Consider the following 63086-nt stretch of genomic DNA (forward strand, 5'->3'; position numbering starts at 1 on the left):
GGGCTCTCTGCTCAGCGGGGAGCCTGCTTCCCCCTCTCTCTCTGCCTGCCTCTCTGCCTACTTGTGATCTCTCTGTCAAATAAATAAATAAAATCTTGAAAAAAAAAAAAAAAGCAGGAGACAAGACCCATGGCCGCCTTCCTGGATGTCTTACAAGAGCACGCCCCGGCCAGCCGGCCCCGCCCGGTGGAGGCGGGCCCGGATGCCCAGTCTGCACACAGTGAACAAAGTCCATCATGAAGGTGCACGTGATGAATGTAACACACAACGACTATGCGACGAGGGGAGATGCAGGCCAGCCGCAGAGCCGGCTCAAAGGCAGGTGGCCGCCTCCCCAGCTGCACACTTACCCATCAGGCTCTGCGGCCTGTGCGGCTGGGCTCCCCCTGCTGGCCAGCCAACCCCGGGCCCCTGCAACCCGCCCCGGAGGCCAGCCTGACCTGCAGCGGCATCCTTGGCACTGCCCTGCGCTCGCCTTCATTGGGGCTCCTCGGTGGCCTGCCCTGCCCGCATCCTGGCGGCCTCCCTCGGCTCCGGGAGCTGCCCCATCGCGTCCCTGAACCCCCTCAGACCTCAACACCACCACAGGGTCCCCCCGGGAGCCCCTCCGTCTGCTGCCTGAGCAGTGAGCTGGTGCAGGGATTTGCTGATGGCGGGGAGAAGGCTTTCTTCTAAGAAGCTCAGGACATATCAGTTTTGCAGATGACTGCGTGTTCCTTGCTTCGTGGTTTCTTGTTTTTTGTTTTTTTTTCCAATGAAGGCAATTTTCCCCCCCACTTGAATAGGGAGGGGAAAAAAAATCGCTAGTTTAAGCGCTGACTGTGGTTATAGTTGTGTGTTCCAGGAGAAAGGAAGATGGGGAAAAAAATCTGCTTTTTTGCTTCGGAAAACATAACCTTCTGGCATGACGCTGGAGGCTGTTAGTCACTCTGCCTCCCCAGGTTCTATTTTAGCAGAAGAACACTTTGAATTTGATCTGGGCACCTGATGGCCCATTAGAGACATGTGCCATCCCCTGCACCACCCCCCACCACACCACCACGACCTTGGTCCTCTGACTACTTGGGAGCATTGGGGTAGAAGGGGGAATGATCTGTGTAATGAATGGCGCATGGTTTCCTAGGGAAATTGCTCGCTCTCCATTTGTTTTCTTCCATCCTGTTGCCCGGGGTCTGGAGAGAGCAGCAGCGACCACCCTAGACTGGGGGTGTGGAAGCCATTTGCATCCAGCAGTCTGGTACGTGCTGTGTCTGGAACTGGGCCACCTGCTGGCCTAGTGCCAAACACATATTTCTCTTGGGGGAGAAAGACAGGCCTGTCCTAGCTAGCTGCGTGGATTCTGGATTCTGTGTTACATCACCCTGGCAAGCTTTTCCCTACTCACTTGGCTCCAAAGGCAGATTCCCAGAGCAGAGCAGGGAGTGCAGAGATCCAAATAAAGGGACAGAATGGGGAAGGCATTTCCGAGACCGCAGTTTGGGAATCTTGGAACTTGGGGAGAAGTGGGGGGATCCACTCTCCACTCCCAGAGCTTGATCCCCAGCACAGACCTCACCCCAGCTCTCCTGGAACAAACCTGGATTAGCTGGCCAACCGTTGGGCCCATGGTGGTCATGGACTAACTGGGCGAGGACAGTATGGAATTCCACACTGTGCTAACTTCTGCAAAATGTCCTCCTCCTGCATTCGAGGAGAGCTTGTAGCGGAGAGGCGTGACGTGGTTGGAGGTGTTAGGAACAGAACAGATTGTCTTTGAGTGCCTTGCTCTACTGGGTTTTAATATCCTCAGCAAGTGGCCTGCTCTGCCCGGTTGGTGAGGGCAGAAATGGTGGGGGGGATCCTGGAGGGCTCCGGAAGACCGTCCCCAGCCCCGTGGGGACGGATCCCACACAGCTGGGCACTTCCTCCAGGGTCTGCGGTCAGAGCCGGTGGGTGAGGACACAGCTAGCTATAGAGGAAGTTTCACAACCCCTGTGCACAGGCCCTGGTGAAGTTGTGACTGTGACCGCCGGACGGAGAGGCCCTGGCAGTGGCAGTAGTGAGAACTCGACAGCTTTGGGGTGCTGGATGATGGCCTGCAGGTCACTCTGCTTCTTCAGGCCCCAGTGGACCCCAAATTGGAGGAGTCGCCTCGTAGGGCAGTAAGTGTCCTTCCAGCGGATAAGGGGCCTAAAAGCTGGAACTTGGAGGTGCCTGGGGGGCTCAGTGGGTTAAGCATCCGCCTTCAGCTCAGGTCATGATCCCAGGGCCCTATGATGGAGCCCTGCATCAGGCTCCCTGCTCAGTGTGGAGTCTGCTTCCCGCCCTTCTTCTCCCTTTGCCCGTCTCCCCCTGCTTGTGTTCTCTCTCTCTCTCTCTCTCTCTCTCTCTCTCTCTGTCTCAGATAAATAAATAAGATCTTTAAAAAAGAAAAAGAATCAGTCCCAGCAAAAACGAACACCTGACATGTATAAATGATATGTCATGTCGTTCCCTCGTTCTTAACACCGGTACTAAGAAGGAGGTGATGTTCTTATGCCATTTTTTCAGGGAGGAAACTGAAACTTGCAGAAGGGAGTGGTTTGCCCAAGGTCCCAGAGCTAGCACAAGGCAGAGCCAAAATTCACACTCAGCCTGACTCCAGGACTGTGGTCTTTCCAGTGCATCACACCATCGCGGGCTTGAACCCTTCGTGACAACAATTTTAGAGTCTGTCATCATGACCACCTTGACACTAGATTCAGAAACTGGGGACTGGGTCAGTCTTGATCCGGAAGTATGGTAGGACCAAACGGACTGAGCTGGAAGAGCATAACGAGAAGTCTTTTACCTGTTGAACTCTACGCCAGGGGTCAGGGGACCTGTTCTGGCCAGTGAAATGTAAGTCTTCTTAGCAAGCATTTGCTCTTCCTGATAAAATGATTGCACGCTTTCCCCACTGACGTCTGCCCCGATCATGGCTGGGATGCTGGAAGCTATGGTGGCCATCTTAGGATGAGGCACCAAGAATGACAATGAGAGTAGATACCAGGGACGGAGTGGGGGACACATGCAGGAGGGAGCCAGGGTCCCTGAGAGTGAGCAGCTGGGCTGCTGACCTCTGGCTTTGTGTTATGTGGGAAAAATAAAACCTACTTACGTAAATCACAGTGGAATTGACAGGTAAATACCGAAACTAAGTTGCATAAGTCATCAAAATTTATGTCCACCCAATCAAACAAATGATGAAATGTGTTATTTCTGTCATATTTAGAAGCAGCCCTATATGGACGGTGGGTGATATTCTTAACCTTGATGTTAGCGTCCTTGACCCTGATGATCTAAGAAACTTCTCCTGAGCCTCTGCCAAGTACATTGCTCTCTGGCAAAGTGTCTACAAATGGTGGAAGGATTGTAATGTTCTAGGGCTCCCTTTGCCTACAGGAAGTATTATTTCACACATGGGTTCTCTGGTTCCCCAAAAAACAAGACTCAAGGGAAATCCATTCACACAAAACATTCCTGAAAACAGCAGACTTTACTGAAGATTTCGTGGAGGGATGGAGAAATTTGTTTCACTGAAATGGCAGAGATATTTTAAAAATTAATTAACTTTTAAAAGATTTTATTTATTTATTCATGAGAGACAAAGAGAGAGAAAGAGGCAGAGGAGGAAGCAGGGTCCCCAAGAAGCAAGAGCCCATGTGGGGGTTTCCACATACTCAACCATCTGAGCCACCCAGGCACCCTTAAAAATTAATTAAAAAAAAAATGATTGTTGGGTGCCTGGGTGGCTCAGTCGTTAAGGGTCTGCCTTCAGCTCAGGTCCTGATCCCAGGGTCCTGGGATCAAGGCACACATCAGCCTCCCTGCTTAGCAGGAAGCCCTCTTCTCCCTCTCCGACTCCCCCTGCTTGTGTTCCATCTCTCTCTGTGTCTCTCTGTGTCAAATAAATAGAATCTTTAAAAAGAAATTTAAAAACTTAAAAAAAAATGACAGTTCGCAGAACATCCATCACTGTTAAAAGCGTTGGCAAGAGGGGTAGGGGTCTGGGGTAACCAGGCGATGGGTATTAAGGAGGGCACGTGTAACACACTGGGTATTACACACAACTGATGAATCGTTGAATGCTACATCAAAAACTAATGATGGGGGCGCCTGGGTGGCTCTGTGGGTTAAGCCTTTGCCTTCAGCTCAGGTCATGATCCCAAGGTTCTGGGATCGAGCCCCGCATCGGGCTCTCTGCTCAGCAGGGAACCTGCCTCCACCTCTTTCTCTGCCTGCCTCTCTGCCTACTTGTGATCTCTGTCTGTCAAATAAAGAAATAAAATCTTAAAAAAAAAAAACTAATGATGTACTGTATACTGGCTAAAAGAACATAATTTTTAAAAATTTAAATAATAAAGTATTTTTTAAAGTATTTGCAAGGGCTCTGGTGGGTACCTCGACTTGCTCTAGCCTCTCCTTCTGTCATTCCCCTTTTCCCCAACCTAAGGACACCCACTCAGCATCTGGGTCCCACTCTTCTGGTTACAGAAGTGTCTCCCCTTAATGCTCCTGACATTCATCTTTCTCTTTCAACTTGCTCATCGAGATTCTCCTCTGGGGACCTGGGTGGCTCCGCTGGTCGAGCCTCCGACTTCTGATTTCAGCTCAGGTCACCATCTCAGGCTCGTGAGACTGAGCCCCGAGGATGGGGCTCTGCACTGGGCATGGAGCCTGCTTAAGATTCTGTCTCTCCCTCTTCCTCTGCCCCTCCCCTCCTGCCCCCTACTCACTCTCACTCTCTAAAAAAAAAAAAAAAAAAAAAGATTCCCCTTAACATAAACCCTGGTGCCAGGCATGACAACCGTAAAAATTTCTTTTTCTTTTTAAGATTTTATTTATTTATTTGAGAGAGAGAGAGAGTGAGAGAGGGAACACAAGCAGGGGGAGTGGGAGAGGGAGAAGCAGGCTTCCTGCTGAGCAGGGAGCCTGATGTGGGGCTCGATCCCAGGACCCTGGGATCATGACCCAGGCCGAAGGCAGACGCCTAACAACTGAGCCCCACAGGTGCCCCAATACTAAAAGTTTCTTAACATCTTTATGTGTCTTTCCACTTACTAACACACTAGACTATTTTGAAATAAAGACATGGCATTTTTGTAACCAGAAAAATCATATTTTCTTGACAAGAAAGAAGTCTCAGGGCACCTGGGTGGCTCAGTGGGTTAAGCCTCTGCCTTCGGCTCAGGTCGTGGTCTCGGGGTCCTGGGATCAAGGCTCGCATCGGGCTCTCTGCTCGGTGGGGAGCCTGCCTTCCCCTCTCTCTCTGCCTGCCTCCCTGCCTACTTGTGATCTCTGTCTGCCAAATAAATAAATAAAATCTTTAAAATAAAAAAGTTGTCTCAGGAAGCATTTTCAGTGTTTTCTGAATTGACTGTCATTAAAAAAAAAAAAAAAAAAAAAAAAGTCTTTCCTTGACCTTAAACTCTGGGACCCTTGAAGTCAGGGGCTGGGATGGATTCATTCCTGTGTAGAAATAATGGTGTGCTCCACAAGTCCCCAGAAACTGCCAGTTCTGTTCCTTCCCTGGAGAAATCAGGGCTTTTTTGAAAGGGGATGTATAAAATAGTTACAGACTCAGCTTTCCTCTGCCTTCCCCTCAGCATTCTTAGAAATCCTTCTCTTCCTGTGACAGTGGTGGGGAGGGAGGCGTCAGCTAGTGAGTCATTCAAGAAAGCTCAGCTCTAACCCATAAAGAACCCAAGTTAGCAGCATCTTTTCCTTCTCCCCCTGCCTTAGAATGTCGCTGCTTACCCCCACATCCCTCAAACACATCCACTACCCCCACTCGGGCCCCTGAACCAGGGCTCCAGCCTCCTCCTTTTTTTTTTTTTTTTTAAAGTAGGCTCTACACCCAGTGTGGGGCTCAAACTCATGACCTTGTGATCAAGAATCACATGATCTACAGACTCAGCCAACCAGGCACTTCAGCCGGCCTCCTCCTTACTCTCTCAAACTCCAAGCTGCCTCCCTCTGTTCATCCTCCACAACGGCCCTGAAGGATATTCCTTTAGATGGGGCGCCTGGGTGGCTCAGTGGGTTAAGCCTTTGCCTTCGGCTCAGGTCATGATCTCAGGGTCCCGGGATCGAGCCCCGCATCGGGCTCTCTGTTCAGCGGGGAGCCCACTTCCCCCTCTCTCTCTTCCTGCTTCTCTGCCTACTTGTGATCTCTGTCAAATAAATAAATAAAATCTTAAAAAAAAGGGGGGGGGACCTGACACCATCCCTCCCCTGCTCAAAACCACCCATGCCCTACAATGAAATATTATATAGCCATAAAAAGGAATGGAGTACTGATTTGTGCTATCGCATGGATGAACCTTGAAATGTATATAAGTGAAAAAAACCCGACATAGAAGAATGTCACATATTATATGATTTCATTTATATGAAATATCCAGAAGAGACAAGTTCATAGGGAGAGAAAGTAGGTAGGTGGTTGTGAGGGGTTGGGGGTGGGTCTGCGGTTTCCTTTTGGGATGAAAAATGTTCTAGAAATAGATGGTGGTGATGGCTGCACAAGACTGCCGATGTATTTAATGTGTCTGAATTGTACATTTGAAAATAGTTCGAATGACCAGTGTTACATAGTGTGCATTTTACCTCAATTAAAAAAAGAACACTCCATAGCTCCCCATTGCCCTAGGGATAAAGTCCAAGCCTCACTCAAGGTGTTTCTGACCTGTCTCTGTATTGTCTCTTACTTTATCTGATATTTTCCTGCTTTCCTTCCACAGGCCAGACCCACCTGACAGCTCAGCCACTTCCCATCGCCCTCCTGCCACAATCTAGTCCCTATGCCTGCAAAGGTGTGCTTCCCCTCCATGGCTGAACCTGCCCATCCTTTAAGATTCACCTCACACACCATGTCCTGTGCAAGGCTTCCTGAACTCTCTTCCCTGTATTTTTTCCCTTCAGAGTGTTTTTCATGATCTCAAATTCAAATGTGTATTTATTTATTTGTGTCTGTTGTCTCTATTAAGCAGTAAGTTCCATAAAGGCAGAGAATTTGCTCATCTTTTGTGGCTTTCTCTGGCACCTTCAACAGCAGTACACAGCTGGGGGCTTAACGATCTTTTAACCAACGTTACCCAGATAGCATCTGGGGCACTGTTGGCATCTGAAACTCTCAACTCCATAGCTTTGGAGAATCCAAAGTGAACCCATTTTTTTTTTCTCATTTATACAAATGCTTTTTATTTATTTCCTCATATTTGTTCTAGGTCAAGGCCTTCTGAAGACATTTTTACAGAGGTTTAATCTTTTTCTTTTTCTAAAGAATTTATTTATTTGACAGAGAGAGAGAGAGACCACAAGGAGGCAGAGAGGCAGGCAGAGAGAGAGGGAGGGAAGCATGCTCCCCGCTGAGCAGAGAGCCCGATGTGGGGCTCGATCCCAGGACCCTGAGATCATGACCTGATCTGAAGGCAGAGGCTTAACTCACTGAGCCAGTCAGATGCCCCATACAGAGGTTTAATCTTGACAGAAGTCTGGCTCCTTGCCAATGAGGACTTGGTCCAGCAGTGCTAATATCAACTGAGAGCTTGTTAGAAATGTAGAATCAAGGGGTGCCTGGGTGGCTCAGTTGGTTAAGCATCTGAGCTTGATTTTGGCTCGGGTCACAATCTCAGGGTGGTGAGACTGAGCCCCATATCTGGCTCTGCTCTTAGAATAGCATGGAGTCTGGGGCCCCTAGGTGGCTCAGTGGTTAAAGCCTCTGCCTTTGGCTCAGGTCATGATCCCAAAGTCCTGGGATCTCCTGCTTCTCCCTTTCCCTCTGCCCCTCCTCCCTGCCCCTGCTCTCTCTCTGTTTCTCTCTCACAAATAAGTAAATAAAATCTTCTTTTAAAAAAAGAAAGAAATTTAGAATCTATGACCTTATTTTAATAAGATCCCCAGGTGATTCATGTACAATTACAGTTTGACAAGCACTCAAAATCATGAGATTTTGAGATTGTACCAAGCAATGATCACTAATCCCAATCCCACTCTTTAAATAACCTCCTCCAAAGCTATATTCTTTGTGTATTCTGAGTGCCGCTGTATTCTGAGTCCAGAAAGCATTACTGGCCCTCACAATCCCTCTCCTCCCCTTTGAGCATATCTGTCCCATTCTTCCCATCCCTGCAGTTGGACGGGCAGACTCGTGGAGGCCACAGTAGTTAGTGAAAGTAGGAAAATAGAAGTAGGTCATATTTGAGGGTCAGAGCCCAATACCTCACCTCTGAGATTCCCATTTTACATAAGTTACATAAGAACTTGTCCTGCGTCCCATTTCTTCATTCCTTTGCTGAGCCTTCAGAGGTTTGGAGTGAAGGTAAGGTGACTTTTCCAGGGGCACACTGCTAGTGAGGTGGCAGGGCACAGGGTGGAGGAGAGAGACTCCTGGGGGGTCTCCACATTGCACTGCTGTCCCCAGCAAGTCAGGAGGAACTCCCCAGTTGCCTTCTTCACGTTGTTGGCATGCACAAAAACATTCACCAACTCCCTGCTACCAATGGGAGCCCTCACATTTATGAATCCTGGTGGAACGACATTTCTAATTCCCTGTCTCCTGCTTCATGTCAATTATTATCTTCCCAGCCAATCCAGACCAATAATAGTACTTCAAAAATTCCTTCACCAGTGTCCAGGAGAGTTCTCCTCCCCCATCAAGCATTCCACAATTTTCATATGCAAGTGAGGAACGAATTATCATCTCACAGAATCCCTTCCCCACTCTCTCCTCCCCCTCCCACCATTTTTCTCTGTATTTCTTTTCTTACACAGGATGATCTAGCTTGCGCTACTCCTAAGCTGGATATAGATTTAAGGTCTCATTTTCATTCCAAGTAGTTGAACCAAATACATATATTCTTTTTTCTCCAAATACTGTGTCCTCCCTTAGGTAATGTCTCCATCTGGGGTCACATAGAAAGTTATATGTATGCATGATTCATTCATTGTGTAGCTCATCAAATGTAATGGGGGCATTTATAGCATTTCGGGCACTATTCTAGTTGCTGGGAAGAAAATGGCAATCAGAACTATTGGAGCTGAATTGGACCCCCTTCTTAAGGCAACTGATACCATAACTCCTAACATTGTTCACTGGTTTTACCTGTTTGTGAATTTCATACAAATGTGATTATGAAGAACACGCTTTTTAATATCTGGCTTCTCTTGCTTAACATTATGCCCACAGGATTAATCTGTATTATTTCTTGTAGTGGCGGCTTGCTTCTCCTTACTGTTTAAGACATTGAAATTAGGATTCTAGGCGCCTGGGTGGCTCAGTTAGTTGAGTGACTGCCTTCGGCTCAGGTCATGATCCCGGAGTGCCAGGATCAAATCCTGCTCAGGCTTCCAGCTCTGCAGGGAGCCTGTTTCTTCCTCTGATCTTCTCCCCTCTCATGCTCTCAATTTCTCTCAAAGAAATTTTAAAAATCTTAAAAAAAAAAAAGAAAGAAAGAAAGAAAGAAATTAGGATTCCCAGTTTCAGCCCAAGGCATCCTACCCGAAGCAATCAGTGCTGCTTTGACTGCCCTCCCCAAATCATGAAATCCCTACACTGGTCAGTTTTGGCTAAGTTATGCTGCAGTAAGGAATGAGCCCTCCGTCTTCCTGACTTACAGCAACATTGTTTCCCTACAAGTTCGCTGTGAGCCTGTTAGCCCTGGTTACATCTATATTCTTTTCATTCCTGGTCCAACCCAATGCAGACAAAAGAGTCTGTATCAGTTTCTTATACTGCTATAACAAAGCCCCACTACACACACTGACTATTTTAGTTTTGAGGTCAGAAGTTCGGAAAGGGGCTAAAATTAGGGTGTCAGCAGGCTACTCCTTCAGAAGCTCCAGGTGAGAATCCATTGCCTTGCCTTTTCCAGCCAGACATGCATCATATCACTCCTTCCTCTGCTTCCATCTCTCTTGCCTCTGACTCTGGGCCTCCTTGCGATGACACCAGGCCCACCTGGACAATCCACAGCAACGTCCCCATCTCGAGAGCCTTACATTTAATCACATCTGCAAAGCCTCTTTTGCTATGGAAGGTAGCATTTCAGAGGTTCTGGCATTGGGACACAGACATCTTCTGGGAACCAGTATCCTGTGTACCACACAGTGGTAGGTATAGGGCAGTCTTGGGGCCAAGAAAAGAGAAACGGCCAGTCCCTGCAGGTAAAGAGCTTCATGCTTCTCCCTAGAAGGGAGGTTTGCTCGCATTTGCCCACATTTCACTGCTCCTCTGGTGCAGGGCCACCTGCCGTGGCAGGTTTTCTGCGCACATCTGACACCAACAGATAGGATCCCACGAGAAGGGGCAGTAGCTAGTCTCATTACAATCCAAAGGAGCACGGCACGGGCACACCAAGAGCAGGAAGGATTATGTTAGGAGTGTGGCTCTTGGCCAAAGGAGCTGATAAGAGGGAGGAGAAGTGAAAGTCTTTCTCATGGTGGAATGGCTCCTGGGATTTCCTAATCTGCCCAACTTCCTCTTCTTGGAAGGGAACACCCACGACCTGGTGACTCGAGGCCCCAGGCGGGCGTTACCTGGGAGGGGAGGAAGCTCTATTTCAACCCTAGGACTTCCGCCCCTGGCTCTGCGCAGGCAAGAGGGCCTGATGGCATCGCTCTGCGTGCGCCCACACGCCCCAGGCCTCCGGCTTCTGCCCTCCGAGGTTCACGACGCCCCCCATGCCCCAAGCCCAGGTCAGCCACGGCCTCTGTCGCCTCTCGGCCTACCTGGAAGAGCTGGAGGCCACGGAGCTGAAGAAATTCAAGCTGTACCTGGGCACGGAGGCAGAGGCGGGCAGGATCTCCTGGGGGCGGCTGGAGACGGCGGGGCCCCTAGACACCGCGCAGCTGCTGGTGGCGCACTGCGGGCCGGATGCCGCCTGGGCGCGGGCGCTGGGCCTCTTTCAGCGCATCAGCCGGCGGGACCTGTGGGAGAGAGGACTGAGAGAGGACCTGGTGAGGGGTAAGGAGGTCGCAGTCTGCCGCAGGGGGCCCTTTCCCTGGCAACAGTCTCGGTGCGCGTGAGACCCGGGTCCCGCGTCTGCCCTTGGCCTGGCTTGCACTGCGTTCTGCCCCCAACGCCCTCGCTTGCCGGGAACATCCCTACTTCGCCATCAGAACCATGGAGTCACTACGTGGTGTGCGAGTTCTTTCCTACCTCTGGGCCTGCCCCGTGTGCTCAACCTGACTTCTGCAGCGCCCCGATTTCTCTTCCTGTATCTCCCGCCCTGTGAGATACTTTCAGGGCTGCTCCCACGCACTCCCTCCTCTAACACCGCGTCCATGGTGCACAAGGACCCTTTGGGTGTTTGTTTTTTTTTTTTTTTAAGATGTTATTTATTTATTTGACAGAGAGAAATCACAAGTAGGCAGAGAGGCAGGCAGAGAGAGAGGGGGAAGCAGGCTCCCTGCTGAGCAGAGAGCCCGATTAAGGGCTCCACCCAGGACCCTGGGATCATGACCGGAGCAGAAGGGAGAGGCTTAACCCACTGAGCCCCCCAGGCGCCCCTGTGCTCGGTGCTTTAAGTGCTGTGTGAGAGCGCTGATTATGACCCCCCCTGTTACAGAGGTGAGGAAACTGAGGCTCAGAAAAACAAGGTGTGCCCCAGGGGAGAGTTCCTGGGTTAAACCATACAGAGTGTTTCAGGCGACGTGCTGCGCCTGCCAGCTGCTGTTGGAGGGGGCGCGCATGAGAAAACAGAGACCCTGGTTTGTAGCATTTGCTACTCTGGGTTGTGTAAATACTCCTGGAAGGGCTGATCTGGAGTTCCCAGTGGGATGCCCACTGACTTGTAATTCATCGGGTGAGGCCTGATGACAAGAGGCCCCCTCAGATATGGTCTCACATGGCTCCTACTCTCCTTGTCTCCATCCCCCGAGAACACTGCAGAGGCCCTGGACTGCGGGAGTGTGAGATGGCATTCCATCTTGCCTCAAGGACACCTATGAAAGTCAAAGCACTCTCAGCAATAAAGAAAAAAGGATAAATGAATTCATTTATGATCTCATAGAATTGTTGGACTTCTAGAAGTTCTACATACTTCTTATAGGAGATTCAAATAATGTACAAATATTGCGTGCCCCCTTCCTTCTCCTATTATACCTAAACCTCTCCCCAGCATCACTTTGGCCAGCACTTTTCTGCAGTCTGTGTCCTTTCGACTCGTGGAAGGGCTGGCCTGTGGTCTGAAGCTCATTTTTTTTTCAGCTGTGTGGTGCTGGAGAACCAGTGTATCTCTCTGTTGCCTCATCAGTAAGACAGAAGGGATTGGAGCAGCTCAGTGGTTCTCGAATGTTAGGCATGCATGGGAACGGTCCAGACATCCTGCTGGGACGGGAGCATCCAGGACCAGCAGGTTTGGGGTACCAGGAATCTGCATTTGGATGTGGGTGGTGTTCATGGCACGCTTCAGAAAATGCTGAGATGGACCTCTCTGATGTCTTTGTCAGCTGTAATATCCACTGACGGCTTTTTTCTTTAAACTGTGGTAAAATGGGGCGCCTGGGTGGCTCAGTGGGTTAAGCCGCTGCCTTCGGCTCAGGTCATGATCTCAGTGTCCTGGGATCGAGCCCCGCGTCGGGCTCTCTGCTCAGCGGGGAGCCTGCTTCCTCCTCTCTGCCTGCCTCTCTGCCTGCTTGTGATCTCTCTCTGTCAAATAAATAAATAAAATCTTTAAAAAAAAATAAATAAACTGTGGTAAAATACACATAACAAAACTATTATAAATGAATAGTTTTGGACTCTTCAAGATATGTCATAGATGTGGAATCATAGAGTGTCTTTCAGTGGCTGGCTTATTTCACCTAGCATAATGTCTTTTTTTTTTTTAAGATTATATTTATTCATTTGAGAAAGAGAGAGAACAAGTAGGGGGAGTGGCAGGCAGAGGGGGAAGCGGGCTGCCCACTGAGCAGGGAGCAGATGCGGGGCTCAATCCCAGGACTCTGGGGTCATGACCTGAGCCGAAGGCAGGTGCCACCCTGGTGCCCCAAGCCTAATGTTTTCAAGACTCATCCATGTTGTAGCAGGTGTCAGAGTTTCCTTCCTTTTTAAGGCTGAATAATATTCCACTGTGGAATATACACACACACACACACGCATTTCATTTTAATTCATTCATCTCTTGACGAGCACCGGGGCTGCTGTTCCCTTTTGCTTATTGTAAATACCGCGGTGGTTAACATGGGGCTACAACTAGCTCTTCAATGCTCTGCTTTCAACTCTTCTAAGTATGTACTCAGAAGTGACATTGCTAGATCAAATAGTAATTCTATTTTAATATTTTAAGGAACACATTGTTTTCCATTGGGGCTGCCCCATTTTACGTTCTCACCACGGTGCACAAGGGTTCTAGTTTTCCCACATCCCCGCCGACACCTGTTATCTCTAGCTTTTTGTGTCTTTTTTTTTTTTTCATTTTTTAAGAAAATAATCTGTATGCCCTCTGTGGGGCCTGAACTCACCACCCTGAGATCAGGAGTCTCGCGCTCCACCGGCTGAGCCAGCAGGGGACCCCTCTGTTGTGTTTGTTTAAAGCAGCCATCCTAATGCATGTGAAGTCTGATTTCCATCGTTTGCAATTAGCTTCAACTGCTGTTACCTTAGTCATAGTTTCCCAAAACCTCACACATCCGGTCTTTGGCAAATCCCAGGACTTCCAGCTCCAAGGCTTCCCTCTGCTGCCACCCAGTGGGTAACCCACCTTGCACTTGGGTAAGGGCCCCTACGTGTGCTTTGATTCCCACCCCCTCCTACCCCCACCCCTCCCCCAGCTCCCGCAGCTCCTTCCTTACAGGCACAATAATCTGTGCAACCGTCGATTAGATCATTCCCCTCCCTCGTTTTGAATTCTCCAAAGGCTGACTGTTGTGAATGGAATGTAATCCAAACTCTTCAAACTTGCTCGCATAAGATCTGGCTGAGCCCCTCTCTCCAAACCCAGCCAGCACTTACCCTGAAACTCATTCCACTCCAACTTTATTCCTCTCTTGTGTCCACAGGACCTTTATACTTGATGTGGTTTTTGGTTTGTTTTTTGGTTTTTGGTTTTTGTTTGTTTGTTTTTTTGCTTAGAACACCTTTGCTTGGGGCGCCTGGGTCACTCAGTGGGTTAAGCCTCTGTCTTCAGCTCAGGTCATGATGTCAGGGTCCTGGGATCAAGCCCCGCATTGGACTCTCTGCTCAGTGGGGAGCCTGCTTCCCCCTCTCTCTCCGCCTGCTGCTCTGCCTACTTGTGATCTCTCTCTGTCAAAAAAATAAATAAAATCTTTAAAAAATTAAAAAAAAAAACACCTTTACTCACGTACCTGGCTCCTTGCCACTCAGATCTTGGATCAAGTGTCTTACACTCTGTTCTGTTTACCCCCACTCACCCCACTGACGAAGGAGGGATACCCCCCCCAACTGGCTTTAGACGGCTGCGTACATGACTCCAAACACAGGAGAGACGAGACTGACAGCAGGAGCATGCGCTCAGCCCAGGGGAGGAGACCCCAGGCACCGTGCAGGTCTCCCAGGGTTGCTCTCGGGACACAGTGAATCTGCAGGGGCTGCAGGGGGCAGGCTTTGTAGACACAGGAGCATGGGGGCTTTGTGATTCCTGAAAAAAGGATGAGATTGACTTGTTTGATTTCACTGGCCAGCAGGGAACTGGAACCTTTGAGAATGAGGACCAGGTGAGGTGGAGTAAGGTCTAGGAGATGGGGATGAGGTGGGGGCCGCTGGTCTACCTTTACAGGGAAAACTAGGCAGCTGGGGAGCCTGTCCCACTAGATGGGGCTATACCTGGTCGGAGCACCGGAACTCACGCTTAGGCTCACATTTCAGGGTCCTGTGGAGCTCAGAGATGCCCAGGAAGCTCTTGGAATCTCTGATTTTACAATACGTCCCCAGAAAAGCCTTTCCCGGCAACCCAAATTCAAACACTACTTTTAATCACTCTGTTGTGTGCCCTTCTTCAATTTTAAGTAAACTTTCATCATTATCTGGAGTTATCATGAAGTGTTTATTTAATTTGATCTATTTTATTTTAAAGATTTTATTCATTTATGTGAGAGGGAGACACAGCATGAGCAGGGGGAGGGGCAGAAGGAGAGGGAGAAGCAGTCTTCCCACTGAGCCCGTTGAGCCCGGAGCAGGGGACATGGGTCTGGATCCCAGGACCCTAGATCATGACCTGAGCCAAAGTCAGACACTTAACTGATGGAGTCACCCAGGCACCTCTGAAATATTTCTTTTTTATGTGCTCAGCTCCCCACATCACTAGAATGTAAGGTCCACGGAGCAGAGCCCTTGTTTATTACCGTGTATCCAGTGCTAGCAAAATTTGCCTGGATGACGCTGGTGGCCAATGTATGTGTATTGGTTGGATGGATACGTGGGTGGGTGGGTGCATGGATGGACGGGTGGCTGGATGAGACATGGCCAAGGATGGAAGGAGAGGGAGGGAATCCAAGCTGATTCACACCTTCCTGCCTGGGGGAATTTTTGGGTGGATGGAGGTGCCAATCACCATGATGGGCCCCCAGAAAGGAGAGCAGGTTATGAAGCATGAATGCTTTCAACAGCGATGCATATGTGAGGAGACCGCCAAACATTCGTGGCGGGGGTGGGCAGAGTTATATGCACAGCTTGATGTAATGGTAACTACTATTTTTTTTTTTTAAAGATTTTATTTATTTATTCGACAGAGATCACAAGTAGATGGAGAGGCAGGCAGAGAGAGAGAGAGAGGAGGAAGCAGGCTTCCTGACAAGCAGAGAGCCCGACGCGGGACTCGATCGCAGGACCCTGAGATCATGACCTGAGCCGAAGGCAGCGGCTTAACCCACTGAGCCACCCAGGTGCCCCGGTAACTACTATTTTTTAAATTGACATACAAGTTATGTTGGTTTCAGGTGTGCATGGTAGATGCTAGCTGACCTCCTAAAATGTCCCTTCCAGATACTGCACCTGGTGGCCCGTCCTCACTGGGAAGCCAGTCAGCATGTTCTCTCGAAGTCTTTCCTGGAGCTCCAACAAGAGGTGAGCTGTCAGCCACGTATCTCATAGAATGCACAAGGCCACACGCATCAGACTATCCACCAGAGTCCATCAGGCCAAAAAAAAAAAAGGGACGTGTAAAATTAATGTTTGCATATAACAAAAAATCTCGGGTGGGGTGGTTGCAGAGTTGATTGATGTAGTAGATCAACAACACTGTCAAAGCCCCGACTTCTTGTTGGTTCATTTGTCCTGACACTTGTCACTTCACAGTTACAAGATGGCAGCCAAACCTGAAAGTGAATTCCAAGCTAGGGAGAAAAGAGACGGAAGGCTCTCTTCCTCGACAGAGTATCGTTTCCTTCAGGAAAACATCTGTTCAACAAGCTTCCCCCTTCCCAGTGGCCATCCCCATATACCTTCTTGATTGGGACTGGGGCCCATTCCCAGACCAGCCACTGGCAACAGGGAATGAGATTGCTCATGACTGGTTGAGCCAACATTCATCCTCTGGGGCTTGTGAAGGGACAGCATTCCTGGAATCAAGGGATCAGCACCCATTACCTTACTAGAGTCAGGACTGTTGGCAAGGAAGAAGTGAGTATGGGCTGCAGGACAGGCAGCGCCACCGTCAACAATAACGCCAAGGATTCTGGACACCTTTCAAGGCGCCTGAAGGCACGGGGCATAGCACAGGGCCAATATATCGTAACTCCCTCTTTGTTCTCATCCTTATTTTAAGCTTTTCTATTTTCCTAATGTTCTGTGTCTCAAAATAAGATCACTTTCTCAGGAGAAGACAAAGAATTTTACAAAATCCAAACATTACTGTCACAGTTATCTTTGTTCGATTGAAATAGAATCACAGTTGACAAAAGGGAAGGACAATGGGTGTATTTATGAGCCTAGAAGTGTTAATTTTTAAAAAATATTTTATTTATTTATCTGACAGACAGAGATCACAAGTAGGCAAAGAGGCAAGCAGAGAAAGAGGGGGGAAGCAGGCTCCCTGCTGAGCAGAGAGCCCAACCTGGGGCTTGAGCCCAGGACCCCGAGAGCACAACCCAAGCCAAAGGTAGAGGCTTTAACCAACTTAGCCACCCAGGCACCTCAATATTTATTAATACACATTAAGAGAGCTAATGAAATAACTTTATCAACAGATGAATGGATAAACGAAATATGGTGTATATATATATGTATTCCACATGTATACAATGTATTCTGTTTGTATACAATGGAATAATAGACTTAAAAAGGAATGAAATTCTGATACTTGCTACAGCATTAGGCCAAGTCAAAAGAGCCAACACAAAAAGGCAGATCCTGTGTGATTTCACTCACATGAGGAGCCTAAAGTAGTCACGTTCATGAGACCGAAAGTGGAACGGTGGCCGCCAGGGGCTGGGGTAGGGGGAGGAATGAGGAGTTAGTGTTTCATAGGCACAGGGTTTCTGTTGAGCATGATGGAAAAGTCCCGGAAATGGATAGGGGTGATGATTGCACAACTTCGTGAATGCAGTGTAATGTCACTGAGTCCGTCAAACACTTAAAAAAGGGTTAAAATGCTGAATTTTAGATGGTGTATGTTTTACTACAATTGAAAATAAAAGAGAACGTGCATTCCTTTTGAGAGAGTCCTGGGATCACATTGCGATCTTTCGTTCACCTTCCTCTGGGCAGATAGTATGAGCCTCTGCTGACATCCAAGTAAGACAGGATGCATTTTAGTCTGGATCAGGGTTCCCCCACCGCGGCCCCCTGGCAGTTTGGGCTGGATAATTCTTTATTGTGGGGTGTTCTGGGCACTACAGGATTTTGAACAGCCTCCCTGGCCTCCACCCACTAGATGATAGTAGCCTGCCCCCACCCGCCCATCCCCCAGTTGCTGCGGCCCAAAATATCTCCAGACCTTGCCAGAAATCCCCTAGGAAGGACACTGTCACCCGGCTGAGCACTCCTGTCTAGATTAGGCATTCACTTCTATACCAAGTCGATTTCCCAAAGAGACTTCAAGCACGGGACTTATGGGAGGGATAAGTTCTCTGGGGCAGATAATGTTTCTGGCTTTTTTTTAAAGCGGGCACAGAAAACTTGGCGGCACAGCCTTCTCAGACTTAAACGTGCCTGTAAATTATGCAGCGCTCTTGTTAGGAATGCAGTTTCTGACGCAGTAGGTGGGGACTGGGGCTCACATTCCCATTTCCGGCCCTCTCCTTGTGAGCCCACAGGGGATTTCAGTGTCTCTTCACCAGGAGGACCCCAGGGAACCGGTGGCTGGGATTGACATGTTCTTTAGGTGCCCTCGTGGCCTTCCATCAGCTCCTGGGCGTGCACCACTGTTTGAGTAGCAAGGATAGAATGAATACTCTTGGCTAAGGACAGTTCCCATGTTAGTCTCCACTTCCCAAGAACAGGGGAGAGATCTTTTTAGAGAAGTACCAAGGTTCCCAGGCTCCATCCAGAAAACCCTCCCATGGATACTTTAGAACAAGTAGGCAGTAGACCGTGGTTTGCTTTAAGTCATGAGTCGGTCAACCGTTGCTGATGATTCTTTCACGGACCCCTCCTTCCTCCCGGTTAGATCCCCGGGAAACCTACAGGGACTACGTGCGCAGGAAGTTCAGGCTGATGGAAGACCGCAATGCGCACCTAGGGGAATGCGTCAACCTCAGCCACAGGTACACCCGCCTCCTCCTGGTGAAGGAACACTCAAATCCCATGTGGGCCCAGCAGAAGCTTTTGGACACAGGCTGGGGACAGGCGAGAACCGTGGGACACCAGGCCAGCTTCATCCAGTCGAAGACCCTCTTCGAGCCCGACGAAGAGCGCCCGGAGCCGCCGCGCACCGTGGTCCTGCAGGGAGCCGCGGGGATGGGCAAGTCCATGCTCGCCCACAAGGCGATGCTGGACTGCGCCGACGGGAGGCTCTTCCAGGACAGGTTTGATTACGTCTTCTACATCAACTGCAGGGAGATGAACCAGAGCACCGCCGAGCAGAGCGCCCAAGACCTCATCTTCAGCTGCTGGCCTGAGCCCAGCGTGCCCCTCCTGGAGCTTGTCCGAGTCCCTGAGCGCCTCTTGTTCATCATTGATGGCTTTGATGAGCTAAAACCCTCTTTCCACGACCCTCGGGGCCCCTGGTGCGTCTGCTGGGAGGAGAAGCAGCCCACAGAGCTTCTCCTTTGCAGCCTGATTGGGAAGAAGCTGCTGCCCGAGCTGTCAGTGCTCATCACCACCAGGTCCACGGCTTTGGAGAAACTGCGCCGCTGGCTGGAGCACCCCCGGCATGTGGAGATCCTGGGCTTCTCAGAGGCAGAGAGGAAGGAGTACTTCTACAAGTACTTCCACATCGCAGAGCAAGCTGCCCAAGTCTTCCATTTCATGAGGGACAATGAGCCCCTCTTCACTCTGTGCTTTGTCCCCTTGGTGTGCTGGGTTGTTTGCACCTGCCTCAAGCAGCAGCTGGAGGATGGGGGGCTTCTAAGACAGACGTCCAGGACCACGACCGCAGTATACATGCTTTACCTCCTGAGTCTGATGCAGCCCAAGCCTGGGAGCCCCACCCTCCAGCCCCCACCCAACCAGAGAGGGCTGTGCTCCTTGGCGGCCGACGGCCTCTGGCATCAGAAAATCCTGTTTGAGGAGCGGGACCTCCGGAAGCATGGCCTCGATGGGGCCGACGTGTCTTCCTTCCTCAACATGAACATCTTCCAGAAGGATATCAACTATGAAAAGTTCTACAGCTTCATCTACCTGAGTTTCCAGGAATTCTTCGCTGCCATGTACTACCTCCTGGATCCCGGGGAGGCAGGGGCTGGACCCGAGCAGACTGTGGCCAGGCTGCTGGCGGAGTATGGGTTTTCAGAACGGAGCTTCTTGGCCCTCACCGTCCGCTTCCTGTTTGGACTCCTGAACGAAGAGACGAGAAGCTACGTGGAGAAGAGCCTTTGCTGGACGGTCTCACCTCACGTCAAGGCAGAGCTGCTGCAGTGGATCCAAAGGAAAGCTCAGAGTGAGGGCTCCACTTTGCAGCAGGACTCCCTGGAGCTCTTCAGCTGCCTCTACGAGATCCAGGAGGAGGATTTCATCCAGCAGGCGCTGAGCCCCTTCCAGGTGGTGGTGATCAGCAACATGGCCACCAGGATGGAGCACTTGATTGCCTCCTTTTGCGTGAAGAGCAGCAGGAACGCCCTGGTGCTGCATTTGCATGGGGCCGCCTACAGCACGGATGAGGACAATGCGGGGAGATGGGCCTCGGGGCCCCAGATGCCACCGGCACAGTCGTAAGTACTCGGTGGGGCTCACTCTCCAAGTTCTTGCTTTCAACCACGTCCATGTCCTCACCTGGGGTTAACGTGGCCGCCACTCCAGGAGATACTTGGCAAGATCTGCAGAAATGTTGGGTCATCACAGCTAGAGGAGATGGGGGTTGCTGTGGCATTTGGGGGGTTCAGGCCAGAGTCCCCAGAATGGCCCCCCCACCACAGAGGATGGTCTGGCCCCAAGTGTCAGCAGTGTCCAGGTTAGTGTCTTGCTCTAAACAGTACCCATTTGGACTCATTTGGGGCCCCGGTCAAGGAGAGCATATCACTTGACAAATATTATCAAGGGTGCTTTTCTGCAAAGCGCAGACAGTGGAGTAGGCCAGCAGTGCCCCTGCAAGCCCGGACATCCTAATGGGAAGAGAGAGAGACAATGAACAGTAAACAAATGAACAGGCAAACAAGCAAAAAAAAGTGATCATTTGGGTAGTTTCAGATAGAGAGAAGCGTTATAAAGAAAATACAACAGAGTGGTGTAAGAGACAGTGATATGGAGGGCTGGGGGGCTTGAAGGGGGGATGGAGGAAGGAAGCTCAGAGGATTCTTTTGGCTTTTTGGCAAGGAGTAATCGTAGACGTGAAGAGTTGAATGTCACTAAAATAGAAGAGGAAAAATCATCCTTTTCCCTTCTACCCTCTTAGGTCTGGTGTGGAGGCCTGTAAATTAAACAGCCAAAATACAGAGTAACAGAGAAGAACAAAGACGTTATTAGATGTTTATTAGTTCTGGGGTGCCTGGCTGGTGTAGTCAGTAGAGCATGTAACTTTTGATCCCAGGGTCATGAGTTCAAGCTCCACATTGGGCATAAAAAAAGGAAGTTTATTGGTTGTTCTCACTTAACACTTGGGAGTCCCCAGAGATGAGTAACTCAACAGGCTGTTAGAACCTGGAATTTTATAGCATCCTAACACAAGATCAGGACATTTTTAGGGGCACCTGGGTGGCTCAGTGGGTTAAGTGTCTGTCTTCAGCTCAGGTCATGATCCCGGAGCTCAGCTCAGGCTCCCTGCTCAGTGGGGAGCCTGCTTCTCCTTCCCCCTCTGCCTCTCCTCTCTGCTCACGGGCTCTTGCACTCTCTCTGTCTCTGTCTCAAATAAATAAATAAAATCTTTAAAAAAAAAGTGCAATACATTTTTAGAGAAGTGGCAAGACAAAGGAAAAGGACACTGAGTTTCTCCGGAGGTTAACTGGGGGAAGGCAGAAGTGTGGGGGAAGCTAATGGACTGACGTGTTTGATCAGGTCTGTCTTGGAGCTGTAGGGGAGGGAAATTCTCTTCTTCCCTCTTTGGGTCCCTGGCTGGGCCTAAGAATCAAACTGACATATGACAGATTCCAGGGAAAAGCAGACACAGTTTATTGAATTTTCACATATGCCCGGGAGCCTACACCAGAGCAGGAAGCTCTCATCCACTCTGATAAAAACAATTTGTGAAGAACTGAAAGGCCATCTGAGGGCACATCAGGCTGAATTTCGAATCAGCTTTATCTTGTCATTACAGAGAGAGCTACACTAAAGGATCTCTGAAATTTAGAGACACCCGGCTGGCTCAGTGCGTTAAGCATCTGACTCTGGATTTCAGTTCAGGTCATGATCCCAGGGTCCTGAGATCGAGCCCCCCATGGGGCTCCCTGCTCAGCGGGAAGCCTGCTTCCTCTTCTCTCTCTCCTCCTGCTTGTGTTCCCTCTCTCGCTGTCTCCTGTCAAATAAATAAATACAATCTTAAAAAAAAATTAAATAAAATCTGTAAAAATAAAAACAAAATGAAAGATCTCTGAAATGAGGGGTGTGCCTGGCTCAGTCAGTGGAACATGTGACTCTTGATCTTGGGGTCATGAGCCTGAGCCCCACACTGGACGCAGAGGTTTACTTAAAAGAAGAAAGACCCTAAACATGGGTTCTAAGACAGACCGTGTAACTGGAAGCAAATCAGGAGGCCTCGCGGGCCGCATGTCATGCCCTGTGCGGTAAGTCAGCCCGTTCTTCATCCCAGGCTGATTCAGAGGAAGGGACTGTCATAAGACTTTAGAGATTCCAAACTGCAGTATCTCCCAAAATTCCCCAGAAAGTGAAGAGCTTCTAATTATACCTCGGTCTTTCTGGCCACCAGTCGAACCCAGAGGCTCACCCTGAGTCTCCTCAGGAGAGCAAAAGCTTCTCCTGTCCCCCAGAGAGTCCAAAGGACTTAGGAGCCCTGGGTCAGGGATGGGGTCAGAGACCACGTGCTGGAACAAGAGACGGGCCCTAGTGCTCTTACCACTTAGGAAATCACTAAGGTTTTAGGGGTTTGTGCCAGGAACCGGGGGCAGAAACCAATATACACACTTTCTAATCTCTCCAAAGCGGGAACCACAAATGGAAATGCTTGCCGAAGCCAGAGTGGGGGAGGGGGGCGCGGAATAATTCCCCCACCCCCAAAGACACCTGCGCCCTAATCCTGGAATCCGTGAGTATGTCACCTCCCAGGTTAAAAGGGACTTGGCAGGTGTGATTAAATTCAGGATCTTGAAGTGGGGAGCCAGGAGACACCTGCCAAGGGATGCGAGGCCTTTGGAAGGAAAACAGTCTGCCTTGACGCCCGCCCTGGGAGACCCCGTTCCGATTTCTGACCTCCAGAACCAGAAGACAGCCGACTGTGCTGTTTCAAGCGTCCATGCTTGGGGAGATCGGAATCAGATGCCGGCAGGGGGCCACCTGGCGCATTCAGGTTTCGTGGAACAAGGTCATCACGCACCCAGCTCTGGGACCTGGTGGCTGCCTCCTGCTGACGAGGTCCCTGTGCAGCTGGGCTTGGTTTTTCAAGAAAGTGTAGAAACCCCTGTTTTGTGTGAGGCCTCCTGATTGAGGAATTATTGGAGGAATTCAGCTCCCAGGCCACAGGCTCGTACTTCCGGCTCTGGATCTTCAGGGAGAGCGTCGTACATTCGTTAGCTGGGAAGAAAGGGAGAGACCGCAGAAAGCCACCAGGTTCATCTGTGTTTCTGGAACGTGAGCAGAGCACCGGGCGGCTGCCGGAAACAGATTTCGGGGCTGCACCCTCCGCCCGGGGAATGTCTGATGCAGCGGGGTTCCTGTTTCTGGCAGGCTCCTGGGGGCTGCTGCTGCTGCTGGCGGGGGAGGGAAGAGGGGAGACGGGAGAGGGGAGAGAAGGGCTCCCTGGTGTTAAATCCACAAGAAGCAAAGCCCCAACATTTTCTGCCCCGAGTTGGCTGCTAATGCTCTTGAAAACTAATAATAATGATTACAGTGGGATATTTAAAGTACACGCAGGAGTGGGGGGCTGGTGGGCTCTGTTGGTGGAGTGTGGCACTCATGATCTCAGGGTTGGGGGTTCAAGCCCTGAGTGGGGAGTGGAGCCCACTTTGTAAAAGTAAGAAAGATGACAGATGCTTCCTCAAGCCCGAGGTGACACAGTCCGCACGCAGTCGTTGCGCAGCGTCGGGCACAACGCGGCTTTGTCCTGTGTCCCTCCTTGCAGAGCCGAAAAGAACCTGCTGCCCGAGGCCTACAGCAAACAGCTCGCCGCCGCTCTGAGCACCAAGCCCAACCTGACCGAGCTGGTTTTGTCCCGCAACGCGCTGGGCAGCCAGGGCGTCAGGCTCCTGTGTCAGGGGCTCAGACACCCCGGCTGCAAACTTAAGAACCTGAGGTGAGTCGGGGCGGGCCTGCACCCAGTCTTCGCGGGGCAGGGGGGCTGCGTCAGAAAGACCCGTGGTGGTGCCCGCTCTCACTGCCCTCACGAAGCACCGCACACTGGGGGCTTAAACAACAGAAATTCATTTCCTCAAGTTCGCACCCAGGTGTGGGCGGGGCCGCTCGGCGCCCGATCCAGGTGTGGGCGGGGCTGCTCGGCCCCTGGTCCAGGTGTGGGCGGGGCTGCTTTCCCCTCAGCCCTCTCCTCACTGTGCGTTCACACCTGCGTAATCTGTGTCTCTTTTTGTAAGGACACCAGTCACAGTAGTGACCTCATTTTAATTACTTCTTCAAAGACCCTATTTCCAAAAACAGGCACACTCCGAGATACAGGGGTTAGGATCTCAGTGTATGAATGAATGTGGGGGTACACGACTCAGCCCATGCCTACCGGAAGCAGACAGCAGAAAGCCCAGCTTCATTACCTCCCGCTTCTCTTATTGTATCTCTTCCTTTCCAGGCTTCTTACCTCCAATCACGCTGCCTGATTTCAAAGCAGAGTGCACAAAGCCGCAGTAATTAAAGCAGTCTGGTGCCAGGGGCGCGTGGCTGACCCAGTGGGAGGAGCAGGGGACTCTTGACCTCGGGTTCCTGGGTCCCAGCCCCACACTGGGGGCAGCGATTACTTAAAAAAAACAACAACAACAACAACAAAACAAGTGAAGGTGGTAAATTTTACGTTATGCACATTCTACCACCCTGTTACCAAACGTGGCACTATTAAGGCTCGGCTTCCAGAAGTTAGATGACAGCCGGTTGAGGGAACCAGGAGTGTGTGGATCCTGACCCAGAGCACAGCCCTGCTCCTGTGGGGAGCGTCCTGAAGGGCAGACACACAGATGGGGGCCCAGAAAAGCAAGCTACCATTTTGTGAGCAGAACATGGGCCAGATTCCAAAGACATAATAATAAATAATACTGTGCGTTCTTGAACCTGTGTTAAGTGCAAGGAACCACGCCAAGAGCTTCCGTTATATATGTCACCAACTCATTCGAGTCAGTGCCATCAGACTTACTTTCCTGCGGCTCAGGGACAGACGTGATGGGCAAGCTTCCACAGGCGGGTGGGTGCCTTGGGACATCTTACGTTATTCTTGTTGCTTTTATTTATTTATTTTTTATTTATTCTTTTATTGACATATCATTGACAGGCTGGAAAGCTCAGTGGTGCTTTTTCTTTTCTTTTTTTTATATTTTAAAGTTTTATTTATTCATTTGTCAGAGAGAGAGGGAGAGAGAGGGCACAAGCAGACAGAGTGACAGGCAGAGACAGAGAGAGAGAGAAGCAGGCTTCCTGCTGAGCAGGGAGCTCAATGCGGGACCCATCCCAGGATGCTGGCATCATGACCTGAGCGGAAGGCAGCCGCTTAACCCTCTGATCCACCCAGGTGCCCGTCAGTGGTGTTTTTCCTTCAGTGTATGCACTGGGCCAACGTCAGCATGAACTCCAGGCAGTTTTCCCCACAGGGCAAACAAACACCCTAGCCCTTAGCAGGCACTCTCCAATTCCCTCTCTCCCCTGCCCCTGGTGCCCCCTGATCTCCTTTCTCTTACTTTAGATAAAGGGGAAATAGGGGGCTTGGTGGCTCAGTAGGTTGTGTCTGCCTTCAGCTCAGGTCATAATTCCAGGGTCCTGGGATTGAGACCCACGTCCGTCGGGCTCCCTGCTTGGCGGGAAGCCTGCTTCTCCCTCTCCCACTCCCCCTGCTTGTGTTCCCTCTCTCGCTGTGTCTCTCTGTCAAATACATAAATAAAATCTTTAAAAGAAAAAAAAGGAGGGGGAATAGGTGTAGACCAAAGGAAGGGGAGAGACAAAGGACAAGGGGCAGAATCACCACCGTGGTGACCTGGCCCTTCTCCCCTCCTCCCCACCCCCTCCCAGCCTGAAGAGGTGCTGTGTGACCAGCTCTGCCTGCCAGGACCTTGCGGCCACCCTGATGGCCAGCTGGACTCTCACGAGGATGGACCTCAGCTGCAACGGGCTGGGGCTGCCGGGCGTGAGGCTGCTCTGTGAGGGGCTCCGGAATCCCAGATGCAGGCTGCAGGTGATCCAGTGAGTCTCTGCCCCTCTCACTGCAAGGCCACTGCCCTAGACAAGCCCCCAGCATCCCCTGGGCGGGGGGCTGGCTTCACTCCCTACACTTCTGGTCACAAATGTGTGGGGTTTCCCACAGCAAGTAACTCTGCACCCCAGTGGGGCGCCCTACAGTTCCTTTACAGTTCAAGTCCATTCTGCCACCATCTGCCAGGAGGTGACGGCTCGGTCCCCCCCCCCCCCCCCCCCCCCCCCTCCCCCCCCCCCCCCCCAAGCTTCAGATCACTTACAAGTCCCTGTGGTCACCTGGCTTCTGAACGGCCTCGGGTTTGATTACTCTCCTAGAGCGGCTCAGAGAACCCAGGGAAACACTTAGGTTTATGGGTTTGTAAAGGATCTGGCGAAGGAAGCAGGTGATCAGCCTGAGGAGGGCCCCATGGGGTGAGGTCTGGGAGGGTCCCAGAGCGGGAGCTCCTGCCCCACGGAGCTGGGGCGCGTCACCTCCCAGCGTGGACGTGTTCACCAGCTTGGAAACTCCGAGCTGTGTGCTCTGGGCAGGGGGTGGGGGGTGGGGGTGTGTGTGTGGGGGTGTTATGGGTTTATGGAGCCTTCCCCTTGTGGCCCAAAGATCATTAACTCCATTCCCGGCCCCTCCCCCCTCTGGAGGAGGGTGGGGGCAGGGCTGCACATTGCCTGCCTCTCATCCTGGCTCGGTCTCTCTGGTGGCCTGCCCCACGTGGCCCACCCATTAGAACCAGAGACTCTCCTGGCATTCTTGTCACATAGGAAATGCGGGGATTTCAGGAGCCCTGTGTCGGGAACAGAGGGTGGTGGGGCAGAAAACAGCATGTGTGTTTTCTACCATCTCCTGCCACGTGTCTCGTCCTGTTCCTGACCGTGAATGCCTACTCAGCCTTCGAGCACCATCTCAGATGACCCAGAGAGCCCTTCCTAACTGTGCATAGCGTGTCAAACCTGAGTTAGACGTCCCCTCCCCGGGGTGGTTTTCATCAACAGTAGCTCACTGTCCGAGCACCTGCTGTGTGCCCTGTCCCTCTAGTCAAGTACGCAGTCTTTGCAGCGGCTTATGAAGCAGGTGTGATTATTGTCCTTCCCATAGAGGCAGTGAGCCCCAGACACAGCGGCAGCTCCCAGAAATGTGACACGCGCTTGCTGACAGCTTGCTTGAGGGTGCGGGGCTCTAGGGACCTCACCCTGAGCTATGGTGCGCTCCGGCCTCACTGGCATTGCCTTCCCTGGAGGGTCCTCGAGTACCCCCTGCCTCATGGGGCCGGACGCTCCCTGCTGGAAATGATGAAGTCTTGTTCATCCGTGAGCTGTAGTGACACGTGTGTGGGTTTGTATCGGGTGATTCGAGGGCCCAGGGGATGAGCGGGCAGGATAGAGGACAGCAAGACGGCACCCTCTTCACCGTCTCTTTCCTCCCGAGATTGGGGAAGTGTCAGCTGGAGGCTGGAGCTTGCCAGGAGATCGCGTCCGTGCTCAGCATCAACCAACATCTGGTGGAGCTGGACCTGAGGGGAAACGCACTGCAGGATTCGGGTCTGAGGTTCTTATGTCAAGGCTTGAAGCACCCCATGTGTCGACTGCGGATCCTGTGGTGAGTTCTTCATGGGGCCGACTTAAATGCAAGTCTCCTGGGGCGCCTGGGTGGCTCAGTCGTTAAGCATCTGCCTTTGGCTCAGATCATGATCCCGATGTCCTGGGATCGAGTCCCACATCGGGCTCCCCACTCAGCAGAGGGAGTCTGTTTCTCCCTCTCCCTCGGCACACTCTCTCAAATAAATAAATAAAATCCTTAAAAAAAAAGATTAAAAAGATGCGAGTCTCCTCATATGGAGGGATGGTATAAAAATGCATCCATTACTTGTACTCCTGTGTTTGTAGCAGCCTTATTCGCAAGAGCCCAAAGGTGGAAACAGCCAAATGTTCATCCACAGGTTCACGGGTAAACAAAATATGGCCCAGCCCCACGACGGGAAATTATTCTATCTTAGAAAGAAAACAGGGTGGAATTCTAACATGTGCCCCAACGTGGATGAAACTGGAAGACATGGTGTTGAGTGAAATGTCAGTCAATCACAGAAGGAGAAAGATAACATGGTTCCGTTTACGACACCCCTAGAAGAATCCAGTCCAGACGGAAAGTAGGACCTGGTTGCCATGGGACTGGGGCAGGTGGGAATGGGGAGTTATGCGGAGTCTGTGTTTGGGACCATGCAAAGTTCTGGGCGTGGGTGGTGGTGATGGTTGCACAACCCTGCCAGTGTACTTAGGGCCACTGAGTTGTACACTTAAGACTGGTTAAAACGGGGGCTGGTTCAGTTGGAAGAGGGTGTGACTTTAGATCTCGGGGACATGTGTTCGAGCCCCATGTTGGGTTGGGCGCAGAGATTCCTAAATAAAAAGAAAAGGTTAGACAGGTAAATGTTATGTTTTATATCTTTATTTATGTATATACTTTTTAAAAGTAAGCTTTATGCTCAGTGTGGGGCTCAAATTCAAGAGCCCCCCTCCCCCATCAAGAATTGCACGCTCTACCGACTAAGCCGGCATGTCATGTGATGTGTATTTTACCAGAATAAAACATAAATAAATAAACATTAAGGGGATAGTAGCATCAGTGGCAAGCACCATAAAGCCCCTTAAAATAAAGAACCTCCCCCAAAAACGCTTGTGGTCGCCAGCGACAGACACCCCATCTCAGCGTGTTTGACGATAAGAGTGAATTTGTTGGCCTCTGTGACCAAGAAGCCCAGAGGGAAATACTGGTTTCCAGCACGGCTGAATCCAGGGACTCACGTGGTAAAATCAGGACTCTGTCCCTGTCTTCCCTTTCTATATATAGGCAGACACTATGCTAAATGTCAACAGAGGACATCTTTGAGGGACAATAGTGTTGCCCTGCTCTATATTTCTATCAGTGAAGGTGGTTCAAACGGAACCCCGGACACGTGACTACAAATTTAGGGTGTCACATCCAAGAGAGGTTGAGGAATCACACACGACGGGCATGGAAATGTTGCTCTGTGTTTTCTTGGTTATTTCAGCCAAGAAAAGGCATTGCTCACACAAATGGATAAATAAAATAAAATACACGTGTCGTAAAATGACCATCTTAGCTTTTTTTTAAAGTCGTCTCTATGCCCAACATGGGATGCTCAAACTCACGAACCAGAGATCAAGTGTCCCATGCTCCACCAGCTGAGTGGCCAGGCGCCCCCATCATCTCACCATTTCGAGGCGTACAGTTCTTGCAAAGCTAAGAGTGTCCGTTCAACACGGACTCCCTGTCTCCCTCCCCCGGCACCGGACAACCTCCATTCTACTTTCTGTCTTTACGAACTTGACTGCTGTAGGTACCTCCTATACGTAGAATCACAAAGAGTGTGTGTGTGTGTGTGTGTGTGTGTGTGTGACTGGCGTATGTTACTCAGTATCTTTTCAAGGTTCATCCACATTGTAGCATGTGTTCGTGTGTTTGAGGTTCCTTCCTCGTCACAGCTGAGTGACCTCTCATTGCATGGCTACACCACAGTCTACCCATTCAATTTCTCCACTGATGGACACTTGGGTTGCTTCTACCTTTCGGCTATTTTGAATAATGGTGTAAACACTGGAGTACAAAAGTCTCTTGGAGCCCTTACTTCTAATTCTTCGGGCTATGTAACCGAGAAGTGGAATGGATGGATCCTATGGTTTCTTTAATTTTTCATGGAGCTGCCATATTGTTTCCCACAGCCACCGTACCATTATCCACTCTTACCGACAGTGCATAAAGTTTCCAGTTTCTTCACGTCCTTGCCAATGCTTGTGATTTTCGGGCTCTCTTTTTTTTTTAATTCTTAAAAAACTTTATTATTATTTTTTAATAATAGCTCTCCTAGTGGATGTGACATGGAACCCCGGGGTGGTCTTGATTTGCATTTTCCGAATGATGAGTGGGGATGGGCATCTTTCCATCTGATTTTGGACCCTGTGTTTATTTTCCGTGGAGAAACTTCTATTCAAAAAGCTGCTGCCTGTTTAAGAAAAAATGAGTTGTTTGTTTGAAAACCATTACGAGTGGGGGTAGGGAGGATAAAATGGGCGCTCTGTGGAGAACACTCCCTGATCCGTGTTGAATTGGGTTTCCGGCAGGTTGAAGATTTGCCATCTCACTGCAGCTGCCTGTGAGGACCTTGCCTCCACCCTCAGTGTGAACCAGAGCCTGATGGAGCTGGATCTAAGCCTGAATGACCTGGGGGACCCTGGGGTGCTACTGCTGTGTGAGGGCCTCAGGTGTCACCAGTGCAGGCTCCAGACCCTTCGGTGAGTCTTGCTTTACTCACCGTCATCCGAGTTCAAGTCTGCAATCCTTGCTCTTATGTCTGAGCTCACTGGGGTCATGCTCACTCCCCTCTTCTCCTAGCCTCTAGCTACCTCTGCTGCAAAGATTTTTCTGCCACAGGGCCTTTGCACAAGCCGTATTTTCTTCCTAGGATGCCCTTCTGCTTTGCCGATCCCCCTTTCACCCTGGTGACATCTGTTTTATCTGTGAGGAAAAACAAACACTTCTTCCCCCTGCATGGCTTCCCTGACCCCTAAATAAGGTCTAGATTCCTAGTTGTAGGATTTAATTTGATCTTATGCTTCTCAGCATCCATCATTAAAACTTACCATTTGTGTGCATGGGTGTGCACTTCCAAAAGTGAAGAAGCTGTGCCAGCTCCATGCTCTGATGGCTGGTGTAAGACCTGGCTCAGGGAGGGGTGTTTGAAAATTTGCATATTTTATTTTTATTTATTCTTACTAAGTTTTTTAAAGTTTATTTAGTTAAGTTATTTATTTATTAAATTTATTATTTATTATAATATCCAACTCATGACCCTGATATTTATTATTTTATTATTATGTTTATTAAATTTATTATTGAATTTATTAAATTTAAGTTATTTATTAAGTTTAAGTTTATTAAGTTTTTGTTTTAATTCCAGATTAGTTAACATGTTTTTAAATAAACACATAAATACACCCAAGGATTAAAAAGAACACAGAGGGCTGTTTTCAGAAAATCATTTTTTGGGGGCTCCTGGGAGGCTCAGTGGGTTAAGCATCTGCCTTTGGCTCAGGTCATGATCCCAGGGTCCTGGGATCGAGTCCTGCTCCTCCCCTACTGGTGCTCTCTCTCGCTCTCCCTCTCAAATAAATAAATGAAATCATAAAGAGAAAAAGAAAAAAAGAAAGTCATTTTTCTCTGTAGTCCTAAAGGAGAGTCTGTCTGTCCCACAAAAGCCTCAGGCTTTTTGGTTTTGTTTTGTTTTCCTTTCAAGACATTGTGGACAGTGGGCTTTCTCTTGCTGTTGCTGCGTTTGGAGACGTGCCCTGTTTCTTCACCTTCTTCTCTCCACTGCATCTGGTATCACTACGGACCCACACACACCTGTGCGTGAATTCTGTCTCCTTCTGGCACCCCAGAGCTCTTCTGCAGGCACCCCTGTCATCTCGCCATTGGCTCCCTCTCCCCCACACCAGCCCCACTGAGCTCTGCACCTCCCGAGGCACTGATTTGCATTCCTTTGCCCTGCCTGGCCCGCCTTCCTCTGCACGCCCCAGAGGCTACGGAGCCATGCCCCTACCCTCCCCTGCAGTTCCTTCTCTCTGAGCCCCAGGGAGATCCCACCCCGGAGCGGAGTCGCACACTCAGCCTGAATTTGCATCCTGAGATCGCAACCCTTCTGAATAGCTCTCTAGAAAGATGGGCCATTTAAACTTCCACCCGCAATTTAGGAAAGCTACTTTGCAGGGATCTGGATGGTTATTCAGTTCTCTATCTGTAAAACCCTGGTTGGTGTAAACCATTCTTAAGTGGAATTTCAGTGTTCAGTAGCTCTTCCTGTGCTTACCGACTTTTTTGGTTCCCCCATCCTGCGGATTGCCTGTTCGTATAATTTATTTATGTCTTTGGTGTGTGTCCTACATTGGTCTTCATGCCCAGATATTCCCTGTGTCAGGGATCAATCTTTTGTTGAGGGCAGCCCTTGGAAAGGTCTGCTCAGCGGGTCACCAATCTGTCAAGTCGTCTGTGGTTGCTTTCATCAAACTCTAATCTTTATGTTTTGAGGTCAAATCCATATGTATTTCTATGATTTACATTCTCTTTTTAGAAGATTTTATTTATTTATTTATTTGACACAGAGAGAGAGAGAGATCACAAGTAGGCAGAGAGGCAGGCAGAGAGAGAGGAGGAAGCAGGCTCCCCGCTGAGCAGAGAGCCTAATGCAGAACTCGATTCCAGGTCCCTGAGATCATGACCTGAGTCAAAGGCAGAGGCTTAACCCACGGAGCCTCCCAGGTGCCCCTGATTCATATTCTTTGGCCAGGCTCCTGGCTGGCTCAGTCAGTAGAGTAGGTGACTCTTGATCTTGGGGTTTTGGGTTCAAACCCCCCATGTTGGGCGTAGAGATTACTAAAAAAATAACAATAATAATAATAATAATAAGTAAAAAAAAACTTAAAAAAAAGAAGTACTTTGCTAGTACACTATCACAGGTGTATTCCTTTTCTTCTTTGTGTCTACATATGTGGTTAAGCACAGTTCAGTTTTTTCCCTCTAATTTTTGTGCTGCCATTTAATAAAGGGCCCGTGCTTTCCTTGCTGTTTTGTAATGCCAGTCCTATTGCAAACTATTTCCCCATATTGCAGTTTTTTTCTGTTTCTTTCTTTGTTTCTTTTTTTTTAGGTTTATTTATTTAAGTAATCTCTACATTCAGCATGGGGCTCCAATGCTTGACCCTGATATCAAGAATCCCGAGTGCTTCCGCCTTAGCCAACCAAGTGCCCCTCCCCCATCCTCTGCTCTCCCTGTGTCTGGGCTTGGAATCTAATTTCCTGCTGTTGTAATTGCTGTAGCTTGTCACATGCTCCACTGTGAGGAAAGTCTGTCTTTTGCTTTTTGTTTTAGCAGATTTTCAGTTCTTCGTAGACATTTATTCTGCCATTAAATATTAGGATGCATAAAAACAAAACAAAACCCAAGTCTTTTCAGAGTGCATTGGTCCAGTTACCGAGCGTGGCTCGTACTGACGGACTGAGGCTGGGCTCTTCCTCTGGTCCAGACACAGCGGGCCAGCCAGACGTCTACGTTACACAGACCCTGCGGGTCACCCTCAAAGGATAGTTCAGGAGTTCACCGTTGGGAGCTGTATCTCAGGCAGAAATACCTGAAAACCAGGGAAAAAATACTATGCCGTGAAATACGGCACTTCTGACCCTCTCAAGCCCCCACATGGTCTCCCAGCGGTAAGGGCAGCTACATTAACGGCGAGGACGGTGGCTGAGGGTCCCCAGGTCTGTGACCTTGAGCGGTGCATGGCGTCTGTCTGTTGGGGCCTCGGAACTCACAGGTGTCTCCTAACAATGGTAGGACATGTCGCATTTCCCTCCCAGCGGCTGCCACCAGGAGCAGAGGAAGTTCGGCTTAGGAATCGCTTGCTGTCCCGAATCACAAACCGCCCAGGTTTCTGGCGGGCGCAGTCGGAAAAGTAGGCAGCCTGCTTCTCCCTCTTCCTCTGCTGCTCCCCCACTTGAGCTCTCTCTCTTTCTGTCAAATAGATAAAAAAAATAAAAAAGATTTTATTTATCTATTTGAGCGAGAGAGACACAGGGAGAGAGGAAACACAAGCAGGACAAGTGGGAGAGGGAGAAGCAGGAAGCCCAGTGCGGGGCTCGATCCCAGGACCCTGGGATCATGACCTGAGCCGAAGGCAGATGTCCAATGACTGAACCACCCAGGCGCCCCAATAAATAAAATCTTAAAAAAACAAAAAACTAGTTCAGGTGAGGGCCTGCTGGAGCGGGGTGGCCTTCAGGCCTCCTCCTGAAGAAGGGACATTTGGACACAGTGCGGCAGGGAACACTGAGGACTCCCTGGGGCGGAGGCTGGAGCAGGTCATCAGGGCCATGGAGGGAAGCAGGCTCCCGGCGCAGTGAGATGGTGTTTCCGCCCTGGGCGCTGCTAGCGTGGTACTCGTTACAGCAGCTGGGGGATGCTCGTGCTCCGACAGCCGTCCGATAACCAGCTCACTCCAAACAGTCCTGTCTTCCTCCCTTCCCGCTTCCCCCTTCCATTCTGGTCTCTCTCTTCCTTCTGCCTGCCCCTTGCTTCTCCCTTCTTCTGATGGGGGCGCCCAGCTGGGGAACCCTCCCCAGGGAGGTCTGCAGGCTGAGTCAGCTGGGCTCTGGGCATCCTGTCTTCCAGGCTGGGCATTTGCAGGCTCAGCTTGGCCGCCTGCGAGGGTGTCTGCACGGTGCTCCAGATCCACCACCACCTTCGGGAGCTGGACCTGAGCTTCAATGACCTGGGGGACGCGGGCATGTGGCCGCTGTGCGAGGGGCTACGACATCCCACCTGCAGGCTGGAGAAACTGTGGTGAGCCCGGGGCGCTGGGACGGGTGGGGTGCATCCTCGTCCCACGGCCATCCCTCCGCAGCTCCGGCAGACACCCCCAGGAGCCCCCGGAGGTGGAAGGAAAAGCCACAAACAGCTCCCGGAGGAAGAGTTCATTCTCTGTGGGATGCAAACATAAAATGCCTCCCTTTCTCTTGGCTCCTTGCCCGCGAACATTTTCTGTAAAATTCCCCTTTTCCGTCGACACTCACTTGCGCAGCTGCGTGGCTCTTCAGTGACCTTTATAGAATAAAAACTCAGTCTGCTCCAGTGTGAATTCTGGGCAAATGTGAATTGTCCCTTCCTCCTCCTCCTCCTCCTTCCTCCCCGGAACCGCTTGGCCCCCACCCTGAGGGAAGGACTGTCTGTTTCTGTTGTGGTCGATTCTGAGTCTCTCCATTATCTGGGGCCCTGGGTAGGTGGCCATAGAGATGGGGTCTCAGGGACAGCACTTTCCTCTTATTTGTGCTGCTGGGGTCCCTGGATGTCAGTATCTCTCCCCATCTGGCTGGCATCCAAACGCCACTCTGTCATGGGGACCATGTAGGAATTCTTACGGGACCCCTGGGAGGTGCCCCGACTGCCCAGTCTCCTGACATGGAATCAGGGTCAACCCCCTCATATAACACCTCCCCCCCACTGTGGGTCTCACCCTAACCTTCCTCTCCTGACCCTTCTGCACCCGTGATGTGGGTGGCTCTTCAGTCCCAAGCTGGTTTTTCCTCTTCCTCTGCAAGTTCGCAGCCGTTGTCTTGTACCTCCTTTTGGAAGCTGGCATCTCCTGCCTCACAGCCTCAGCCAAATCAAGATTAAATATTTCCACTTAGCATCCCAGCTGTGGTAGTACTTCTTTCAGACAGTTGCTGTGAGGAATAAATGATGAAGCAAACAAAGCCCTTAGCAAGGTGCTCAGCACACAGTTGGCCCTCAGTAAATGTGACCTGTTCTTATTCTAACAGCAGAGAATGCAGAAAAGAAACACAATGGGAGGCAGATTGGAGGTCAGAGAGAATCAGAAGGCATACGGTTTGGGCAGGTGGCAGCCCAATTCATACTGGCTCCTTAAAAAAAAAAAAGGGACTTATTGATATGTGTAACTGAACACTAATAGCTTCAGGCATGGCTTGATCTAGGTGTCTGGAGTCTTGGTGTCTATTATCTAACGTACTTGTTCCTGCCTTGGTTCCTCTATGGAAAAAGTTTAGCCTTGATCCTACCTGGTGGCAAAACACCTGCAGCTCTACGGAGGACTTCTTACCAGGTCTAAGTTCTGAAAGAAAAACTCCAGGAATTGAATAAGGTTCTGATTCACTGGTTTTGGGTGGGTCATCTGTCCAACCAAAACATAGTGACTGGAGCCATGGAAACCAACCAACCAACTCAGGCCTGGACCCTGAGCTTAAGGACAGTGTGAACCCCCGATGGGCTGAGACTGGGCTTTCAAGGAGAAATTGGGGTAGAACTACCAGGAAGGGAAGTGGGTACTTGACTGCAAAATCAGTGGGTGTCCTAGAGACGTGGAGCTGCAAATGACAAGCATCCTTGAATGCCTCTCAGTTGGGTGCTACTCTGCTGTCTCTTCAACTGGTCCCCTAAAAACATCATCCTGAATCCCTCTCAAGACTTTCCAAAATAGGTTTCTTCCACCGTTCCTTGTCTTCCACAGGCTGGATAGCTGTGGCCTCACAGCCAAAGCTTGTGAGGATCTTTCTTCCGCCCTCGGGGTCAACGAGACCCTGAGGGAGCTTTATCTGACCCACAACGCCCTGGGGAACGGAGGTGTCAGGCTTCTCTGCAAGGGGCTGAGTCATCCTGGCTGCAAACTTCAAGTCCTCTGGTGAGAGACGGGTTTTGGGTTTCTGGTTTCTGGTTTCTGGTTCAGAAGGAGGGAGGAGATGGGGCTTGGAGGTGGGAGTCAGGGTCAGTGATGGAGATCCATGGTTGGGATGGACAAAGCAGCTAGAAAATTTACTAACATTTCTTCCGTACACTAATGTGTGCAATTAGCATGGAATGCCGAGGTGGCCTTCATTTCCTATTCTAATTTGTCCACTTGCCAGCTTCGTGATGGGTTTCTGCACGTTCTCGGGCTCTTCAGTATCTGTCAGATTGAAAGGGTCAGCACAGGTCAGGGACAGATGATGGTGTGGAGCCCAGCCTGGTCCCTGATGGGATCTGAGGTTTCCAACAAAGTACTAGTCAATAAACTTAGGGTAATAAGACAAGAGGTATGATGGATTCCAATGTCGCAGCAGTGGCCTGGAGTAATGTGTCCACTCTGTGTCCTAAGGTTGTTTGGAACGGACCTGAACAAAGTGACCCACAGAAGGCTGGCAGCCCTTCGGCTAATGAAACCTCACCTGGACATCGGCTGCTGAACACCCTAGCCGCTGGCTCTTCGCTCGGACTTGGGGCAGAGGAAGGCGATCCTGGGACCCGCCAGTCAACATGTTGGTCTGCAAACTCCCACACAGGATGAATCCCTTGGGGACTTAGGACATCCACGTGTGCCCTGGAGCGTTAGTTTTGGGAATGTGAGTGTCCTGGGGAGAACTTAGGACAGGGCCCCGAGGACTCTCAGAAGGGGGTGGTTTTGCACCCCCTCCCTCCCCAGGGCACTGCAAGGTCAGGAGACACTGGGGTGGTGCCGGGAGCTGCTGGAGTGAGCCGAAGCTAGGGGTCCTTCTGAAACACCCCACAGAGAACACAGCCCCGCTCTGGCTAAGTGCTGAGCTGCAATGACATTTGGGGCAAGGCTGAGAAACCTCATTCAAGGATCCCTGAAGGCTGGCGTGCCTTAGGACGCATAACGCCCACAGCCCCAAGCCCTTCCGTCTTGTTCTGCACGCACGTGGTTCTGACCACTGGCTGGAAGCAGGCGCATCGCAGCTGGACCCCTGCCATGGTTAATCTACTGTAGGCCGCCCAATAACCATGCTTTGGGTGAGAACTTGAAGCGGGGCACCTCAGGCCCCAGCCAGTGATGGGCAGTTAACACACTCCTCGCATCGTGATCATGACCATCTGGAACCATAGGTGGTGTCTGGAAGACTGGAAACTTCCGACTGTCAGAAACTTTGACTTGCAACCCAAGTCCTAAAACTTATAGAGGTCATTCGTATGGTCAGTAACACGTCCCAAAAACGGCTTGTCACCCGAGTTCCTGGAAACCCATCTCTTCGGTTAACGAGCGCTTTTGTGTAACCTTTCGGCCGCTCATTCACCAGCTGCCTCTAAGCACGCTCTACCCCCACGCGTCACAACCCAAACCCTACACCAGGAATTCGGAGAAAAGCAGGCCCTCATGCAGACCCCGGGATGCTCAAAGGCGGGGATGCCAGTTGAGGGAGCCTAGGGAAGGCCAGCCTACTTCAGAGGCCCGGCAGGGAGTTTCAGCCCTTCCCCCGCAGTAGGGAACCCGCCAAGTCATGTATTCTGCGCCCTTTTTCTGTGGGAGCCCGTCTGAGCTGGGCCTCTCCAATTTCAACAGCGTTCCACAAGCTGGCACTACGGGAGGGGCCATGCTTCAACTAGCGGGGGACTCTTACTGGGGTGAGGCACGTGGTACGACCATGGAGGAACTGCAGGCCATACTGTGGCTCAATTAGCTTCCCAAACTTGTACTCGACAGGCCCTTCCCTCACGCAAAAACCATGACCGATTTGTTTTTAAGATTTTATTTTACAAGAGGGTAACAATTAGCTTGCAGGGGGACAAACAGTCGTGCCTGGTCAGGAAGTCAGCTCTTTGCCAAGACCCCGGGATCATGACCTGAAGGTGGAAGCAGACACCGAGGACAGAACCACCCAGGCGTCCCAGAGGCCTTTATACCAGGTGAAGCAGCATGCTTTGTATCCTAGATAGTTAAGACTGAAGTTCGCAGAATTTCAGCTAGCCAGAAAAGGCACACCTTGAAATGGGAGGCGAAGTCAGAAGGGAGGTCGACCCTAGGCTTTACTAAAAGCTGCTAAGGGCCAGATTATGGAAAAAACTAAGTTACAAAAAAGCCCCATGAAGTTAGAGAACTGGGCAGGACAGATGGACGTGGGCTGTGGGGACAGCTGGGCTGGAGGCCGCGGCTCAGACCCTGGAACTGGAGACTGGAAAAAGCATGGATGCCACCTTTGGAGTACACCCACCAAGAGCCCTTGCTTCCCAGTCGGGCCCAAGAATGCAGCTGCTTTCCTCAGACAAGGACACACAAAAATGGGAGCACTTTCCAGACGGAAAACAGGAAGTGCCCTCATTTTGTGTATCCCAGCGTGAGCAATTGGAATCTGCTCCTGCTGTCACCGCACCGCGAAGGGCAATGAGCACACATGGCACCAGAGGCTAATATGGAAATAAACGATGTAGGTTAACATGCACTGAAATATTTCCAAGACCCAGAGGCATCCCCGGAAATTCCCAAACCGCATGAATCCCATTTAACCCCATCTCCCTCAAAGGACTCAGCCACTGACGAGTTAGTCCAGCGTAGCCTGGGACTAGGGCCCAGTCGAGGTTCCGTGATGGTGCCCTCCAGCAACACCCAAATATTGTAGCACTTTTCACTGAGTTGTCCGAAGAGTGCTTCCACATTTGAGTGCCACGGGGGAGCCCTGCAGAGACAGGACCTCGGCCCCCCTCCACCCAACTATGTGGCTCTTCAGAACGGTCAGGGACCCGTCCCACAGCTCCGAGGAGACATTCTCCATCGGTGACACTCAAAAAATGGCGGCACTTCCCTACTCAGAACAGAAAGTGCCCCCACAGTTTGAGTGGCACAGACCGAGCGAGTCTGCACAGCCAGACACCAGCGGAGGCACTTACCAGGCAAGACCGAAATTAGATCTTTGCCCAGAAAGTGAAGGATATAGTCAACGGAAAGCAGTGATACAGAAACACTTAAAGGCTTTTTGACGTGGACCTTAGGACTCTCAGGGGACAGCGGCCTTCAAGTTAATGTGGTTCTTCCTCTGACCCTTCAACCCGGAGCTCTGAAAGAAATGGGTTTTAGTTCAAAAAGCTTAGAACCTGGGTTTACGCACTCAACCACCAGAAAAAAATCACACTCACACCCACTTCTCCCCACACCAGCCCACAGGGTGAGCCCTCAGAACACGAAAGCGCTTGGAGAGAGTGGAGATTCTAGGAGAGGAGAAAGAGAAAGTAGGACTAAATCCTCCAACAACCTCAAACATACAAAACGGGGGGGGGGGAGACTCTAGAAAGCCGAAAGAAGTGAAACCCGCAAAAAGAGCTAGATCATACTCACAAAAAGAAATACGAAAAAAAACGACGTTTTCCGAAGCAGATAGCGGTCCTGGTCCTGCTGGGTTCTTATATACGCTGATGGCCCACTCTCCCCCAGATCCCGGGGGGGAGGACCCTTCTCCCCTCCCCTTCTCCGCCCAGACCCACCTGAGTGCCTCTGATTGGAGCTGGTCTGAGTCAGACACTCCCTTACCTGCTAAACTGTTTCCTTCCGGGCAGGGTGGCTCTCCTGGGGAAAATGCAGATTCACTCAGCGAACACTTATGTATGATCTGTTTTACGTTTACGGAGTTGACAAGATTTACCAGGCTTTGCTAAGCTCTAGCGGGGGTGGGGGGTTGGGGAGAGGATGAGGAAGACCATGGGTTGTGTTGTCTATAACAGGGGTTTCCAACCAGAGGCGGGTGGCTTTCTCCTCAGGGGACAATTGGCAATGTCTGGGGGACTTTTTGGTTGTTACAGCTGGGTGGGGGGACAGAGTGCTTCCAGCATTTAGTGCCTGGGGGTCAAGGACTGCTGGTAAGCATCCTCCAACGCGGGCAGCCCTTCTTGGTGAAGAAGGATCTCCGGCCCCAAAGACGAGGAACTGATTAGCACGAGGCTGCAGAGCCAAAAAAAAAAAAAAAAAAAAAAAAAACCCCCCCCCCCCCCCCCGCCCCGCAGCCAATAAGCACACAGACATAATTGCTGTTCAAATGAGTCCATCTCAATGTTGCAGGATACTCATAATCGTCTGTGTAGGGAGCAGGCCTCAGTGCTTTTTAAATCCAACAGTGTGTTACAAAGTATTTAAAATGTATCTTAAGGGGGCACCTGGGTGGTTCAGTGGGTTAAGCCTCTGCCTTCAGCTCAGGGCATGATCCCGGGGTGCTGGGATCGAGTCCCACATCAGGCTCTCTTCTCGGTGGGAAGCCTGCCTCCCTCTTTCTCTCTGCCTGCATCTCTGCCTACTTGTGATCTCTGTCTGTCAAATAAATAAATAAAATCTTTAAAAAAGAAATGTATCTATCTTAGGGATGCCAGGCTGGCTGGGTCGGTGGAGCAGATGACTTGATCTCAGGGTTGTTGAGTCTGAGCCCCGTGTTGCGTACAGAGATTACTTTTTTTTTATTTTAAAGATTTTTATTTATTTATTTGACAGAGATCACAAGTAGACAGAGAGGAAGCAGGCAGGGGGGCTTCCCTGCTGAGCAGAAAGCCCGATGCAGGGCTCGATCCCAGGACCCTGAGATCATGATCTGAGCTGAAGGCAGAGGCTTAACCCACTGAGCCACCCAGGCGCCCCTAGAGATTACGTTTAAATAAAAATCTTAAAACGTGTTTTTACAACCATTTAAGTTTGATACTTTTGAAAGTGTGCCGTTTTACTTAATTCATGCATCTTGCTGAGGTCTGAGGCCTTACTGGAATTCTCCCATAATAGATCTTGGAGGTGTATCTGAAGTCCTTGGGACCTGATAAGGGAGGTTGGGGGAATTAGAATATATAAGCAAAGCCATTGAGCAATAGGTAAAATGTGTTTTAAAGGCCGAAGGACAATACAGAGAATGCTTTATCATAATTTCATGAATCCTCTATAGTTAGACGTTTTCAATTAAAAAAATATTTAGGGTTTTTTTTTTTTAAAGTAGGCTCCTCCTCCAATGTGGGGCTTGAATTTTGACCCCCAAGATCAAGACCCGGATGTTCTACCAACTGGGCTACCAGGCACCCCTAAATTTTAGGATAATTTTAAAAGTTATCCCAAACTTGTCTGAGGGCAGCTCTAAGAGTGCGGGCATTTCTGACATCATTTAGGAATCCAAGTTAACCCTCCAAAGGCTGTGGATGGTTGACAGATGCGACCATGGAGATGCAGCGATTTCCCCGGGAAAACAAGGGCCAGAAAGAAGTAAGGTTTAGAAGTCCAGGCTCCAGATTCTTGCTTTGGCTCTTGTTGAGTTGCTGGAGAGCCGTGCATTGGACGGGGCTCCTGCTCCAGATTCAGATCTGGACTGGTCCTCTCCCCCTGCCCCCCACCACACCTGGACAGCTGGACCTTCAGGCGTTTCTCCAAACTCAGCAAGCTCTCTCCCATCACTGCACCTGGTCCTTGTGACTTTCTGGGCCAGTGGCAGCTTTCTCCTCTCGCCCTTGACCCCCATATGCCTCCTCGTAGTGAAAGTTGCCTGTCTAGGGGTTCCCATGGGCACTGCAGAGACAATGTCCTGTATGCCTTTTTGACCGTGTGCTCCTGCTTACGAGTTCGGTCTGTTGCTCTAATGAAGCATTTAACCAGCTCTGGTTATTTCCCAGTTTTTTACCTGCCTCTCATGCATAGCTCTTGGGGAGCGATGGCTCGTCTGTCGTATTCATCGTCCCACCTCCCCCTGCCCCCAACCCCCACACCAGTCCTGGATTTGACACAAGGTAGAGGTGCGGCAAGCATTCTCCCCCCACCCCCCGTGTCCCCCAGGGCAATAAATGTGGTCAATGCAATTGAATTTAAGGAACATTAAAGATGCAAAGATGTTTTTAAGTAAATTGATAGTAAAGGACCCAAGTTGATATTTTCTCAGTGATTTGTGATGTTTGTGCTGAGACAGGGAAGAGAACGCACCCCTCTCTCCTTCCTCTGACTCGCCAATTCCAACCTTGGTCTAACCTTGCATTTTGGCAATTTAACACATCTGTTGAGTCTCAAGTCGATATCATTGTTAGTCATTTTTTCCTCCAGCGTTCCGCTTTCTTTGTTTCCAGGTGTATTGACTTTAAGTCTCAAATTAATATTCTAAAGATTTTTGGGTTTTGGGTTTTTTTTTTTTTTTTTTTTGATTCCTGATGGAAAGAATCAAAAATTCCACAGACTTGATTTGATAGCCTGAGGTGGAGGTCTTTGCGTGAGGTTAGGAAGACATCCAGGAGTTTTCCCTAATCAGGAATTCTTCCTGCGGAATTGGAAGATCTTCATTTGCAAGTCACTAGACCTTGTTGTCATTACAATCTCCCTAGACAGCCTTCCCCTCCCCGCCACACGCACACCCTCCCTGCCCAGGGCTCAGCACTCTCTGGCTGGTTTCCATACCAATAAGAATAGGTTTTTCCCGCGAGGATCCCAACAGTTTTTTGAAATCCTTTTAGGTAGGTATTGTTCCCTCTAATCCCACATTCTCTTGCTCCCGTGATACCTACAGACCCGGGGGTGGGGAGGGTCGATAATCCTATTTTTGACGTTGAGAGAATCCCGCCACTTTATTGAAATGTCCCGCTTTGGGAAGAGGTTTGGGAGAAAAAATGGGGAAAGGATTCTTTCTTGAGTAGCTGAGATGCTTCTCAAGAGCATAGAGGACGTCCCTGATGCCTATCTGTGCCCAGCACCTCCCAAGACTCAAGACACATCCCTTAATATGGCGGGAGACTTAGTGGGGGCTGGCAAGGCTAAGTGCTGGCTAGGAAACACTGAAGCAGAATCCTGACTCGCTGGGAGTTTGCATTCGAGTGGGGAAGAGAGAGGGCAAGGAAACATCATGGACCAGCAGAATGTGCGGTCACGTTAGGAAGTCACACCGTGGAATGGAAACCAGGAGGCCGGGAACGGAGCTCATGCAAACGCAGAAGAGTCCATGAGCCCGGACGTGGCCCCCAGGGCTCCATGCAAGGCCACAGATCCAATCATGCCTCCTTCTGGAAGCTTCCTCCCGTGGGATTTCTAGAGGAGCAATCCCTGATGCTTTCCCCCACACTGCGGCCATAATAGGTCCGATGACTCCACTTGTCTGTTTACGGCTCTGTCTCCACGACTAGAAGGCAAGCTTGCTGAAGGTGGAACGTTCTCCTGTTTTGTTCAGGGCTGTATGTCCCACAGAGGCTCAAAGTATTTACTCAGTCAGTGAATCTGTCAATTGGGGAAAAAAAAAAGGTCACGTGTGGGGGACACTTGAGAAACTGGGGGAATCCTGGTGAATGTGCTGTGTTCATTTTGTCTTTGGAAAGTATAAGCAAACCTTCACTTTTGGGAACACCAGCTGAGCAGCTAGCAGAAGACTTTGGGGGGACATTTTATTTAATATTTTCAAGATTTTTATTTATTTGACAGAGATCATAAGTAGGCAGAGAGGCAGGCAGAGAGAGAGGGGGAAGCAGGCTCCCCTCTGAGCAGAGAGCCCCATGTAGGCTCGATCCCAGGACCCTGGGACCATGACCTGAGCCGAAGGCAGAGGCTTTAACCCACTGAGCCACCCAGGCGCCCCTGGGAGACATTTTAGATGTTCGTTCTTCACAAGCACAAGGGCTCAGGGTGGGGTGGGCATTGAGTGAAATGGCCCCAGGGTGGAACATTTTCTGAGGCTTTTTTTTTTTTTTTTTTTAAAGTAAGCCCCATGCCCATTGTGGGGCCGCGGGGCTCAAACTCATGATCCCGAGATCGAGAGTCCAGCCCCACCGACCAAGCTGGCCAGGAGCCCCTCTGACACATCTTTGCAAGTTCTGTGCTGGTTTTCACCTCGATAAGTTCCATTTCCTTCAGGGTGCTCGCGTACCATGTGCGGTTAGGAAATCCAGGAAAGGGGGTGAGTTTCGGTCTCTTCCAGATGTGCCTAAGGGCCTAGGGAAGGAAACTCAGCACTTGTAATGTCAGGACCGCCCTGAGGGCCCCAGGGGTCGCTCTCAAACTGAAAAACGCTGACGTTAAAAAACAGTCATGACCCACGCCTTGTAAGTCTGTTGCAATCCCCGGCCGATGGAGGTAGGGTTAGGCTTAGAGTAGTGGACTTGGTAGGAAATCGGGGTTTCTGGTGCTAGAATGGGAGGGTTCGTGGTGGTCCTGCCCCCTGGTTTGGGGGAGTTGGCTGAAGCAAGTGCCTTCTGTGGTCATCAGCCAGAAGGCCTCAGCTTGGGGCCAGCAGGGATCTGGCCTCCAGGGTCACTCAAGGTCCCTGGACGTCTGCGCTCATCTGAGGAAGCCGGTGATGATATTCCGCAGGTGGTCTGGGGGTCTTCTAGGCAATCCTGTTGCAGAGACCCTCCTGGGGTCTGCTCACTCACTGGGCTGCGGCCTCGCCCATACCTTCCTTAGAATGTCCATGACCTCAGGATCCCATCCTGCCACCCCCATCCCGCCACCTTATACCACTTGATTTCTCCTCAATACCCTTGTGACCTTCAGATGAAGTGTCCGTTTTCTTTGTTTTATTGGCCAGCCTTGGGCTTTTCCTGCGTCCTGAAAGCAGTGCTGGTGAGGAAGTCCCTTCCGGACCCTTCCGTGTTCCAGGAAAAGACTCTGTAAATCGCTCCCTTCTCCATATGCCCAAGCGACTCCCCTGTCCCGAGACAAGGCCAAACACTGACCTCTGCCCTTTATGCCTGCACCCGCTGACAAAGCCAGACCCGGAAACTGGGCTCCCTGTTCTGTGTCTCCCAGATGCTTTAGCTGAAGGGAAAATCCTGGAACTATAGAGAGAGATGCGCCCTGGCCAGGGGCCCCCTCAGACCGGTGATCATGCTGTCCTGCTCATTCCTTTCTAAGAATCTGCCACAACAGAGCAGCTCTGCCCAGATGCTCCGATCATTGCTCGGTCAGCAATGGTCTGGAATGTTCTCCCAGCTGTAAAAGCGTGAATACACACTCTTAACTTCTGTGTTTGGCTCTTCTCCGTGATTGCTTTGTTGACTTTCTCGCCCGACAACCAAAATGTCGTCAGAAAATGGCTATTCTGGGGGCACCTGGGTGGCTCAGTCAGTGAAGCATCTGCCTTCAGCCCAGGTCATAGTTCCAGGGTCCCGGGATCGAGCCCTGAGTCAGGCTCCCTGCTCAGGGGAGAGCCTGCTTCTCCCTATCCCTCTGCCTGCTGCTCTGCCTGCTTGTACTTTCTCTCTCTCTCTCTAATAAATAATTTTTTAAAAAGATTTTATTTATTTATTTGACAGACAGAGATCACAAGTAGGCAGAGAGGCAGACAGAGAGAGACGGGGAGGCAGGCTCCCTGCTGATCAGAGAGCCGGATGCGGGGCTCAATGCCAGGACCCTGAGATCATGACCTGAGCCGAAGGCAGAGGCTTTAACCCACTGAGCCCCCTTGGTGCCCCATAATCTTAAAAAATAAAAAACCCGGGCTCTGGCACTGACCACCTGTGGGACCTTCATCCTCCACGTCCCCATCCATGAAGTAGGGCCAGTCCCGCTTCTCCCCTGAGACAACAGTATGGCTTTCTTTTGCAGAGGGAGGACGTCTTTCATCTGGAAATTCCATCCCTTGCTTTTCAGAAAAAAAAAGGAGTGCTTTTTGTGGATTGGCTGTGTTTCAGGTGTCTTTCACTCCAAAGAGCCAATCTGTCAGAGCAGAGTGGTATAGTTTTGGGGTGTCACATTCTTAAGTCCTGAAATCCTTTAGGGTCCGGACTCTCAGTGGGTGCACTGATTGAGCTCAACGACCACGGTAACAGGGGGAAATGGGGATTTGCAGCCAAGGAGCTGAAGGAGGGGGACAGTGGGTGGAAATTAGTAAGACGGACACCTCGGGTATGGGGCTCCTCCTAACCTGGCCTCAAGCTCTGTGCAGAGGACGGTGATATCTGAGAGCAGGGACGGGAACTCCATCAGATATCAAGGATCATGAGATACCAAGGGTGGGGTGACAGCAGGATTCTTTATCAAGATTGGGCTGGGCAGGCCTCAAAGGTCGAAGGCCAAGGTCGAGGTCAGGGGAGCCCGGCCACAGTCTGGTCAGGGACAGAATCTTACGCTCAAAATACACAAATCACAAAGGAGGAAATGATCCGAGATCTTGGGCTGGGAGCAAAGTGGGTGTTGAGCCTTAAGAACCGTTTGTGACCGTCCATCTCCTCACCCCCAAAGTCCTATCTGTGGGGGCTCAGGAATCCAGGGACGGCCAAGAGTGATGGCGTCGGGGCGGGGGTGATCTAAAGGGGACTGGGAACCAGAGGCAGGAATTCCTCCTTCCACCGGCTTTAGCAGACTGGCGGACCTTCCTCCCGTGCAAAGAATGAGACTTGACGGCCGTTTTAGGGAATATTTTGAATACCAGGGAACACAAAGGGTAGGCACGCATCAGTTAATAGTGGCAAATTCAGTTCTGTTTACTAAGCCCTGGGGGTTGGGGGTGGGGAATGGAACACGCTCCCAGTCCAGTCGCTGGATTTCTAGGAATTTGCCAAGCCAGAGACCTTTTTTTTTTTTTTTTAAATTTAAAGATTTTATCTTTACGTAGTCCATACACCCAGCCTGGGGCTCGAACTCACAAAGATCAAGTCTCACACTCAGCCAACCGAGCCAGGCTGGTCCTCGCACTTTTTTCTTCTTCTTCTTCTTTAAGAAAACTTTAAATTTTAGAACAAGCTTAGATTTATAGAAAACCTGGGAGGATAACAGAGTTCCCATGGTACCCTGTAGGCCCAGTTCTCCTACTATAAATGCGTTGGTATTTGTTACAGTTCCAGAGCCAGTATTACCAATGTTACTGCCCACAGGCTGCAGTTCGTTCAGTCTCCTTAGGGGCCCTGGCTCCCACCCAGGAGACCACACGCTCCGTCTTCACCAGGACTCCTCAGACTTCATGTATCTCCGATGGCAATGGCTGGGTTGGGGCATCCTGTCAGACTTTGTAGAAAGGGCTTCCATTGGGATTTGTCTCATTTTTTGGTCCTATTAGCCTGGGACTGTGGGATTTGGGGAGAAAGAGCAGGGACGTGTATGCCTTTTTCATCAGGCTCCAAGGGGACATCCTGACCCAGACGCTCCCCAGCCCTAACTAGGCCTTGACTTTGGCCCCGACCTGTCTGGGGCCTGCCCTGCGGGTCTTAACAAGGAATCCTGCTGTCACCTTCTCACACCCTTGATATCTGATCAAGTTTCTCATCCTCCACCTTTGATGTCCACGTCTTCGCCGACCCTCCTGGAGAAGCCCGAGGCCAGTCCAGTAGGATCGCCCTTCCCGTGGCCCCCCTCTGCAAGTTCCCAGCCATGGACCCTTTCCTCTGCACCTTGTCTGTACCTCCCTCCCTGCCTTCCTTACGGAGTTGAGCCCGGTATCTTCTCCCCACTCCTGCCATCATCATGACTCTGCAGGGGTTTGGAACGCAGCACCCTAAGACTGGCCACTTCAGCATGCTGCTTAAGGGACATGAGCGACCACAGGGGCGAGGAGGCCATTTTGACCTTCCTCTGTCCTTGAAAGCAGGACATCAATTTCTCATGTGAAGATGCCTCTCAGCAGCCAGAAGGTGGACAGCCACCTTCCTCACCAGAGAGGGGGTCCACAGGCCAAGGCTGTGTAAACCACTCCTGTGGACTACCCGAGGGCCAAACCCCTTTATCAATTCTTCATGACTTTTTTCTAAAAGGTCTAGAACCCTCCTGCTCTGGTCACCTTACAGTCTTAACTAGTATCTTTGGGAGCCTCTCACACGTACGTCTGTGCACAGTCAAATTTGTCCCTGCTCATTTTTTTATTATGTGTGGGAAGGGGGGCCTGGCTGGGGGAGGTCTTGGCCCAGACCCTAGAAGGGTCCTAGACAATTATTGGAATTATTTCCTCTTCCTAACAATCCCTAGTCATTTGTCTTGAATACACTCTTTCTTACCATTTTTTAAAGTAAGCTGTAGGCCCAACATGGGGCTCATGCTCACGGCCCCAAGAGTCACCTGCTCTACTGACTTAGTCGGCCAGGCGCCCCCGCTGTTAGTTTTTAGTCCCCAGATGTTCCAAGGAGTGTGGAGCACGTTTTACTGGGTGCCCCGCGTTTGTGTGTCCTAAAGCTTACAGCCGTCCTCAAGCACGGTAGCCCGTCAGGGTCCATGGACACCCGAACCTTGTGTCCCTGTGCAGGACAGCGGAGACGCACACCTGCGTCCTCGCTGGGCGTCTGGCTGGGCAGGGAGGTGCAAAGCGGCCGGCGTGCACGCCATCAGACGTGCAGACCTGGAGCGACAGGGCTGAGGGGAGCCAGCCGGGAGGAAGGGCGGGTTTGACGGCGGTCTGGGAAATGGGAGGAGACGGCCAGGCCTGAACCACACGATTCGCTGCTTTTGCAAAAAGAAATTTCAGGGGCTGGTGCATTCGTTCCAAGAGTAGCTTCTGATGGCCTTGATGCAAAAATAGTGTTTTTTTTTTGTTTTTTTTTTTTTAAGTGACACGGGTCAGGGATCGGGTCTGTTCCCCACAGGGAGCTCCTTTCGGATTACTGCACTACCCCCGAGAGGACTGAGGTGGGGCAGAAATCTTTCTGCCTCTTGAGGATTTGCTAGGCAAGGACTGTGTTTAAGGTTCCAGAGCTCCCTCTTGGTGATTCCTGTGAATCTCAGTCGTTCAACCAGTATCCCTCGACACCTGCCACTTTCTAGGTCCAACAGTAAGGAAGGGAGATGGAACTCCTTCCTAGCTGGGGGCTGCGGTCCAGAGCTCAGAATCGGAAAAGGCTGGGAACTGAGGCAGTTGGGGGGGGTTGGTTTGGCTTCCCCCCTCCCTCGGTTTGGGAAACGATGGAAGGCGTTCCTTAGAAAACGTTGGGAGGGAAAACTTTCCTCTTCCAGCCCGAGTCCAGTGCTTGGGGGCCTGGAAATTAACTGACAATGGCCAGATTAACAGGAGAAAGACAGGTTTATTTACACGTGGATGCGGGACCTCCTGGCAAACTGCAGGAAGGGCCCGAAGAAAAGTTGATGTGCATCAGCGTAACAAAAGGAAGGTCGTTAGGGCTCCAGTGGGAGAGGATGGAGATTCTTTGGGGGGCTTTTTGATGCTAAGGGAAGTGGGCAGAGGAGTCCATCCGGGCTGACGAGTCCATCCAGGCAGGCGACTTTGCCGGAAACTCCCCCAGAGGGGGGCTGAGGGCAGTTGCCCTGTCGTACCACCCACCCCCTGCGGGAGGTTCATCTAAGATTTCTCTCTGCATCTTCTCCAGCTCTGATGTTTGGGGCAAAGATACAATAATCCCGATGGCAGCTCTGGGCTCCACGTGGGTCCCCGCCTCCGAGCCCGGTGAGACGGAACCAAGGTGTGCGCGGGCGGCCGGCCGGTCTGCTAGCACTTGCACACGCGGGATGAAGAGCGGTTCAGGAAGACCGGGGTGTTTCTCAGGGCAGTGTGCTAAGTAAAATAAGTTCGACACAGAAAGACAAATACCATACGGTCTCACTTACATGCGGAATCTTAAAAAAAAAAAAGTTAAAAATAGAAACAACCCAAACTCCTCAATATAGACAGCAGATCTGAGGCTGTGGTGGGGGAGGGGCAAAGGGGCTAACGAGGACAAAGTCCGTCATGGGGATGTCCTGTACAGCACGGGGACTGTGGTTACACACACTCGACTGGATATCAAAGTCCTCATCACAAGGAAACAGGACAGGGACGATGGCGATGGATGAGAGTTCTGGGGGGGACCTTCCGAGACTGGGGGACGAGTCTGAGGCGCGCGAGCAGGGCTGCAGCCTCCAGCAGGAACCTGGTCTCGTAAACAAGCAACCCCGTGAGAGCAGAGGTCAGCCCTGAAGGAGTGCCCGGGGTCTTTCCAGCACAGTTGCGTCTGTGATCGCCATCTGATGAGTCATTTATGAATATTATCCTACAGTTTGCTTTTATTTTTTTTTAAATTGTGGGTCAGCTGGAATTCGACAAACAATGTTGTTGTTTAGACGGTCGGTCGCTGTCCCCATTTTGCAGATGGGCTCACGGAGATGGCGGCAGGGAGGGTGTGAGGTCCCAGCTGCCATCTCCTGTCAGAGACCAGCGAGCACATCTGGGTGCGCACGGGGCCGAGGCTGCTGGAGACTAGAAGGCAGCCCCCAGAAAGATGGCACATCTGCAACGACAGGCCCTCTTGGGGTGAGGACTTGCGTTCGGAAGTGTCATTTGTGACCTGGGCTGTGGCTGCTTCCCCTCAGCCGGGGAGGGTCTCGGACGCATCCCTGGTGTCATTTAGCATTGGTGCGGGTCGGCAGAAAGCTGACTGGAAGTGGACAGATGGATGGGCGGACGGGCGGACGGACTGACGAGCGAGTCAAGGAGCCTCAATGCAGCAGAACCCAGGGAAAAGCCACCAGCCACGAGGACCCTGCTAGGTGGCTCGGTCATGAAGGCTCCGTCTACTGCGTGGGCTGTGTTTGCTACTCTGCATGCCCAGTGCCCGCGGCACAGTCTTTCCTGCATTTCTCTCCCCCCCACCCCATGAGGAAGGCATGGGGTATCTGAGAACCCAGAGAGGTCAAGCCGTTTGCTCAAGGTCATGGCGCATGGAGGCTTCCTGCCGTTCTCGGTCCGTGGTACAGCACCGCAGCCGCAGTCCGGGAAGTGCAGGAAAACCTCCGTCCGGCCCCGCTCAGAGCCAAAGGCTGGGAGTGTCCGCCTGGGGACTCTCCTCGGGCGGAGAAGGCGGGCAGGGCAGGGAGGGGTTGGCCAAGGCTTCCTCCAAGGCCCGGGCGTCTGGAATTCAGAAGTAACAGGGATGTTTATTATACCACACGGTGGTAAGAGCAGCGGCGATAAAGGAATCGCGCTACTAGAAAATGGCCACACTACTAAGGAATAATAGTCACCGAGAAGTTACTAGAAGTCAGACAAGATGCCAAGCCGGCCACCCGGAGAAGCCGTCCCCTGCTCAGCTTCGTTTTGTGCAAGTCCCGGAAGGGGAGCCTGAAGATGGAGACTTCACGGTGTGACCGTGAGGGCCGGGAGGTGTGGCGTGAGATAAGGAGGTACCTGGCTTTCAGATCAGTGTCCCCCGAACAGGGATGACGGCCCCCCAGAACAGATGGTCAAACACTTGGCATTCTCTGTCCCCAGCGGGCAAAGGATATGAACAAAGAGTCTGTGGAACGGAACTCATTCTGCTGGAAAAGCAGTGAAGAAACAGAACAGCCCAGACACTGGAGACACACACGCGCACACACACAGGCACGCACACACACGCACGCACGCACACGCACACACACGCACGCACACAGGGCAGGACCCCGTGGAGGCCAGCTGGCCATTAAACCGAGGAAAACATTTGCCTTCCTCTCACTTCTTGCCGGTTCGCCTGCAGGTGTAACAGCACAGGCACGGAATTAATAGGAGAAACCATCTGTCAGGGCACCTGGCGGGCTCCCACGGTGGAGCGCGCAACTCTTGATCTTGGGGTTGTGTGTTCGAGCCCCACGCTGGGTGCAGAGATGACTTAAAAAAATAAAATCTTAGCAGGACTCCTGGGTGGCTCAGTCCATTAAGTGGCTGCCTTGGGCTCAGGTCATGATCCCACCGTCGTAAGAGGGAGTCCCACATCGGGCTCCTGGCCTGGCCCAGAGCCTGCTTCTCCCTCTGCCGCTCCCTCCACTGCCTGCCTCTGCTCTTTCTCTCTCTGGCCAAACATAAATAAACTCTTCAAAAAAAGAATAAAATCGGGGCGCCTGGGTGGCTCAGTGGGTTAAGCCTCTGCCTTCAGCTCAGGTCATGATCTCAGGTCCTGGGATCGAGCCCTGCATCGGGCTCTCTGCTCAGAAGAGAGCCTGCTTCCTCCGCTCTCTCTACCTGCCTCTCTGCCTGCTTCTGATCTCTCTCTCTTTCAAATACATAAATAAAATCTTAAGATAATAAACTTAAAAAAAAAAAACAAAAAAACTCAGGGCGCCTGGGTGGCTCAGTGGGTTGGGCCTCTGCCTTCAGCTCGGGTCATGATCTCAGAATCCTGAGATTGAGCCCCAAATCGAATCGGGCTTTCTGCTCGGTGGGGAGCCTGCTTCCCCCTCTCTCTTTGCCTGCTGCTCTGCCTACTTGTGATCTCGGTCAAATAAAAAAATAAAAAAATAAAATCTTAAAAAAAAATCTTAGAAACAATCTGTCAGTGAGGGACCACATAAAAGGGATGATACGTACACACATATTGGAATGGTATGTACCTGCTACGCAAAAAAAGGAAGGAAGCTCAGATTTGGAAAGTTCTGCAGGACACTGCTGAATTAAAATTTTTTTTTAAAGATTTTATTTATTTATTTGAGAGAGAGAGAGAGAGAGAGAACAAGCTGGGGGAGAGGCAGAGGGAGAAGCAAACTCCCTGATGAGCCAGGAGCTCCATGGGGGATCCATCCCAGGACCCTGGGACCATGACCTGAGTTGAAGGCAGACGCTTAACCCCCAGTTTTTTTTTTAAGGTGTAGGCTAAGGCATATAGTAATGGGAGAAAATCCTGTTCAAGATGGGAGTAGCAGGGGACACCAGGGCCTACAGGGGAGCATTTATATGGGAAGTGTGATGACTGAGAGCAGAGAAACGAGGGTGACTGGGAGAGACAACTGTCAATTTTCATCTTCTACAAACCCCTGTGAAAACGTGGAACCACATACATTTAATTAAATGCATTCTTTTATTTATCAAAACGTAGACAACAAGAAAAAGGACTGGGGAAATGCTGGATCCTATTTTGTCCCTTTTTGGAGAGTCACAGTTCCAGGGGAGAGCACAGAAGAAAAATGAAACTGGAGTGATCGTTCGTTTTCCAAATTATTTTCAGGAACACTTTAGGTTTTGTCTTCCTGGGGGACCACTCTGCCTCCTAAGGGCATGAGTTTGTACCACGAGCTTGGGGACTGGAGGTCACGTGGTCACCCGGGGGCCAGGACACGGGACTAACATTTGTCCACAGCCGAGCAGTGTTTGAGTGGCTCATTCTATAAAATGCACAGAACCGGCACCTGGGTGGCTCAGTGGGTTAAAGCTTCTGCCTTCGGCTCAGGTCATGGTCTCAGGGTTCCGGGATCGAGCCCCGCAGGGAGCCTGCTTCTCTCTCTCTCTGCCTGCCTCTCTGCCTACTTGTGATCTCTGTCAAATAAATAAAGAAAATCTTTTCTTTTTATTAAAGATTCTTTTTTTAAAAAAAGATTTTATTTATTTATTTATTTGACAGACAGAGATCACAAGTAGGCAGAGAGGCAGGCAGAGAGAGGGGAAAGCAGGCTCCCTGCTGAGCAGAGAGCCCAACGCGGGGCTGCATCCCAGGACCCTGGGATCATGACCTGAGCTGAAGGCAGAGGCTTTAACCCACTGAGCCACCCAGGCGCCCCAATAAATAAAATCTTTAGATAAAAAATATAAAAAAAATAAAATAAAATGCAGAGAGGTAGGGCGTCCGCGGCGGGCCTGCGGGGTAGCGGGTCTTGAACCCAGGACCCAGCTTCGGAAGCGCGCCTGCACCGCGGGGCGAGTCTGGCCTGGCTCGTGTTCTCCCCCTACTGGCTGGAGAAGGAAGTGCTGGCGGCCTCGGCGCCTCCGCTTACTGGATGGCCGGCCTCGGCGCGCCCCCTGGTGGCCGCCATGGGAAAGCGCACCCGGCTCGCCAAACGCTCACAGCAATCCGCACGCAGGGCACTTGGGGTTTACCGATCTTCGTACACTTTCCGCTGGCTGTGGAGCACTCCCCTCTCCCCTACCGCTCTGGCGGGCGTTGTGGGGGACGAGTTCAAATGCGCAGTACCTGTGAGCCACCTCTCCGACGCCCCACACCCCGCCAACCCCTCCCCACCCCCGCGGCCTCCAGCTGGGCAGCTGGTCACCTGCTGACCAATCAGGGCGCTGTGCTCGCCCTACATCCATGCAGGCCTCCCCGGGATACGCGCCCGAGCTGGACCAGAATGTTCCTCTCCAAACGCAAATAATTACCCTGACATGAAACCAGCCAGAAAGACCTGACTGGTCCCCAGCGTCCTTGGAAAGCCCCATTCTAACCCCGCTGCAGGTTAGACTTCAGTAACCTTGTCCCTGTTCGTTTCTTCAACGTCATTACTTGCTCTCCGTCTCCCTCCTCTCGCGGCTCAGCCACGCTCGCTGGCCTTCACTTCTTTTCTGACCGAGGGCCGTCAGCGTAAGATTCGCTCTGCCTGCAACGGTTTCCTAGCCCATCACCCGGCCAGCCTCTGCGCATCTCTTAAACCCAAACGCAATGCGATTTCCTTAGAAAAACTGCTCCGGACAAAACCAAAATGCCCCATTCTTCTCTTTTGCAAAACAGATCACTGTTCTTTGTTTTGTTTTTTAATTCTCAGAAGTTTCTATTATAGCTCTGATATTATTATTATTATTATTGAAGATTTTATTTATTTGACAGAGAGAGAGAGAAATCACAAGTAGGCAGAGAGAGAGGGGGAAGCAGGCTCCCTGCTGAGCGGAGAGCCCGATGTCATGCCAGGCTGGTTCCCAGGACCCTGAGATCATGACCTGCGCCCAGCAGATGCTTAATGGACTGAGCCACCCAGGGACCCAAACCCTGCTTACTTTTAGCCCTAGACAGAAAAAGCAATGGCTATTAGACACCCACGGCTTGTATCTAAGAACCAGGCTGCCTTGCACAGGAGCTGGTTGGAAACAGAGGTTAGTGGTGATGTGGTACGTAATCTGTCGTCTTCAGGTAGGAGCACCCGGGATGGAGTCTGGGATGGTTACGAGTAGAGGTTCAAGTACACACAGAACGTTCTCTGAGCGGGACCATAAATCCCATAGGCCGAAAACAAGAGAAATACAAAAGCATGTTCTCCAACCACAAAGGAATTACCTGCGAGATCAGTAAATCTGCAAAAGCCAGCTATGTGGGAGTGAACACAACACTGAAGACCTTTCGTGTTGGGGGTTCCTAGGCAGTTTGCTCACCGTACCTTCACGGTGCTGTGAGGATGGGTATGGAAAAGACGTCAAGTTCAAGGTCGAGGGATTAAGGTCACTGACTGAGAACAAGGGCTACGCAGACCCGGGACTCTGTCTCCAGGAAGTCCACCAGCACTCACAACAACCCGGCCCCCTGGACAGCTCGCCTTGGACTGTGAAGGCCCAGCCTTGGGGGTGCTTTCCTTTCAGACATACAGAAGGCGCTGTCCAGCTTGGAATCATAGCTGGGGTTGAGTCCCGGGAAGGACAACTTGAGGTGACCCTACTTAAATAGCTGAACTTAGACTAATTCCCATTTTATTTTATTTTATTTTATTTTTTTAAAGATTTTATTTATTTATTTGACAGACAGAGATCACAAGTAGACAGAGAGGCAGGCAGAGAGAGAGAGGGAAGCAGGCTCCCTGCTGAGCAGAGAGCCCGATGCGGGACTCGATCCCAGGACCCTGAGATCATGACCTGAGCCGAAGGCAGCGGCTTAACCCGCTGAGCCACCCAGGCGCCCTAATTCCCATTTTAAAATTATATGCTAGTATCTTATCTCCTCTCTGGGGGGAAAAAAAAAGATTTTCAAATGGGAAAATGTCTTTTAGGGGTCTCAGGGTTCAACGAGGCTACCTACATTTCAAGGACGCTCTTCACAAAACAGACCTGATGCCTGAGCACAGGGACTTTTTCTGAGCTTGCTTTCAATCTACAAGGTCCTGGGCATGGGGGGATTATTTGTACGCCAGCCTCTAGTCTGTTCTTTTGTATACAGGACTCCCTGGACAACCCAGGTGCTAGGGGACCCAGCCATCCAAGCGTGCGGTCTAGACGTTTACACTGACAGTGGGGCTCAGGCATCCCAAGGATGACATTCTCATTTTAGGACCCAACCCAGACCTACTGTACCAGAAATTCTGTAGGCGGGAGCAGCAGCGTGTCCTAGCAAGCCTTGCAGATTTTCGTTGTCACGAATTTGAGAACTTCCCGTGCAGGAACTCCTGGAGGATAAACATCTGGAAAACGGGAGTCGACCACGAATTCACAAGTAACGAGTTACCTGGAATTCCTGGTGGCCAGAACCACGTGACCAAGCAGGCTCTCCTTGACCACGGGACTCAGTGGGACAACACCATCCTGAATCTTTTACCACAAAGCATCCCTCTGCGGGAGGCATCCAGGCGTTGAAACTTGCAGTAGTTACCTCCGAGGCCACTGTATGGAGGGGGACAAAGAAAGGTTTCAGACCGCCCGATAAATTTGCCGTCCGTGTATGGCAGACGGAGGAGGGGGTTCGCAACAATTTGCATGAATGCGGAGCCTAGTGATACTCATCCCATCCACGTGCGCCACGCATCAGACCTTCATTCCCTCTTACGGCTAAGTAACTTTCCACCATTCGGACGGACTGTATCCCTCTCACCCTCGCACCTGCGGAGGAGCCTCTGGGCTCAGCTCTTGGCTGTTGTGAATGACACTGCTATGAACACGGGTTTGCGTGGTGTGTTTTCTTTTGCACAGTTTACCTTTTCGAAAGCAAGGGTGAGGGTAGGATCTCCCCATCCGCCCTCCTAAGCCCTGCTTCTCTTTTACTTTGGCAAACTCCTCCTTACCCTTCAGATCTCTGCCTAAAAGTCTCCTGTCTGGGGATTCGTCCCAGACCTTTCCCTCTGACTTGGCTCCTCTCCCCACTGACCTACCACATTATTCTCTCCTAAGCCTGATCCTCCCTTCAAGACTTAGTCCATTATACAAAACCAGGGGGACACATAACAGAACGGCATTTGCTAAGGACTGTAGGCAGGTGAGGGCACTGATCACAGTGGGGTACGTGGAACTTTTCAGAAGGAAATGTGTTGTAAATGTGTTTCTCCAGCTTTGTTGAGATACAACTGAGATGTAACATTGTGTATGTTTAAGGTATAAGGTGATCCCGTCAGAGCCCATCAGATGTTCATGACCTCCAGAGGTGGGTCATTGTATCTATCACGCCTGTAAGAATAAGGCTGTATCTAGTGTCTTTGCAGATATACAGACGGACGATGTCCCAGCCATATTATAGAACACAACTCTGACCTGTGACTTACAGCGGCCAGCCCGGAAGACCAGCCTGCTCTCTACAAGTCAGGCTAGGAACTAGTGTGGGAAGCCAAACAATAACCTGTCGGCAGGTTAGCAGTCGGCCCCAAACGACCAGGAGTTAATGACTGAGAGTTTCCCTAACGCCTGTCCCTGCTTTCGAGTTAGGCTTACCCAGAGAGAGCCACACTGGATCCCCAGAGAGAGCCACACTGGATCCCCAGCAGATTGCGCAGGGCGCAGGGCGTCTGCCTCCAGGTTTCCCGGGCCAACAGCCTGAGGCTTGCTTCCCCCCCCCATCCCCACTACAAAACACTGCCCCTCCTTTGCCTGTCCTAGTTTGGGTGGTCTTTGTTTATTTCTGCAACTCAGAGACTGAAGGTCATCTGCTCAGTTCACACAGTGCTGTGGTGGGAAAGTCGGGATTTTGGGGAATCCAGTCTGAGCCCCAGAAATCCTTGACTCCCCCATCCTGAGAGGGTTCCCAAGATGAAGTCCCCAGCACCGCTTTCCCCCTTTGGGTCTCTGACCTCTCTATCTCTCTCTCTCTTTTCTGGAGCTCAAATGTGTGTTTGTGTGTTTTCAATCCTACCTTTGACTCAAAGAGACGTTTACTTTTATTTCCTGCATTGGGGAGAGGGAGGCCATGGCCAGAGCATGCTGTGGGCGAGCGGCCAGGACAGGGCTGAGCCTCTGAGCGCCACTGTCGCCTCCTTCTCTTAAACACGGTGCACGCTTCCTATGAAAGGGAACGGGACGGAACACTGTTTGGCCTTAAAATCAAGGACACCCCACCACTCCCGAAAAGCACGGACCTGGAGGTCACTGTGCTAAGTGACATAAGCTGGATGCAGAAGGACCAAGGCCATATCATCCCGCCGTGTCAGGAATCTCACAGGACAGTGAGGCCATCAGACTGGGAAGCAGAGTGCGGGGGTGGGGGGGCTGGTGCCAGGGCCTCCCCTGGGGGGCGAAAAGTTCTAGAGCCTGCAGCATGGTGACAATGGTAACCAGCAGCGTACCGCGCACTGAAAACCTCACCACCGGCGCGCCTCTTCTGTCCAGTGTTGTGATCACACACGCGCACGATACACAGCGAGGATGAAATTGGGGGGTAGACACACTTGTGGCATAAACTGCTCCCAAACTCATCAAGTCGTACACACCGAACCGCAACCACACCTCAGTCAAGTGGTTAAAACACACATCGAGCCTGCTGAAACTGTTTCAGAAACAGCAACAAAAGTATCAAACACGTATTGAGACAGCGTGTGCCCTACCTGTGTAAATCCTGTCCTTCCCACCTCACACACCAGGAAGCCGGAGGTCTGACGGATTAAAGACTTGTCAGGCGCTCTCAGGGCTGACACGGTAGGAGTTGAACCCAGAACCCTGTATTTCCCGGGTGAGGTCCCGAGGCTGAGCGAGGTACTCAAGGAAATCCCCTCGCTGTTGGTTACAGTTTCCTCCCATCAGTGTCAACAGTGTGACTAATATTCAAAACAATTTTTGTTTTTGGCCAAGAATTAGGTCAAAAACATTACACTTAGTTTAACTTGTATTTCTCTCTCCGATCAGGATATCCCTCTCTGCTTTAGACAGCAGTATCAAGGTCTACTTGACACACCCCCCAAATTCACTCACCCTGCAACTCAAATTTTTACGAAGTCCACAGAGTTGTGCAAACATGGCCATGAGGCACTCTTAGTTTTTCATCACCTGCAGCTCCTTTACGGTTGGGATCCCTGCTGCCAATCTCAAGCACCCACCCCTCTCTTTTCAGATTTGCCTTTCCCGGACAGCTCACGGAAATGCAATCATGTGATAGGCTAGTGCCCATTTGCCTGGACAGAGCTGTCCTGTAAGCCAGGAAGCCTGCATCCACCTCAAGCTTGTGGCCATACTGGTCCCTCTGCTCTACCCCATGTGCGCTCCTCAGAGGTGGCTCTGACACCCTCGAGCTCCTCCCAGCCCACCCAGAACCTCCGGGGCCTCTTCTATCTCCGCATTCCATTTTGCTACAATTTCCATTCATTTTTCACATTGAGTGGATTTGTCGAGGGAAGGGTCAGAGATCTGGTTGGGGGAGAGGAGGAGGATAAAGGGTGTGTCTCACTATTTAAAGGGTGCTGAGATAGCGCGTGGGAAAGGCGCCTCGGAGCCAGAGGGGAGGAGCCCAGGGTCCTGGGAGGCTCTCTGGGTAAGGTGGGTCAAGGTGCTGGGGCCTTGCCAGGGCATGAGGCTGGGAGGTTGCTGGTGGCTGGGGCTGTGCCAGACCTCGTATGACTAACCTGTCCAGTTGTCCCTTATGTGCCCAGGACCCAATGGCATGCTTGTCTTGGCCTGAACAATCCCCAAGCAGTGTATGTGGGTTAACTTGTTGAACCGAGTCATGAAGAGGAGTTAAGTTTGGATCTGTTCCCTAGGGAGCTTTCTGCCTCTAATTCTAGGAAGATGGGAACTATACCAGGGGCTCTCAACCAGCATTCGCCCCTGCCTCCTCCCCATCCTCTGCCTCAGGGGACAAGGAAGAAGATGCTTTCCTTGCAACAAGGAATTATTCAGCCCCAAGACACCCCCAGTATGTTTAGAACCCCTTGGTTGCAGGGCTAGAATAGGATGCACAGATTTGTGGGGTGAGATTAAGGAGGGGAGGTTGGAAAGGGTGGGGGGAAGGCAAGTTGGTTTAGGAAAAGGGCTTGCTTTCCAAGGGGTGGACCAAATATCAGAGGATGAAGAGGTGTCTTATTTTCTGTGAATGATAAACAGGAACTAGAAGCAAATGTCCACACGGAGGGGCAAAGGAGATGCCAACCCCATTTTGTTAGTATAGTAGCATATGACTATATTTCCATTGTTTAAAAAAAAAACCTCTCCCTCTCCTCCCTCTGCTCTTCCCCTTGTGCTCTCTCTCTGAAATAAAATCTTCAAAAATAGAAAGGATACAGCAAAGTCCAAAATCTTATTTTTTTTCTAAGCCAGTCTAGGTTTTTCCCGAGTCTTTACAGTTATCTGCCTGCTTATATGCTTGAAAAAGTTTATTTTTTAAGATTTATTTATTTTAGAGAGAGCATGAACGAGTGGAGGGGCAAAGGAGGGAGAGATGCCCCCCTCTCCCCAGGGTGCAGACTCCCTGCTGAGCACAGAGCCTGACCCAGGGCTCCATCTCATGATCCTGGGATCACAACCTGAGCCAAAATCAAGAGTTGGACACTTAACCAACTGAGCCAGCCAGGTGCCCCATGAAATCATGTTTATATTTTTAAGCTTTTTGATTACTAAGGCCAAATTTACATACAGTAAAATCACTCTTTTTCATGATTTTATGCTTTTATGCTTTATAGTTTTACAAGTTTGTTCATGTGCCCATTACAATAAAGGTACAGGACAGTATCATCACCCCAATTTCCTTGTCCCCCTGTAACAATTCCCTTGGGAACTGCCCATCTCCTTTGCCCCTGGAGTTCAGCCTTTTCCAGAATGTCCCAGCAATAGGATCATACAGTCTTTGGTGTCTGGCTGCTCTCACTCAGCAAAATTGCGTTCATCCATGTTGGTTCCTTTTTCTTGCCGAGTTACATTTTATCATGTGGACATACAAAGGTTTCTAAAATCCTCTCCGCTCTTGAGGGAATTTTGGTTGTTTTTAGTTTTTGTCCATTATAAATAAAACTGCTTTAAGCATTTATATAGATACGGTTTTGCGGGAACATTAAATTCTCACTTGGTAAACTATGTGGGCATGGGATGGATAGGTCATAAATGTGTATGATTAGCTTTTAAAGAAATTGAGGAGGTCTTTACCAGGGTAGTTAGTTGTTCCATTTTTTACTGAGTTATGGGAATTCTTTGTATTCTGTATGTGAGTTCTTTATAGGAAATATGATTTGCAAACACTGCTACTCAGTTTTGGTGGGTTGCCTCTTCATTCTCTTAAGAGTGTGTTTTGAAGAGAAGTCATTAATTTTGATGAAGTCTAATTTAAAAACCCTTTCTTGGGGCACCTGGATGACTCAGTTGGTCAAGTGTGTGACTCTTGATCTGGGGGTTGTGAGTTCAAGCCCCACTTTGGGCATAGAGATTACTTAAAAAATGAAAATCTTAAAAAAAAAAAGTCCCTAACATTACATTGGGATTGTGTGACCTGGAACGTTTGAGCACAGAATAAATGAGATTTTGTTTTTAAGTAGGTCTGGCTATCTCCCTACCCCATCTAGCCTTTCTTGTGGCTCAGGGCAGCAACAAACTGACCCTTGTATACAAGACATTGGGTACTTTTGTCTTTGCTTATCTCTTCATCTTCGTCCCCTTAAAATGTAGAGGCTCTTATCTTTTCTCCCAGGAACCATACACCCATTGCTTTCATAGCCCTCCAAATGCACAGGGCACTGTTCTTATTCTTATTATGTCAACTTATTTAATCCTCATAAGAACCCTGTGAGGTTTAACAATTGTTACCATTTTCCCTGAGGAGACACAGAGAAGCTAAAATAAGTTGACCTTCATGTTCTGTTCCATTCCAGAAATGGAACTTCAACTTCGACCGTCAAGGTCTAGGGTCTGGTTTTTTGTTTTTGTTTTTTCTAAATGTGGCAAAAACCACCTAACTTTAAATTGCCATCTTAACCATTTTTAACTGTATAGCTCCTAATGTTAGGTTCATCACATGGTTGTGCAGATCTCCAGAACTGAGCTAGACCGGTCTCCTAAAACTGACCCTACACCCATTACACACTAACACCTCCCCTCCCCCCCAGCCCTTGGCGCCCATGTCTGTACTTTCTACTTCTAGGACTTTGACAACTTTGGATGCTTCATGAGCAGGTTCACACCATAGTTTCCTTTGGGGACTGGTTTCTCTCGCCTAGCATGTCCTCAAGTTTCATCCATATCTTCCCTCGTGACAAGATATAGAATCTTTGAGGAACCTCTGTATTTTTTTCCATAATGGGTGCACTGTTCCACATGCCCACCAACAGTGTGGACGGGCAGGTCTTTATTCTTAATCCCCCCAAATTCTTAGCAATCTACTTTTGAAGAATACTTGCTCATACGTACAGAGAGGTACACACATTCAAGTTCATGACAGGATCCATGTAGGCAGAATCGTGGAAACAATCTAAGTGTCTATGTGTAAGTTCTGGTAACTTATATCATGGTACATTTCTATGGTGGGGTATATGTGGCTCTTAAAATCTGGCCATAGACCAATGCTTCAGACTTTTTTTTTTTAAGATTTTATTTATTTATTTGACAGACAGAGATCACAAGTAGGGGGAGAGAGAGAGAGAGAGGAGGAAGCAGGCTTCCCACTGAGCAGAGAGCCTGATGTGGGGCTCGATCCCAGGACGCCGGGATCATGACCTGAGTCAAAGGCAGAGGCTTTAACCCATTGAGCCACCCAGGCGCCCTTCCAGACTTATTTTTAAGAATATTAGTTGCTAAACAAGACATAGAGCACGATAGAATTTGTACTTAAGTTTGCACTATTTATTTATTTTATTTATTTATTTTTTTAAGATTTTATTTATTTATTTATTTGACAGACAGAGATCACAAGTAGGGGGAGAGAGAGAGAGAGAGAGGAGGAAGCAGGCTCCCCGCGGAGCAGAGAGTCCGATGCGGGGCTCGATCCCAGGACCCTGGGATCATGACCTGAGC

The 63086-nt window shown here is 50.5% G+C and overlaps 1 protein-coding gene across 1 annotated transcript; it reads left to right on the forward strand.

Moving 5' to 3' along the window:
• Positions 1–10680: 10680 nt before the first annotated feature.
• LOC111139626 (NLR family pyrin domain containing 12) lies at positions 10681–36860 on the forward strand. Its single transcript, XM_022491955.1, has 10 exons — positions 10681–10963; positions 15944–16024; positions 18567–20268; positions 23784–23954; positions 25880–26050; positions 27483–27653; positions 30194–30364; positions 34294–34464; positions 36149–36319; positions 36773–36860. Exons 1-10 carry the CDS (start codon positions 10681–10683, stop codon positions 36858–36860), a joined length of 3180 nt encoding a protein of 1059 aa, XP_022347663.1.
• The last annotated feature ends 26226 nt before the right edge of the window (positions 36861–63086 follow it).

The sequence above is a fragment of the Enhydra lutris genome, unplaced genomic scaffold (genome assembly GCF_002288905.1).
Source record: "Enhydra lutris kenyoni isolate GAN:26980312 unplaced genomic scaffold, ASM228890v2 scaffoldscaffold111, whole genome shotgun sequence".
Lineage (NCBI taxonomy): Eukaryota > Metazoa > Chordata > Mammalia > Carnivora > Mustelidae > Enhydra > Enhydra lutris.

What these genes read in the sequence shown, in the direction of transcription:
- LOC111139626 (XM_022491955.1), top strand. Translation starts at nt 10,681, where the DNA reads ATGCCCCAAGCCCAGGTCAGCCACGGCCTCTGTCGCCTCTCGGCCTAC. An exon ending in TGCAGGCTCCAGACCCTTCG is followed by an intron (nt 30,365 to 34,293) that starts GTGAGTCTTGCT and finishes CCTGTCTTCCAG; the next exon opens with GCTGGGCATTTGCAGGCTCA. An exon ending in TGCAAACTTCAAGTCCTCTG is followed by an intron (nt 36,320 to 36,772) that starts GTGAGAGACGGG and finishes CTGTGTCCTAAG; the next exon opens with GTTGTTTGGAACGGACCTGA.